General features: G+C 43.3%; 1 protein-coding gene across 1 annotated transcript; it reads right to left on the bottom strand.

Annotated features, from left to right (window-relative positions):
- Positions 1-312: 312 nt before the first annotated feature.
- On the bottom strand, positions 313-57,671 carry EIF3E (eukaryotic translation initiation factor 3 subunit E). Its single transcript, XM_006113017.4, has 13 exons — positions 57,513-57,671; positions 55,006-55,120; positions 51,422-51,539; positions 41,730-41,772; positions 41,146-41,250; positions 36,552-36,677; positions 33,257-33,381; positions 21,896-22,022; positions 19,267-19,368; positions 17,743-17,852; positions 3,291-3,393; positions 1,953-2,087; positions 313-489 (listed from the first exon to the last, which is right to left on the bottom strand). The coding sequence occupies exons 1-13, from the start codon at positions 57,600-57,602 to the stop codon at positions 451-453; spliced, it is 1,338 nt and encodes a 445-aa protein (XP_006113079.1). The 5' UTR covers positions 57,603-57,671; the 3' UTR covers positions 313-450.
- Between the last annotated feature and the right edge of the window lie 3,277 nt (positions 57,672-60,948).

Below are 60,948 nucleotides of genomic sequence, written 5' to 3'. Positions count from 1 at the left end.
TAGGACTGGAAGTGTTGAAAAGTGGCAAGCCCAGGCAGCAGAAGCTCTTTTCCATGGTGCAGGGGGGGCAGCATTAACTCTCCAATGTGCCAATTTGCAACACAGAAAGAAAGAAATAGCTAGAAATACAATTCCCATGGAGAGATGGATCCAAAAATACACTTGAATCTTCTACTAAATGGAATTAAAGGCCTGTTGTAAAAATGTAGTCAACATTGAAGTTTCATTCACAGTTCTCCAGATTTTAACAACACCGTAGCAAATTTTATCTTGTAGCAATTATTTTAAACATGTCACGACAAACTATAAATCTACACACTTAAAAGAAGTAAATTTTATTCAACTCATAATTACAAATTCCCAGAATTATTTTTTTTTTTTTTTGAGAAAAGGTATATTTTATCTTTTCTTCTCAAATGGAAATATGGTATTTTCCCCCTCAGAACTGTTTCAGTAGAAGCCAGAGTCTTGAGCACCCCAGTTCGGTGCCTAAAAATATGTAAAACAAAAAATTAGTATCAGCGGGAATATAAAACTGTTTGTTTACATCAACCACTGAAATGTTAACAACATATACTACACTGCTATTTATAATAACTTTTTAAAATAACCTATTTGCCAAGAATCATTTCCAGATCTGTCTACATATTTCAGGCCGACACCTATGGCTGGCCTGTGACAGATCACTCGACTCTCCCACCTCACAGGGTCCTACAGCCTGGGCACCAGCCCAAGCCTGCACTTCACACTACGATTGAACAGTCAGTCCCTTAGCCACAGCCTGAGTCAGCTGGCACAGGCCAGGTGTAGGTTTTTAACTGCCATGTTGACATACTTTAAGTGACTATGGTGTCCACCAAGCAAAAAGCAGGATTTACTCAAGAACTGGCATTTGCAGTACAGTAACATAATATCACATGACCAGGATGACCTTGCTCATTCAGTGTATAAATATATTTAGGTTGGCACAAATCTACTCTTTTTCATGTTAAATAGATGCTTCTGTAGTGCCACATCAGGAATCAGTTTAATGAATTACCTATTCACTTATCAAGTAGAAGGCATTGTTAAACAAGGAAGAGAACCAAAACAGAGAATGGAAAGAGGGATATGGGGCTATGTGAAAGGAAGACTAGAAGAATACAATAGGGATATAACATGAAGAAAAGCAGGAACTATTGCCCCTCTTGTAAACTCATAACAAAATAAATCCTTTTCAATTTAATTCCAGTGCCATAGAGCAGTTAATGTCCCTGAATGGAATGAAGCAAAAATTAGTGTATATTTAGTACATGTTGTACCTCCCTAAACCAGGCACTCTGTAGTCCAGCATCCTGCCAGACCATGGGTGTTCCTGGACCACAGAGCCCAGGAACAGGGAGGTCTAGCATCAGGGAAGGAGCATGGAGAAGGGGGGGGGCAGCGACTCAGCTGAAAGTCCTGTGTCAGAGAGGGAGGACGGCGTGGTAGGGAGTTTTGGCCCGAGCGACCGGGAAGGCCCCAGCCCAGTTGTGTCCAGGGAGCTCCTGTAGTGGCAGCCAGGAAGCTCTGGCCCCGGCTGTGGAGGTGGGTGGCTGTGATGCTCCCTGGTTCCACGGTGGGGGCTGGAGCTCTGCAGCTGACACGAGGGCCGGAATTACCTGGCTGCCACTGTGGCCAGAGCCCTGTGGCTGGCAAACTCCAGCCCCAGTAGCAGCCACAAAGCTCCAGCCCCAGCAGCAGCGCCATGCTCGAGCCTTATCCCTAGAGGCTGCAGGGCAGCACGGGCCATTAAAGGAGGGAACTCCCCTCATCCAGGAGAGTTCCAGAGCAAATCCCCTCGTTCAGGATCAGTCAGGTCCCATGGGTGCTGGACCAGAGAGGTCCAACCTGTACCAATAAAAAAAAGTCTGTAGTCTTCTTAACAAGTTAAAGAAGATGTGGAAATATGGAAACATGTAACTAGAACTTACCTCAGACCTACTGCTTTGGTTCAATTTTTTCTCAGTGTTCATAGCCAGCATCTGACTCCGGAAAGACAGGCTTTTGGTCTTTTCTATTACTTGTTGGTAGGGTGACACTGCATTGTTACCCATAACTACGTGGCCCTGGAAATTAAATAAGAAAAAAACCCACTCATGAGAGATCATACTTTAATTTACCAAATATACAAAAATATTTAACCACTCAAGTGATAGTAAATGCCAAAATTAACACTGGCGACAACTAACTGTCCCAATGTATACATGTTCAAGTAGAGAGTATGTATCTCATCCAAAGCAGTCTTCACAGAATTCTATAAATATTTTTTTAATTCTTTTATACTTACAGTAGAGAGTTGTACAATTCATTGCTTGTGTAGATGAAGTGCATCACAAACATCAGGTGCTACTTACATTATTCCATTCTACCAACAAGCTCTTTTGCCCCATTCTCTAATTCTGGACCAGATTTTTCAAATACTCAGCACCCACCATAAGTGTGGCTAGATTATCCAAAGCTCTCCTTTACGTACCCAAATAGGGGCCACATTTTCAGCATCATTCAGCAACCACAAGATTCTCAGTGGGATTGTGACGAAAGTAAATCAGCCAATCAGCTTGAGTTTAGTTTAGTGGAAATCAGCTTTTCCAGTTTTTGCCAAAAATCAATAGGAATTGATATTAATAGCAAAATCTGGAAGAGATCAGATATCTCTTTTTCAAAATCACATTACAACAGAAAGACAGAGAAATGACATTAAGTGCAGGATCTCACTTGACCATCTACTTTGATTTCCACTCACAATTCAGTTAAATTTAAGAGATAAAAAAAATATTACAACTGTGGTTATATGTAAGATTACAGAAAATTATATGATTTGCAACTGAGACAAAATCTTGAGGCATACCATGACAGATAGGTTTAGCTCCTGCTCTCAGGATTACAGTTAATGATCTTTATACTTGTTACAGCAACCATCATCTGGTGCAGTGCCAAAACGGCTAAAGGGAAAACATCATATTTCAGAGTCAATGGGGCAGCTAGGGAACCCCAGCCCTTGGGAGCCCCAGTGGCACCGTAGGGCTCCAGCCTGGGCTGGCAACATGGCATGGCGCCTCCATGGGGCCAGTGGGGAGCCTGGGAACAGGACCATTGACCACCTGGGGAGCACTGACCTTCCCTGGTCTGGGACCATTCCGATCTTGAGGGACCTGGACCAGAGAGGTCCAACCTGTATTAATATAACAAATACTAAGAGCAACTTATATGAAAGAAAATTATTAAACAAATCAAGCTGGACTCTTCTACACAATGTACAAAAAACTTACCAATTTTGAATCTAACTTGGCATCCAGTCTTGCATTTCGAATTAGATTGACAATCCACCGTTCTGCTTCTTCTGGGGTCATATTCAGTTTATCTGCCAGCATACTGATTAAAGGGAAAAACAGACTTCTCTCAAAAGACAGAAAACACCTCAAGTTACAGTGTAACACTTGTGGGTCACTTAACAAGTGTTTAGGTAAACTGACAATTACAGGTAACAACAACAAGTTGCCAAATAGCTAAAACATTTATCATGCATTAAATGTTGTGTTTGGGAAGCACATTTTCACTTGACTTTGAAATAATCTTATATACCACAGATTCTACCATAAGATACGTCCACAGAGCAGCATCTGTCTGTGGGGAGCACGGATCCCCCCGTTCCGTGGACAGATGCTGCTCCGTGGGAGGCAACGTAGTCTTTGTCCGCATGGAACTCGGGCCCACCACGGACAGAGGTTGCTTCGCAGCAGCCTCCTCTGTCCCACCCTCAGGCTGCTGCCTCTGATAGACGCAGCGGTGCAAGTGGAGGGGAGGCAGGTGGCACCAGAGAGCTAGTGCTAGCAGGAAACAGCTTTTAAGCTGGGAAACCCCAGCGCTGGCCCCTGCCTGACCTCTCCCCACTGCCTCTGGTGGAGGCAGCAAGGGCGGGGGGGGGGAGGGGAGAGGAAGAGGTGGGTTCACAGGAGCCAATACACGCCGAGAGCTGGCTTGGAAGCTGGCTCTGTGCACACGTTGGCTCCAGGCTGCTCCCCCTCACCCTTTGCGCAGCTGCCTCTGTATCAGACAGTCAGAAGCATGGTGGGGAAGGTGGGCAGACAGATCCGGTGTTTGTGGGGAGCCAGCTTTAAAGTCAACTCCTGATACAGAGGCAGCAAGGGGGGGGGGGGGGGGAATGCATGTAGTCAACAAGATTAACTGATAAGCCCTGTTTTATCATCGTCATCTACACAATTACGTCCCTAATAAGAATGTAGTCATAATGCTCTCCATTATGCACAATTACACAACATTTAAGCAGAAGCATACTTCACTAGATGCAAGCACAACCATATGAATTAAACAATACTATGCCCATCTCTAGATAACAAAATTTTCAGCATACTGGCACAAAGCTGACAATTATCTAAGATTCATTTTATTTTTATGTGGACACATACTGGATCCCATTTCTGAAATAGAGTGGAATATATCATTGTGTGGAACTAAAATATTAGAACAGATACCCCCTCCCCGTTAGTCAGGCACCTCCCTCTCAAAGGCACATAACAGCAGATCAAAGGAGATGAATTTGCATCAGCTGCCTTTGGCCCCTAATGCTCTGACCACATTGTCAGGGCTCGACAAATGCACTCGCCCATGGCGAGTAGATTTTTCCAGTTGGCGAGTGCAGGGGCCAACTGGCCCGGTGGGCCGTTCTGACGGGCTGGCCGAAGCCCGCACTAGGGGCGGCGCGGCCCCATCTAATCCGCCGGCCGGCGGAGGAGCAGAGCACCGCTGGGAAGGGGGAAGTGTGGCGATTCTTCCCACCGGGCTGCCTACATGCAGCTCTGGCGCGAGGAGGCGGGGCGGGACGCCAGGACACTGGCGTGACCTGTCCCCACTGATTTTAAAGGACCGTGGCAGCTCGGCTCTGGCTGCGTGTCCCTGGGAGCTGACTGCGGCGAGCGGCACAGCCCCCTGACCCCGCCCCCAGCTCCAGTCCTGCCACGGCCCCAGCCCTCCTTTGTCTCCACGCCGCCTGTTCCCCATGCCTTCCCTGCAACCCGGAGCCCCTGCTCTCCCTCTTCCCTGCGACCCTTTGGCTCTGCGCCGCCCTTATACCCCACACCCTGCTCCCCCCGATCCCTGCCCCCCCCAGCTCTGTGCTGCCCATTCCCTGCACTGCCCCTAGACCTCGATCCCTCTGCCCCTCCTGTTCCCCGCGTCCCATTCCCTGTGCCTCCACTGCAGCACCCTGCTACCCCCGATCCCTGCACCCCTCTGGCTCTGTGCTATCCCTGCACCCTGCTCCCCCTGTGGGTCAGGAGTGAAGGGTGCTTGCCCATAGGGAGGGGCTGGACAGGGCAGGGAAAAGGCTGCTGTGACCCAGCAGTGAGTGAAAAGGAGAATTCACTTGAAGCGCCTTTCCCTTTATGGAAAAAAAATGAAAATGCTGTTTGTTATTTATAGGACTAAAATGCCAGGACAAAAAAGAAAAAACAAACAAACAAAAAAAACCCCATTGCAAAATGCAAACATGTAAAAGACAACAACGAGGGGGTGGGGGAGAGAATGTTTTACTTGGGGCAGCAAAAAAACTAGTGCTGGCCCCTGGGGAGGAGAAAAATCTGGGGAAGGGGTTTGTGCTGAAGGGAGGGAAGAGGAGGTCAGGAGAAGAAGAAAAAGAAAGGGGAAGGCACCAAGGGACAGGGGTGCTGGAGAGAGAAATCCCAGGAGGCCAAGTGCAGACAATGAGGAAACGGGCAGGAGGGGAGGTGTCAGTGGGAGGGGGGACAGGGTGATGCTGTGAGAGGAACGGGTAAGGGCACTGGAGGATAGAGAGGGAGGGGGAGTGCTGGGAGAAGGCTTGAAAGAAGGGGTGGGCATGAGGAAGGCAGGGATGGAGCAAGGCATCTGTGAGGGCACAGAGGCATGAGAGGAACGGGGGCAGAGAGTGCTAAGGGGGTGGGTATCAGGGAAAAAGAGGGCAAAGGGGGCAAGGGCAGTGAAGGAACGGGGAGGCATCAGGAGGGTATAGGTGCCAAGGGATTCTGGAGGTGGAGCAGAAGGGCAGACACCTGCAGGGGAGGGACCAGCACCAGAGGAGAGAGGCAGGGCAGGTGTGTAGAGGGAGGTTTTAGGAGAGGGGATGAGGAAGGGTAGCTCACGTGATCAGAGTGGGGCTACTGGAGGAGTGGGCACGGGGGGGGGGGAGAAGGGCTGGTGGAGGGGGGCAGGTCTCAGTAAGGCTGAGGGCAGCAACAAGGGCAGGAGTCAGGACAGCAGAGGAGGGTGAGGGGTTGGGGGGCAGCAGGCACCAGGGGAGCTGATGGAGCAAGGGGAGGAGACATGGCAGCAGAGAGAAAAGGTAGAGGTTTATAAGATATTTATTAATAACTTATTAGTAATTACTGTTCTTAGTAATAATTTGTCGACCCCCCCCACATTGCCATGCCAGTTCCTGGGGAATAGGTAGTACAGGAATTACAGCAGGCTAATGGCACGTGAATAACCTGCTATGAGATAAAAGTTTTACCACAACTCTGTCCTGTAGTATGATATACAATTTCTCCAAAACAGCTGAGAAGCTGGCTCACAGTATAAAAATCTAACCATAAAAGTACAGTCACATTCATCATATTCAGACTACAGTAGCCAGTAGAGTGGCTACAGTAGTAGCCGAGTGTGAACTTGAACGAATTCAAAATCTTGGTTGACTAGTGAAACATCTGGTTGACAGCAAATGTTGCATGATAAAGTGTTTGATGCAAAAATCATCTATCTAATAAGTCCAACAAAAATACAGAAATACTGACCTCCAATCCTGCCTCCTCGAAGAAATAAAATATGATTTTTAATTTATTATGGCCAGGTCTACTCTAGGGGGCAATGCTAAGGTATACAACTCCAGCTATGGTATACAACTCATCTATGTGAATAATGTAGCTAGACACTCTGTACCTTAATTTGACTTATTGCAGCATCCCCACTACAGGGGGTCGATTGGATGTTCGGTCTTTACTAGACTCACTAAAGTGACCTCTGGGAGATGAATTCCTGAAGTAGTAAGAGTAGACAAGGCTTAAGACCAGGGGTGGGCAATTATTTTTGCTTGGGGGCCACCTCAAAAATTTCTGAGGTGGCCCCAGACCACCAGAAGAGGTGGGGCCTCAGGCAGAAGGGGCACAGCCAGGATACTTCCATGCTTCCACACCCACAGACCCTGACTGGTCTGAGAAATGGGGAAGAGCGCAAAGTCATTACTTCCACCCCCTCAGAGAGAACTGCCAGCTATTCTGAACAGCTGGCAGTTCCCGCTAGGTACCCATGTCCCTGGCGGTGAGAGGAGACATCACACGCTCCCCCTCACTCTGAAGTAAATCAGAACCTGAGGGAGGGGCAGCACGTGAAGTGTCTCACTCCCTGCTCCCACCGTGCAAGGGAGCGCCAGCTTAGAGTCAACTGCCAGCTGAGTAACAGCTGGCAGTTGACTAAGTGCAGAGCCCTTTCCAGGATAGGAGGAGACTTCACGCACTCCCTCCACCCCAAAGCCCTTATTGGCCTGGGAGTAGGTGGAATGCACAAAGTCTCTTGCTCCCTGCCCTCAGGCACGTGCTGCTTGGGGTTGATTAAGCACCATGAGCTCCCTCAACCCTAGACCCTGATGGGCCTGGGGGCAGGGGAACAGCAGGGCCTCCATGGGCCGGATCAACTTGCTCGGCGAGCCGAATTCGGCCCGCAGAGGCCCTTTGCCCACCGCTGCCTAAGTCACATGAAACTACTATGACTCTCTGGCTTTATGGTTCCCTCACTCATCATTCAGGACACAATCAGTTGTAGAAATGGAAATAAATACAAAGAACTTTTTATAGCCGACTGCCCCACACAACTAACCCAACACTTAACTGACATGCTGACGTTACTGCCGTCATATTCACCTTAAGATGAAAGCTCCTAAGCTTTGACACTTTAGAAGCCAAGAATGATACATGCCATAATAATTTAATACTATTTAAACTTTGATTTTACATTTCTCTCACAAATGTCATTTCATAAATGGAAAAAGGTTCAATGTTGATGAACAGTTATGAAATTTTATTATATCATGATCAGGGCTCGACAAATTATACAATCTACTCGCGCGTAGTTCCGGGTTCCGGCGATCTGCGCATGCGCAGATGGCTGGACAGCACAACTGGCGAGCGGGGCTTGCCGCGGTTCAGCGAGCCCTGATCATGATTATATATTCCAGAAGCCAAAGGTATCAAATAAGATTAAGCACCTAAGTAATCTTACCAGAACATAAAACACCCAATACACACTATAAAAAGACCATCTGAGCTGCTTTTCCTTTTCTTGAAGGCTGGCTAGATTTAAATACAGTTTAGATAATTGGTTCAGGGAAGTGTTTCACATTAACTCAATTAGCAATAAAGCACCACACAGCTGGCAGTTCACTTTGATGTGCTGTGTCATGACACTTGTTCCTGAACTTCAGAGGGTTTCTAGTATAAAAGATTTGTGACAATTAAATCACCCTCTTAAGGATGATATTCTTTATGCCCAGATTTTTTTGGATTTCTCATTGTCCAAGGAAACCAGCAAGTGGGGATATGTGCCTTTTTATTTAATGGAACAGGCAATGTTTTGACCAGGCATAATTCCTGCATCTGGTGTTTCCTGTGGCTTTCCAATAAACTCTCTGCATTTCCTGCTGTAACTTGGCTCATTTTGGAGACTTATAAATCTCATGCTCTATCAGCTTTCAGACTTGACTAATGTCTGGTGCTTTTACCTGATGCTTCTGACCTAAAAGCAAATGGGTAACTAAGTTATAAAACAGGACTGCCTTATCACTGTTTTACCACTTCCTGTTGCAAACAATTAATCTTTTAATTGCCAAAAAAGTAGTCAGTAACTCTTTATGCAAGCCAATTAATAGTACTCTCACTAACCACATTAACTTAAACATAACAGAAAAAGACAAACATGATGACAACATTCACTTTTGACATGTAGTGTTCACAAAATTTTGGTGGGCAAAATATGCAGGATGTTAAGCCAATCACTGTAGCCCATAGCAAGATAATACTTTTTTTAAAAACTTCTGCTGTAGAATAAATCATCAACTCACACAGGCTAGGTGTCTACAAAGTGGGTTACCAACTAATTCAAATGGGCAAATTACTAAAATAAAACACCAAAGAGATTGTATCACAAAGAACTTTAGTTATGTGTAAGTACTTAGATGGATATACTCTAGCACAGTACGCAGACATGAACTACTTCAAGACAGGCCAAGAAAAGAAAACAACAGAATACCACTTGTCATCACCTACAGCCCGCAACTCAAACCCCTCCAATGAATTATCAACAATCTACAACCTATACTGGAAAATGACCCTTCACTCTCACAGGCCTTGGGGGACAGGCCAATCCTCACCTACAGACAACCCCTTAATCTCAAACAAATTCTTTCCAGTAACCATGCAACACACCTCCATTATAATCATCGAGGAACCCAGACCTGCAATCAAGCCCGGTGCCAACTCTGTCCACTCATCTATGCAAGCGATATCATCACAGGACCTAGCCACTACATCAGAGGCTCATTTAACTGCACATTCACTAATGTAATTTATGCCATCAAATGCCAGCAATACCCCTCTGCCATGTATATTGGCCAAACTGAACACTCTCTACAGGAAAGAATTAATGGACACAAATCAGATATTCGAAAAGGCAACACGCAGAAACCTGTTGGGGAACATTTTAACTTGCCCGGGGAACTCATTAATGGATCTCTAAGTCACTGTATTTTTTCAGGCCAATTCCACAAGCCAACTACATAGGGAAGCCTTAGAACTTAACTTCATTTACAGATTTGATTCCTATCACAAAGGTATGAATAACAATGGCTGGATGGCCCGCGACATTCCACATCCTAATGACATTAAAAAAAAAAAAGTCAAACAATGGGTACTTAAGAACAATTTGTATCTTCTCTATCAGCTTCATGTAGCAGGGATGCTGTAATTGACGATTTATTTCCCCCTTTTTTCCCTTCTTTATCCTTCTCCTCTCTCATATCCACCCACCCAATTTATTTAGAAACTGGACCTTTAATAACTCCATTCATCTGAAGAAGTAGGTTGTGCCCACAAAAGCTCATAATATAATCTACACGTTATGTTAGTCTTCAAGGTGCTAAAAGACTATTAGTTGTTTTTTGTGTTTTTCTGGTTACAGACTAACTCGGCTGCCCCTCTGAAGCTTTTAAAATTAGTGACATTTAGCAATGAAACTTTGCAATCTCTCTCATCCTACAGACAAGTAATAGCTATTAAAAATGTTACCAACACCCATCACTTTTTAGCAAAGATCTAAGAGCATAGAATTTAAAAGAATGTACTGCAGAATAACAGCATTTGGGAAAGTATTTAACTTGAAGTACATGCTGAAGTATTTCCCTGAATCAAGATCTACATGGCAAAAGTATTTGTAATTATAAAATAATAAGTTTACTTATAAGCTCTCGTCTAGTCTTGGGATGACTAGTCACTACTCTTGTCTAATAAAATGATAAATAGAAAGATAAATCATGTTTTTAATACAGGTTAACAAAAAAGGGTTGAGGATCGAGGTTTCTTTCTATTTAGGTAATGAGTTGATGTTACAAAATTCGTAAAGGAGACAACACCGGTGGGCAGTAGTATGATTAGCGATGGGGAAAAGGGAAAAAGAAGATAATTTAAGGTCATATTTACTATTGTCCTGCGGGGATTATTAATATGTAATTGAATTACTACTTGTAGAGAAAACTGATTGTGGGCAGATGAGTTAAGGAATTAGAAAGATAGCTGGAAAAAACATTTGATTATTTATGAAATCTGTTCGCAAAAAGTGCATTAAATATGGGGCCCTTCCTATTTTTAGATAACTTAGGTCAACAACACATCCTTGAGCTTCTCCTGCCAACATAACACCTACTTCTAAGGGAGATGGATTATAACGCTGATCATCCTAAAGCATCTTCATTAAAATGCTACAGCAGTGCAGCTGTGCTGATGCAGCATTAAATATAGATTTGCCCTATAAAACAGCTTGATTGAAAACAAATGCAAAAAATTGTTTCATTCCCTGAAAAGTTCTCCATGAATAGATTTGCAAACCCTCCCAAAAGATACACTACCACATGCAGATAGAGACTAATCCCTCTTCCTAGATAAGCCAGCATGCTAGGACAGGCAGCCTTTAGGGAAAGAGGAACTTGCCAAAATTTAGCACCGATCCCTCTCAAAACCAGGAATCTTAAGTGTTCACAGGTCTGGTCTACACCATCTATGTCATCAAATGCCAGCAATGCCCCTCTGCCATGTATATTGGCCAAACTGGACAGTCTCTACAGGAAAGAATTAATAGACACAAACTATTTGGACTTACAACTATTTCAATTTAGGGGTACTAAGGTATGTGGGTTTTTTTTTTAAAACCACCAACATAGTTACCATAGTTACTATTAGAAGTCCTAATGCGAAAACAGCTACACTGGAATAAAGAATAATATATTACTCACACAAATATAGCTTATTCATCTTCCCAAACCCTCTAATTAGTACGGACAAGGCCTAACTCAGAAAATGAGAAAAAAAGCAGAAAGGCAAAAAAAGTGAACTAAGTGCTATAACCTTAACTATGACTTATTTTTAAATTCAAAAGTAGAACTATTTTGAATTTTACGTGGACATGCTTTAAGCACTAGTTTTAACAGTAGTCATAAGAAGTTGGTTTCAAGAACATAATACTGTACATTTTCCAATTTTTGAACAATACAGGTTGAACCTCTGCAGGCCAGGACACTCTGGTCTGGCAACATCAGATGACGGATTTTACTGGACCAGAGATCCCCAGCCTCAGAGGTTGCCATGGGGTGGGAGCTCAGCCAGTCTGGTAGCAGGCAGCCTGTAGGGCCAGTGGCCTGAGGGCAAGAAGCGCAGCCAGTGGGCTGGCAGCCAGAGAGGGGCCACTGACTGGGGTTGCTGAGCCTAGGATTGCCAGGTGTCTGGTTCTGAACTGGACAGTCCGGTATTTGAGCTTTCTGTCCGGGAAACAAATTGAGACAATACTGGACATATAAATGTCTGGTATTTTCTAATTAAATAGCTTTTATTATCATGAGTATCAGTATGTAGTTGCGTACTGCCTATTTCAATTGAAATAGATTTCTTTTGCAGAGGAGGTGCATGGACAGAAAAGTGGGGACTACATCATTAGTATTCAGCTCCTCTACTAAATAAAGACAGGCGTTTTAAGTTTACTCACATTCTGAATGAATTTAATCCATTTTTCACCACTACACATAATAATTGCCGGGTGATTTAGGAAGTAAAATTTTAGTTATAACTAACAAAGTAATTGCATCCTTGGAAAATGTCAGCTGCCCAACACATGTAAATAATAGTTAATTTTTAAAGTAAAGCATCTATTTTGTGTTTTAACATACGGAAAAACAGATTTCCCACTAATTGTTTTCAAATTTGTTCTGTATAATTAAGCAATACTATCAAGCAATGTGGTGCGGGTAAATAGTTCTCTGGTCCAAGAAAATCACTGGGATTCACTTGGATGAATAGTTGTCCTTGACCAATACACTAAAGCAGTCAGCCTTTCAATAAGAAAACCTTTAACTGACCAATACCTGAAACTATAGTGTGCATCATACATGAAAAACATTTCTGTAAGATGCCCACATCCACTTTTATTATGCTGTGTGCAGATTTGGGCTTCAAAATGACAATAGGAACAACAAATGATTACCTACACAATGAAGCTGTGAGGTGTGTTAAGAAGGGACTGCCTGGCTTAACAAGTGACAAAGGGCAAATCCATGTCCAGACTCAAAAGACTGATTATACCCTATTAGTCCATCTCCCCCAGCCCAGAAAGGTTGCTTGGCACCATAACAAAAATAATCCGCTTGAGTTGAATTCTGAAAGTTTCTCACCCTGAACTATGTTCTGAACTCAAGTATTTAAAAAAAAAAATCACAACCACTGTAAAGAATTCTAAAGACTCATCAATTCACATCAAGCAGAGTCAACCATGTGCTTGTTAACTGTTCAATATCTTCATCAATGATTTAGATGATGGCATATAGAGTATGATTATTATGTTTGCAGACGATACCAAGGTGGTAGGGGTTGTAAGTGCTTTGGAGGATAGGGTCAAATCTCAAAATGATCTGAACGAACTAGAGAAATGGTCTGAGGTAAACAGGATGAAATTTAATAAAGGACAAATGCAATGTTCTTCACTTAGAAAGGAACAATCAGTTTCACACATACAGAATGGGAAGTGATTGTCCAGGAAGCAGTACTGCTGAAAGGGATTTAGGGGTCAGAGGGGACCACAAGTTAAACATAAATCAACAGTGTGACACTGTTGCAAACAAAGCAAATGATTCTGAAATGCATTAACAGGAGTGTTGTGAGCAAGATGCGAGAAGTCATTCTTCCTATCTACTCTGCGCTCATTAAGCCTCAACTGGAGTATTGTCCCAGTTCTGGGCACCACATTTCAAGAAAGATGTGGTGAAATTGGAGAAGGTCCAAAAAAGAGCAACAAAAATGATTAAAGATCTAGAAAACATGACCTATGAGGAATTACTGAAGGAACTGGGCTTGTTTAGTATGGAAAAGATAAGACTGAGAGGGGACATGATAGCAGTTTTCAAGCATCTAAAAGGGAGTTGTACAAGGAGGAGGAAGAAAAATTGTTCTCCTTGGCCTCTAAGGATAGGACAAGAAGCATTGGGCTTAAATTGCAGTAAGGGAGGTTTAAGCTGGACATTAAGAAAAACTTCCTAGCTGTCAGGGTGGTTAAACACTGCAATAAATTGCATAGGGATATTGCAGAATCTCTATCACTGGACATCTTTAAGTGCAGGTTGGATAGACATCTATCAGGGATGATCTAGATGGCACTTAGTCCTGCCATGAGGGCAGGGGTTTGTACTTGATGATCTCTTGAGGTCCCTTCTAGTTCTAGTATTCTATGATTCTATGATAACTGATTCATCAATTAAAACCTTCAGCTTTGTGAATGAGTGACCACTTAAATCCTTGTTATAAAAGTCAATAGTAAAATTCTTTTATATATGTTACATAAAATGTCATTCAGAGTATCTTTAATAAGAAGAGACTCTTTGTTTAGCCCTTTAACTTTAAGATGACTCCATCGTACTAATCATCATTAAACATTTAGGCATAACTAGGCTCTCTAATATCATCAAGAGACCTCAACTGATACCAACATACAGGAATAGGATTTTAAGATATACAAAGCAAATATTCATCAAATGTACAATTTTTACAGTATTGAAAATGTGTAGGCACTAGCAAAGCCACTAAAATTATCTTATATTTACAAGGAGCTAATCCCTACGAGCGTGGTACTTCACATATGGAAATTTTGATTATTTATTAAAAAAAACTTTTATACTCTTATATCAGCTACAACTGATGCAAAAATACTGAAACAAGCAAAATAAAAACTCTAACTGGATACATAGCATCCAGTGTAGTTCAGCAGGATTACAATTTTACAATTAATATGCAACATTTTAGGGATGATTAAAATTTTTAAGGAAAGTAAATGAAAGTAATAGATATCCCCACTAATCTTCTCATTCTTAATTTTAAATTTTCATCAGTCTGTTAAAGACTTTCTTCAATTTGACACATAAGGAATCCACATGAAATAAATATTAAAGCAGCGATTATCTGGTAAATCAGTTTAATACAACAAATTATGCTAAATAATGAAAAGTAAGTAATGAAAAGCATTTAGCCAGAGATCAATGTAATAAACATTACTTTTGTCCCCTTATCTACTATAAATGTAGGAACAGGAAAACTTTTTGCTGACTTCAAAACCTACTAAAAAGCCTTTGGGTAGGTTCTATCTCTGTTGAAGTTAAAGATCTTAATTGTTTCTTTAACAATGTGACACAAAAGGAAGCAGAAGTCTATTCTGGGATAAATGCTTAAATATCACTTCCATATTCTGTCTTCATCTGAAGCTGAGTATTCAAACAAGGCTCAGCTTGAGCTGCCCTTCCATTCCTCTGCCCCCACTAAAAAGCCCAACATGTTCAAAGGCCTCGGACTACCTAGAACGTAAAAGAATTATGGGATATATCATTAGGTTGCAACTACACAACAACTTTACCTTATCGCCCACGACCTGGTCACAACAATGTTTAACCCCAGCCTTCTGCCTTAACAGCAGCTAGGAGAGTTTACCAGGTAGGTCCAAGATTAAACTCAAACCAAGAGTGTGATAGAGATTCTAATGTCACTTGAGACCTTCAAAAAAGATTATACAATTGATACAATATGTAACGTTGCTGATGGTGGCAAGAAGGTTTAGTAATTTTTCTTATAATAAAACTCCAATAGCTCAGTACTACAATCTACTTAACAATAAACTAAATAAAGATCAACCAGCTCTACCAGAACTGTGCTGAAATAAACCAATCTGTTTTGCTATGAAAGAAGTTGCTGTAATCATAATAGAGTATGGGAAATATAGTTCCAAGGTATTAATGCCTCCAAATGCCAAAAACAAAGATTCCATTAAATGAACCAATAAAAAGCTCGGCAGAATGTATATGTACATAGGGAAGTGAAGACAGTCAGCAGCTCAGACACTATATTTCTCCAATACAGGCAGTCCCCGGGTTACATGGATCCGACTTACATCGGATCCCTACTTACAAACGGGGTGAGGCAACCTCGCACTAGCTGCTTCCCCCCAGCACACCAGGGAGACGCGAAGCTAGCGACCCCCCTCCTCCCCCCCTAGCAGACCAGGGAGACACGGAGCGGCTTTTCTCAGCAGACACCTCAGTTTGAGAATAAAGGACTGAGGGAAGTGAGGTGTGGGGGAATAAAACTGAGCTCTGGAGAAATGTTTGGCTAGAGTTTCCCCTACAATACGTACCAGTTCCGACTTACATACAAATTCAACTTAAGAACAAACCTACAGTCCCTATCTTGTACGTAACCTGGGGACTGCCTGTATTTCAATGGTGATGCTAAGAAGCATAGCTTCCTGGGGGGTCTCCCAAATTAGCTCAGCAGTTCCCTTACCCCCTCCTCCATATTCCTGCCTCTTCCACAACAAACTGAGAAAAAAAGTTTATTCTGTATGTACCTAGACTTCTAAAAAATTTTAACATTTTATCTTAAAAAAATACAAAGAATGATTAACTTTTATTCAATGACTTTCACATCAAGTTTATTCTAGTAAAGCTGCCAGCCTTACCAGTTCAATATGGGCGCTGAAAGTATCCATACTTCCAAAAAAAGTATTTACCTTTAGGCAAAGGTCATCTTTAAAGGAGGTTTTTTAAATATAAATTTATATAAAACAGGGAAATATAAATATCTACTATATATTTGAGTTTGTCTGTCCGTCCAAGAACTTCACCTAAATTGTAAGAGCTGGGACCACCAAATTTGGTATACAGCTTCTTCTTAAACTTAAAGCAAGGTAATGGTGTGGTTGTACAAGGAAAATGGAATGTGTCTGGAATGGGATTTCTTCTTATGAAGCCATACAAAAAAAGAGAAACAGAATCACTAGATACACGAAACCTGAGTCCAGGAGTAACCCACCATTTTACTTTATTAATTGACTTAAGGACCCATGCTATGCCAGTTGAATCTTCTACTTTTTATATATATGCAAAACCTATTACAAATCACAAGTGAATCATTCCATTAGTATTTATTTTTAATAATGTGTTTCCTTTTCTCTGATAACATGGGACTATTACTGGAGCATAAACGGATCTCAATTCCCTAAAATATAAATCAATTAGGGCTGTCAATTGACAGGATTAGTGCATTAAAAAAATTAACACGTTAATCGTAGGCATTAATGCTGTGCTGCCTCTTTAAAGGTGCCGGAATAGCACTTCAAAGGGGCAGCGCAAGCAGAGTCGGGGATCAGCTGGGGACTCCAGCTGATGCCCAGCTCCACTTGCGCTGCCCCTTTGAAGCACCGCTCTGGTGCTTTAAAGAGGCAGTGCTGCATGGAACCTGGGGTCAGGTGGGGACCCCAGCTGACCCCGGGCTCCATGCAGCACTGTCCCATTGAAATGCTGCTGCGCAGTTTCAAAGGGGAGTTGCACACAATTAATCACGATTAAAACTGTTAATTACCTGAGGGTACGTCTACACTACCCCGCTAGTTCGAACTAGCGGGGTAATGTATGCATACCGAACTTGCTAATGAAGCCCGGGATTTGAATTTCCCGGGCTTCATTAGCATAAAGCCGGCGCCGCCATTTTTAAAAGCCGGCTAGTGCGAACCCCGTGCCGCGCAGCTACACGCGGCACGGGCTAGATAGTTCGGACTAGCTAGCTACTCCGAACTATCTGTACACCTCATTCCACGAGGCGTACAGATAGTTCGGAATAGCTAGCTAGTCCGAACTATCTAGCCCGTGCCGCGTGTAGCCGCGCGGCACGGGGTTCGCACTAGCCGGCTTTTAAAAATGGCGGCACCGGCTTTATGCTAATGAAGCCCGGGAAATTCAAATCCCGGGCTTCATTAGCAAGTTCGGTATGCATACATTACCCCGCTAGTTCGAACTAGCGGGGTAGTGTAGACGTACCCTGACAGTCCTAAAATTAATGGGCTAAATTTTAAGTTCACTACTGCATATGTTTATGGTTTTCTCACCTAATGCTGATACACTGATGAATACGACAGAAGGTCTCAAATATAAAAAGACGAGCATTCTCAATGAAGTCTTCAAGACATGCCACCAAGAAGAAGTCATTCACAAGCACCTGTGAAAATAGGGAATAAGGGAATAATGAAATAAAAACAATATCTATAAAAAACATACTTATATGGTCTGTTCATAGATTCAGTATACATAACCTCACTAAAACCAGTCACTGGTGTCTTCTGAAACAGTTTCTGCAACATTTTAATATATATCCAAAGCTTTACAAATTAGCACACAAGTTTTTAAAACGTAAAATTCTAAAACCAAATTTTTTGCAGCTAAACATAATAATTACTAATACCAAGTCTGGAGGAAAATGTAAAGTAAGAAAGTACTGTTACAGACTCAGTATCCACTTATTTTAAAGTATGAACAACTATGCTATTATAAAGTAGCCCAAGTTTTAGAACTGTAGACCCAATCACAAATGATTCATTACAGTGACATTTCTGATCTATAAATAATCTGCTTCAGTTACTTCTACTAACAATATAGTTTACTGTTTTGCAAGAACCTTAGTATATGTGAAAGTATGCCCCATACTATGAAGCACAAGAATTACAGAAGTATAACATACTTCCATATTAAGCTAGTGGAAAAGCAAATCAAATCACTAATCAACAGAGATGATCTATTTGCACAGACACAAGTAATAGAAAATTTCACTGCCCTTGTATATTTCAGTCATATGACTCAGAGCTTTTCAGCATGGAAATTGCCAACTTAAGAACTTTTGGTTATTATTTTCATAAAGATGGTAATTACAGGTGAAAAGCTCACACCCAATCTTTTCTCTGCAGCCATCACAGATTTCTGACCGAGCTTAGCAGTATAGTTTTTTCTGATAAACTCACCTGACAATACATCACTTGTGTGGTTGCTATTATCTAAGCCTCTCCACCTATTAAGGAGGCTCTGTTTATAAATTGAAAACTGCACTGGCTTAAAATATTTATAGAACATTTCTAATTAACATTAAACATAAGTCTTCCTTTATTTTGCCAGGACAGTGGTGTTCAAGAAAATGTTAGCTAGTTTTAGTTAACTTCACAATTATCTTTACCCAAACCCAGGGCAAAAACATTTCCCATACATATACAAAAGCTTTAGAAAGAAAATCATTCCTTGATTATGGAAAGCAAACATTCTTACCAGAGTACCTAAATATACATGGGGCTATAGGGGTACTAGCTTCTCTCAGAGGCGAGCCCATGTTTCTCTCACCCTGTACTACCTGGATGGACTCTCACCCCATGACAAAAATAGCTGTATCTGTGCTAACTGCTTCAGAAAGTGACAAAGAATAAAAAGGGGAGTCCAAAGAAGTCAGAGGACTTTTCATTTTAAAAAAAGATTAAATATTATTTACCACCAGATTCACTGAAATAATTTTTTAAAGACCATACTTGGTATATGTTGCCAATATCTGAAACTTAAAAACTTGTTAAGTTTACAGAAGTTAAAAATCTTACCGCTTCACACTCTCTCAGTTTTTTCTGGGCACCATCGAAGTCAAAATTAACATACAAGCATTCTACAAATTCTGTAATAGGATCTTGGTAGGTGTATGATTCCTGTCAAAGTGATTCAAGAACATTTGATATTTCAAGAAATAGTACTTCGTAATACTCAAATTTTTTTTTTTTTTACACATTTCTTAAATGAACCAGCATGAACCATTTCCAGTTTATCTCCAGGTAGGTGAAATATTTAAACATCTTATTAAAAGTTAGTTAATTTAAACTATCACCTAAGGTTACTAGAAATGAAAGAACTATTCCTACTGATGCTTTATATTTTGCAAAATTTACACATTAGACAATGAAAATTAATGAATTTCACTACTAGAGCTATAATATTTGGGTGGGAAATACTGCAGTTGAAATGTTCACTAAAAGACATTGTGTTTTGTTTCATTTCCAAATGCCTTATTTCTTCAAAATTTAAATTCAAGGACAAATCTGAATCTGCTGTATTTTCATACCATACCACAGTCTGATAGGGATATTTGATTAGGAATGATCTCCCATTTTATAAAGATGTGGTACGCAAGAGTCAATCAAAACCATTTTGTATTTTGTAAGCTAAATATTAATTACTATGAAAAAAATGTCCTTAAGGAGATCAACTGATAACAACAGACCTGAAATTAAATCCATAAAGCTCATAATTAAATTATGAAATAAAAAGTTTATTTTTTAACACTGAAAGGCACCCCGGAACTAGTTTACTTCAAAAGTGATACTTAAGATAAACCACCAGTTGTCTGTAATAAGTGAGGGTACGTCTACACTGCAATGCTATTTCGGGATACCAGAGGTATATAGCAGACACGCCATTTCTGGCATCCCTGTAAACCTCGTTGCACGAGGGATAAGGGATGTCTCGAAATTGTGTGTTATTTCTAAATTTGGCACTGTGTAGACGTGCCAAATTTCAAAATAGACTATTTCGAAACAATCAAAATAAGATACGCAATTTGCCTAGTGAGAGTATCCAAAATGTACAACTTGTGATACTATCTGAATAACTTTTCCCTTCTTTGAAAGGAAGCTACTTATTCTCAATACTGGATGTAATAAATCATACATTTTCCTCATTCACAATTCAGTTTTGCAACTATTAAATCTTGTGAAGCACTACATTTGTTAATCCATTTATTGATGACCATCATGTAACCAGCAACGCCTAGAGTCTGGTGGTTAGAGCCCTGCATGGATGCAAAATTTGTATCTGCAAAAAACAAGCTGCGGATATCCACATCTGCAGATACCCACAGATATAAGCTGTCTGTCTGCAAATCTGCAGGGTTCTAGATACAAAATTTGTATCTGCCTCCATATCTACAAAACGAACCATGGGTATTGGTGGATTTGCAGGACTTTACCTGTGGCAGTGCAATTTAAGGTAATATAACAGCTGGAGGCCAATATAGCAGTTTCTGCTAATATTATAACTGCCAAATGTAGCCCTCCAGTTAGAGTTCTCTACCATCTGTCCAAGTAAGATAACTACTTTGAAATCTACATATGAAAAGTATTATTTAAAAGCTAATATTATAAATACAAAAGTGACTTAGCATCATAAATTGCTGGAAGAGAGTCTCTGAACAAGTATTGAGAGGCTTCATTATGTAGCCTCCTATATTTGGTTTGTTAAATATGTTTGAGCAATGTATTTTGCTTCAACCAATTTTTATGCAATTTGATAAGAAATATTGATAAAAATTTTCATGCATATATTGTTTGAAGCAAAATGTTTAAGAATTCTTAATGTTTTTAAAATTCAGTGCTGATCCTATTGCTTCATTTCTTGATGTCTTACATTACTGCATCAAGATTTCAAATGTACAGAAACTCAAGTTAGTAGTTCTTAATTTCTATGAATTTGAAATGTTAATGCTATACATTAACTTCTTTAGACACTAATATCAGATCTTTTGAAAATTTATACTAATATTTCAATTTCTACATTTTGTTTTGCAGTTAAGTAAGCTTATGTTTGATTTAGAAAAATCAGTTATATGCCTCTACGCATGTTTTAATAGACATGTGTAGCACAACTATTAATCATATTTATTATTTTCAAATATGTCTAAAAGACAAAGGCTTAACAATAAATCATGTGGATTTGAGGTGGCATCTTTCATATGAAAAACACAAAAGACTCCAACAATGAATCATAATATTTCTTCAGTAAGCATCTTGATTCTTTCATAAACTAATTCTCTGGTGTTAGATAAACTACACTGCTTATAGGTGTGGGTTTCTTTACATCCCTGAGTGAGATAGCTGGACTTATCCAAGGTTTTAGTATAGATCAGGCTTCAATGTTCAACCAAACTTGTAGGGCAAACAAGGTTTCCTTTTAACTTAACAGGAGCTGTTGTACAATATAATTCTCTCCTCTTATAGTTCAGACCACATAGTTTTTAAAGAGAATATAGATCCTATGAAGAAAAAGAGGTGCACTGGAAACAGTAAAAAGTAAAGCTCAGGATTCAAGTGTATTATCAGAAAAATGTACACACCATGAGAAACTTAAAACTGAAAAATATTTTATAGTATGATGTTATATATAAAAAGGGGGTTTATATCTTACCTGCTGGATAACCTTGACTAAATCTTTCAGCACTTGCCTACGTTTTCGAACATCCTTGTTTGTTATGACTGCTGTAGTCAGATATCGAAGGATATGGGGGCACATAGTCTGTATTGCATTAAGATACCTGAAGAAAATATTCCACTTATTTTTATATATTTAATAATTAACTTTAATGGTGAAGTATGATTAGAAGATAAAAACAGCTGACCACTTTATATAATGCCATACTATTTCATACATGTGTAAATATACCAATAACTAAACTTTGTTTTTATTATTTAGGTCAACAAAAGTGGTTAGTTACGTTTTCAGAGAATTATGTAAAATTGGACTTCATTTCATATTGTGACCATATAAGGTTTGAAATTTTTCTGAACCCATACACCCAGTGAATAAAATCACAGAAGGGGTTTATAAAATGAAAATAATCCAGCATAACATGTGATTATCCCCAAAACAAGTAAACTCCAAAAAAACCCACAATAAATTCCCATTCTATTAAACTAGTTAAGCCTACTACTTATTTACCCTTTTACATCAGTACACATTTACTCATTTGTTTTTATGAACCTATGAAGTTTTGCCGAAGTCAATCTCAAATCAATAACATACTAGATTTTATCTTCTGATTCTTCCTTATTTTTCCATCATTATGGTGCATCAACTGAACACCAACATTTTTCAATCTATTTCTGTTTTGGGCTCATCCTATTACGTTCAATAATCGAGATCACTCATGTTGGCCAGTGTTTTAAAAGGGCTCCATCTTCTTGATTTTCAACACTCTTAAGTAGTTTCAGTTTTATCATCAAATCAAATTAGAACTCCAATAAAACACAGTAGCGTGACAACTTGAATTTATAGCTCCTCCAAAACTTTTTATACTAGCCAATTAACCCGTCATAAGACGGGATTTTCAGGTCTCTCCTCCACGTCGGTCTTCTCTCCTGAGCCTCCGGTCTCTTGTTTCATTTCGTTTCATCTCCCTCTCCCTCTCTCTCCTCTCCTACTGCCTCCCCCCCTTCTCGCTCTCAGCTCTCCTCCCCCTCTTGCCTCTCGCTCGGGGTACCGCAAAGTCCAAATGGCCTTTTGGGCTCTACACTCCCCGCGCTGCAGGCGGAGCGTGGAGCCCAAGCGGCTGCTTGCCCCACTTGCTCCTATGCGATGGCCCGGCTGAGCGGTGCAGAAGTCAGCCGTGTGCCATGGCGGAAGGCAAAGGGGGCGGGGTGATGACATTCATGGCCAGACGGCAGGGCCTGGAGCCACTGTCACGCCGCACATCACCACCCCGCCCCCTTCCCCTCCTGCTGTGGCGCTCAGCTGACTTCTGCGCTGCTCAGCCAGGCCACCACGTGGGAGCAAGCGGCCGTTTGGGCCCCGCACTCCCCATGCAGCATGGGCCCCTCGGAGTGAACATCCAGCATTTCAGAAACAGCACCTCCCATAGGGAACATCCAGCATTTCAACGTTACAGACTCTCAGACACTGGGCTACCATATATGGTGTGTCTACACTACCACTCTAGTTTGAACTAGGGTGGTTAATGTAGTCATTCGAAGTTGCAAATGAAGCCCGGGATTTAAATATCCCGGACTTCATTTGCATCTTGCCGGGCGCCGCCATTTTTAAATCCCCGTTAGTGCGGACGCCGTGCCCGCGGCTACACGCGGCATGGAGTAGGTAGTTCGAATTAGGCTAATTCAAAATACCGTTACTCCTCGTGGAACAAGTACTTACAGTGTATCTTAAGTATATCTTAAGTATATCTTAAGATCGCTAGTTTTTACTACCAATTCAAAGTTACGGGTGACTGACCCAGTAACATTTTCATTTTATTTGTCTGATCAAATGGCAGAAATTATCAAATTCCAAGAGAATGGGTACAAAAACTTAACAGAAATATTTTTCTTTCAACTCTTGGAATGCAGCAACCTGGACACAAAAATTTTGAGTCCCTGTTTTCATATCTAGAGCAGAAGACACTATATTAGAAACACAGTTTTTTCCCTGCACAAATATTTATAGACATTATTGGGTCATTTTGCATCACTATTAATAGTGATTTTTAGTTCTGCCTTTAACTTTTCCTGTATTTCTTTATTAGTAACTAGAGGTCGAGCTTAAATCTTTCAACATAAATATATCCAGAGCAGAGTAGTTAAGCAATTTAAGTAATTTGTTAATTTTATGCTACAATGAAGGCAATGAGTTACCACTTCTCTGATTCTCTGGGGTTGAAAAATTCAGACTTAAATCAAGTGGCTTTTAAGAGCTGCACGAAACCTGGAAGACCAAATCATAATGACAACTTTTTTTTAAACAAGTGTATCAAAAAATGTCTCACTTGCAGGACTAATCCCAATGTTCTGCTCTGCCATGTCAACATTTCATTCAATTATACATTTTATTTTGAAGCTGAAGGCATGTTGAGCATTTTTAGGGATGAACACATATCTGAGCTACCTTCCTATGTTTCACCTCTTGACAGGATATACATACTAAAAACAGTTCGTTATATCAGCCCATTCGACTAGCTTCCCTAAAATTGAACAAAGTAAGTAAAACAAACACTCACCACACACCAGAGTATGAATTTAACACCCATTCACCAGTAGCTTTCACATTTACAGTGTAAACTAAAACTGGTCTGGTAGCACTAGACTAACAAAACATAGATCAGTGGTTATGTCCCATGGAACACTGGTGTTCCGTGAACAACTCGCAGGTGTGCTGCGACCTCTTCTTTGTTTGTGTTACTTCTTTGGGGTTTTTCTTTTGTGACAACAATTTTTTTTTTTTGAAGAAAATTGTCATAGGTGTTCCTAGGGTATTTTCTAATTAAGGAAGTTTTTCCGCTTTTCTTGGTGGCTGACAGAAGCCTGCTTGGGACACGCAGCAATGAATGGGGCTGTGACTGCATTTCGGCCTGACCTCCTGAGGTCGCCCTGGTTACTCCCCCCTCCCCGCACTTTCTGTACCCTTAACAAATTTTCCCCAGTGCTGCTGCTGCTTTTTAAGAAACCATCTGGTAATCCCGGGGGTGTGTCTAGACTACAGGGTTTTTTCGAAAAAAGTAGCCTTTTCGAAAAAAAAAACTTCCCCTGCATCTAGACTGCTGCCGTATTCTTTCAAAAGTAAATCGAAAGAACACGGCAGTTTTTTCGACCATGGAAAACCTTGTTTTATGAGGAAGAATGCCTTTTTTCGAAAGTGCTCTTTCGAAAAAAGGCACTATGTAATGCAAACTGTGCTTTTTCGAAAGAGAGCATCCAGACTGCTTGGGTATTCTCTTTCGAAAAAGCGGCTTGCTTTTTCGAAAGTACTGGTTGTAGTCTGGATCCTTTTTCGAAAGATGTTTTTTCGAAAGTATCTTTCGGAAAAGCCTCTTTCGAAAGAGGCTTGCAGTCTAGATGGAGCCTAAGTGTTCCGAATAAAAAAAAAATATTATTGTTTGATGTTCCATGGTCTCAAAAAGTTTAAGAAACACTGATATAGATGGTATCATGAGCTTTCGTGGGTACAGCCCACGTCTTCAGTTGATCAGAGAGGTGGACTGTGACCACGAAAGCTCATGATACTATCTACATGTTTTGTTAGTCTATAAAGAGCTATCAGACCAGTTTTTGTTTTTTAAGTTTATCCTGTACTGACTAACACGGCTACACCCTGAAGCTAACATTTACAATGGTCAGAATAAGGGCCTGCCCATGCTTAAAATGCTATAGTAGCACAGCTGTAGTACTTCAAGACACATATCAACTGTACTAACAAGAAATATTCTCCTGACAGCATAACTAATTCACAACCCCAAGCAGAAATAACTGATGGAGGGAGTCTTCTGTCAACTTAGCAATGTCTCCATAGGCACTTAGGTCAGCCTAACTACACAGCTCAGGGCCCTGAGCAACCTAGTTGTACTGAGCTAATTTTCTAGTGTAGACTGGGCCTAAGAAACAAGCTGAAGAAAAATCAGCACTTTTCAAAAATGAAAATTAGGGTGAGAGTTATATAGTATAACACAAAATCTCTTTATTAAATCAACTGTACACATTCCAGAAATTTCTGAAATTCAATAACCCAAGACTCCTGATATTTTTCTTTGTTCTTAATTTTTAGCCTCAAAAAGACTTTTAAATATACTTTAATATTTATGAAAATATGAACATCCACCCAGTTTTCTCTCTCTCAAAAAAAAAAGTGTTTCCCCAACTAAACTAACATATTAATTGCAGGTTAGACCTTCCTGATCCAGCACCCTCAACCACGGAGTTTGCCGACCAGGGGAGGTCAATTCTCCTCTGCTGGCTGCCCCACTCCCAGGCTCCAAAGGCTAGGGCTCCCACTCTGATGCTACTCGCTGTCACCAGAGTTCCCCGGGTTCCAGACTGCCTGGCTGCCACAAGAGTTCCTGGGGTTCCGTTCCAGGGCCACCAGACCACTGCCAGCCTTGCAGCCAATGGGCGATTCCTGAGTCAAGAGGGTTCTTTGGCCAGTGCCACACAGCCACCCCTGCCCCGCTGTCAGCGTGGATTCCTGGCTGGGGCTCCCAATCCACTTGGTCCTGTTGATGTCAGATGTTCCCCAGCTACCATCTGGCCCAACCATTTCTGGTCCTGCCAGGGCTCCCCAGCCCTGCTTTCTCCAGCTTGCTCCCACTCCGGCCTCCTGGGATCTTTGATCCAGCAACATCTGTGGCCCTGCCAGATCATGGATGTTGCCAGACAAAAGAGTCCCAGATTTGGGAGGTTCGACCTGTAATTCCCACCAGGACAATATACACATAAAATTAAATTAATGGAGATTGCCTATCTCCTAGAACTGGAAGGGACGTTGAAAGGTCATTGAGTCTAGTCCCCTGCCTTCACAGCAGGATCAAGTACCATCCCTGAAAAATTTTTGCCCCATCTTCCTAAATGGCCTCCACAAGGATTAAACTCTCAATCCTGGATTTAGCAGGCCAATGCTCAAACCACTGAGCTATCCCTCGTCTCCTCCCACCCCATTCAGTCAAGAGGTATATCCATTGTTGGAAAGCAAACAAGTAAAACTTCTATATAACTAAATTAATAAACTTTAACACATTTTAAAACAACTTAGATCTGAACATCCAGAGAAAAGCATGGAAGTAACTAAGCTCAAAGCTCTACCAAATAAAGTAAAATTGGAAAATAATGTAAACTATTATCTAGTCTTTCAGTTATAGTAATTTTAGATGCTATTTGTAATAAAGCATATGAGTTTTTAAGAAAGCACTGTCAACAGACTGGTGTGAGGATGAATGCATCATATTAGAAAGGAAGGCTGGCCAACCATAGCATCTAAGCCTGTGAATAGATTCTTTAAAATAAGATTTTTTTTAAATGATGTTCTGGTGCGCCTTTGCTATTAGGGAAAGTGAGTAAATATTAGCAAAGGCACAGCAATTTCTTGTTTTAATTTTTGCGGGTCACCGTTCAATCAATAAAATTATATAAATAAGATCAAAACACCTAAATATTTAGAGCTTTGAAAACGATACCATTCTCATCAAGCACTCATGTGTAAGACACCCACCCAAAGTCAGGAGAACAAGCATAATGAGTTTAATGCCTTCAGTGTGACAATTTGAGAGTGTCTTGTTATTTTTTGTTTACAAAAATGACTTGCAAACAGATGTTCAGAAACTTGAGGCTCAAAGACAGAAATTACTTCTTATAAAAAAAGCTTTTGATGTGCAGCTGTCATTTCTAAGCAGCATTTTAATTATACTTTATTGGTCCTCAATCAGGTTTAAAGATTTAAAGTATTAATTAATTCAAGACTACTTTTTACTATGTAACAAACCCAAAAGCTTTACTATGTAACAAACTGAAAAGCTTTAAATTCTCCTGTAACCCAAAGAACTTCATATGAGAAGAGTTAATGCAAAATTTTCTAGAAAACTAAGTCCATTTCTTATAATGCTGCTACACTGGAAAAGGATTAAAAATCCAATTGCTATGTAAAAAAAATTGATTGCACTGCTCTGACTCAGAAAAGACTTATATTACAAATGCATTCTTTCATTAGCACCTGTATTTAAGTCACTCAGACAGAGTTTCATCTCTAATTGCATTTATTTACTTAGCCTAGATATTGTTTTACATCTTGAGATTCAAAAGCAGACGCTATCTCCATTTTTTAATTCAGAGTGAAATCAGGCAATGTTATCAGTACATATGATGTAACCAATTAAAAAAGTGCACTGTCATTCTACATTAATATTTAAGAGCAAATATGATACTCATTAGGTGTCTGTTATCCATAGACTAGGAATTCTTCCTAAATTAACTATCCCTTGTTGTTTAATGCTTGTTTGTCATTCTATTAGATTAATAAGTGCGTGAAACTAGAAACTTCACAATTGTGAGAATCTTACATATTTCCTTATCTCGTCTCATTTCTTTACATTATTTGTCTCTTTTAATGGCTATACAACATTATTATTAATTTAAACATTTTGGTCCAACACGAGTACTATGGTGACTATTTCTATTTTAATATTTGTAAGTAAAAAACCTCACAAAAACTACTCTAACATCAATAAATACTGGAAATCACAAGGTCAAAGATGAAAATAATGTTAACTATTTGAAAGCATCATATACAATTACTTTATTATACAACTCCTCCTACCAGTAGTAACTGAAAAATATTACCATATACAGGCAGTCCCCGAGTTACGCGGATCCGACTTACGTCAGATCTGCAGTTATGAACGGGGCCCTTCCTCTCCCTGGTCTCCAGCAGACCAGGGAGAGGAAGCAAAGCGGCGGAACACGCGGGCAGCGGACAGGGCTGTCCGCTGCCCACGCGCTCCGCGGCTTGGCTCTGGTTTGCCTCCCCGTTCCCCTGGTCTGCAGACCAGGGGGACGGGGGGGCAAAGCAGAGCCAAGCCACGGAGCACGCGGCCAGCTGACCACGCACTCCGCGGCTTGGCTCTGCTTTGCCCCCTCCTCCCCCCCCCCCAAGGACAGAGCAGCTTGGGTGCTGCTGGGTTGGTCCAGTAGCGCCGAGGAGCGGCGCTACTGGACCAACCCAGCAGCACCCCAGCTGCTCTGCCCCAGGCATCCCCAAGTCAGCCGCTGCTGAAACTGACCAGGGGCTGACTACAGAAAGCCCGAGGCAGAGTTGCTCTGCCCCGGGCTTCCTGGAATCAGCCGCTGATCAGTTTCAGCAGCAGCTGACTTGGGGATGCTTGGGGTTCTTAAGTTGAATCTGTATGTAAGTCAGAACTGGCGTCCAGATTCAGCCGCTGTTGAAACTGATCAGTTTCAGCAGCAGCTGAATCTGGACGCCAGTTCCGACTTACATACAGATTCAACTTAAGAACAAACCTACAGTCCCTATCTTGTACGTAACCCGGGGACTGCCTGTAATGGCTGTTTAATGACTATCAGAGAAGTTAAGTCAGGGGTCTGCAGTACAGAGTGGACAGCTGTCCATAAAGCCCAATACATGACACTTTTCAGGGCATCATCATCTGCAATTTTAATTTTGTTATAATTGTTTGAGATGGTAACACATTGATCTAGAGAGTGAAAGGGTTAATTTAATGGTCATGGATTAGATTAGGCCAAAAAAAAGGGGGTTTGGGATGAGTCACCTAGAGTTAAACTAGTTGACAACACCGTATTTAATTATCCCAGACACTAAACACCCAAACCACTAAATCCAGAATCTATACACAAGAATGAAAGTTTACAAAAAAGCCCTCTCTATAGAACCTCCTTCATAGAGCTGGTGATTAAAATGCTGACCAAAATAATGGCAGTATGTTTATACTAGTTCTCCCCCCATTGCTACCACTGCTGATACAATGATGGGAAAATTTAAGAAAAAAAATGTTAATTAGATGTACCATAGAGCAATGGTTTGGAGGGCCTGCTGGATCAACAATACTCCCAACACTTGGAGAGTCGGTAACTGACAGACATTTAAGAAAGATTGTTTCACCAATCCATTAGACTGGTTGACAAAACTGCTGCCTTGTTTTCTCCTCAGAGAATGAGATAGTAGTAGGTAAAGGACTGCAGAATGCATTGCTCCATGAGCTTTAAAAAAAAAAAAACAGGCCCTTGTGAACTCATTACACCTCTGCTTGATTCACTCCAGTGGGTTCCCATCAGCTTCCAGGTGCATAAGAACAGACATACTAGGTCAGACCAAAGGTCCATCTAGCCCACTATCCTGTCTGCTGATAGTGGCCAATGTCAGATGCCCCAGAGGGAGTGAACACAAAAAGTAATCATCACATGAGCCCTCTCTTGTCATCCATTTCCAGACAAACAGAGGCTAAGGGCACCATTCCTACCCATCCTGGCTAATAGTCATTGATGGACCTAACCTCCATGAATTTAACTTTTTTTTGAACCCTGCTAAAGTCCTAATGTTCACAACATCCTCTAGTAAAGAGTCCCACAGGCTGACAGTGCACTGCATGAAAAAAAATTCCTTGTTTTAAATCTGCTATCTATTAATTTCATTTGGTGACCCCTAGTTCCTATATTATAGGAACAAGTAAATAACTTTTCCTTATTAGATTTTTCCATATCAGTCATGATTTTATAGACCTCTATCTTAGCCCCTCCTTAGTCTCCTTTTTTCTAAGCTGAGAAGTCCAAGTCTTTTTAATCTCTCTTCATATGGGACCTGTTCCAAACCCCTAATCATTTTTGCTACCCTTCTCTGAACCTTTTAGAATGCCAATATATCTTTGAGATGAGGCAACCACATCTATACGCAGTATTCAAGATGTGGGCGTACCATGGCTTTATATAGAGGCAACAAGGTACAGGCAGTCCCCGACTTGCGCGGATCCGACTTATTCCGCAGTTACAAACAGGGCTTTTCTCACCCCAGAGGACACGGACTGTGGGACCTTGCGGTCCCACCGCCCGTGTACTCCGGGGCGAGAAAAGCTGCTCCGCGTCTCTCTGGTCTGCAGACCAGGAAGACGCGGAGCAAAGCCGCGGAGGGGCTCAGGCAGCCGGGCAGCCCAGGTGCGCCTGGGCTGTCCCGCTGCCAGCTTCCCCCGAGGCTTTGCAAAGCCGCGAAGGGGCTGGGGCTGTCCCGCTGCGGGCGTGCTCCAAGGCTTTGCTCCCCGTCTCCCTGGTCTGACCAGCAGACCAGGGAGATGGGGAGCAAAGCCTCGGAGCACGCCAGCAGTGGGACAGCGCGGCGCGCCTGGACTGTCCCGCTGCCCGCATGCTCTGCAGCTTTGCTCCGCGTCTCCCAGGTCTGACCAGTAGACCAGGGAGATGGGGAGCAAAGCCGTGGAGGACTTGGGCGTCCCGCCACCCCCGTCTCCCTGGTCTGCTGGGGGGGGGGTGGTGCAGCTAGTGCCCCCCCCAGCAGACCAGGCTTTTCTTGCCTACCCCTGTACCCCTGGGGTAGAGCAGCTGGGGGCTGCCGGGTTGGTCCCGCAGCGCTGCTCCAGACCAACCCGGCAGCACCCCAGCTGCTCTGCCCCAGTAGTCCTGATTCAGCCGCTGCTGGTCAGTTTCAGCAATGGCTGAATCAGGACGCCTGAGGCAGAGCAGCTGGGCTGCTGCTGGGTTGCTCCAGTAGCGCCGAGGAGCCGTGCTACTGGAGCAACCCAGCAGCACCCCAGCTGCTCTGCCCCAGGCGTCCGCAAGTCAGCCGCTGCTGAAACTGACCAGCGGCTGACTACAGGAAGCCCGAGGCAGAGTTGCTCTGCCCCAGACTTCCTGGAATCAGCCGCTGATCAGTTTCAGCAGCAGCTGACTTGGGGATGCCTAGGTTTCTTAAGTTGAATCTGTATGTAAGACAGAACTGGCGTCCAGATTCAGCCGTGGTTGAAACTGATCAGTTTCAGCAGTGGCTGACGCCAGTTCCGACTTACATACAGATTCAACTTAAGAACTACAGTCCCTATCTTGTACGTAACCCGGGGACTGCCTGTATTATGTCTTATTCTCTATTCCTTTTTTAATGATTCCTAACATTCATTTTTTTTGCTTTTCTGATTGCCACTGCACACTGAGTGGATGTTTTCAGAGAACTATCCACAATGACTCCAAGATCTCTCTCTCGAGTAGCTGTAGCGAAATTAGTCCCCATCATATTGTACGTATAGGAAGGATTATTTTTTCCAGTGTGTATTACTTTACATTTATCAACAGGGCTCGCTAAGTCGTGGCGAGCCCCACTCGCCAGCTGCACTGTCCGGCGATCTGCGCATGTGCAGATCGCCCAAACTCGGCTCTTCTGGGTTGTAATCTACTCGCCCGGGGCGAGTAGATTACATAGATTGTCGAGCCCTGTTTATCAACATTAAATTTAATTTGCCATTTTGTTGCCCAATCACTTTGTTTGGTGAGCTCTTTTTGAAGCTCTTCACAGTCTACTTTGGTCTTAACTATCTTGAGCAGTTTAGGATCATCTGCAAATTTTGCCACCTTACTGTTTACCCCCTTTCTCTAGATAATTTATAAATAAATTGAACAGGATTGATCCCAGGACAGACCCTTGGGAGACACCACTAGTCTCCTCTTTCCTTTCTGAAAACTGACCATATATTCCTACCCTTCCTACCCCCCGCCCTGCTAGCTGTGTCAGTTAAGTGCCCCAATCCCCTGCCCCCTTCCATAACCTCCATTCTCTCCTGCTCAGACCCTGCACCTCTACCCTCAAGCCCACTTCTGGCTTATATTCATTTCAAAGAATATAAAGTTATGTAACAGTTCTCTGGACTACATCATTCCATAGAACTTCAAAAGAATGTTACCCTAAATACACCCAATCTATTTGGTACTCAGATAATTCTATATGCACACACAAAAGGACATAGCCTGGCTGACAGCCTCAGAGACAGGAAAAAGGTAGACTCCAAAAACCCAGGGCATTTATGTCCTTTAGCATCCACTAAAGGTTTCAATCATAAGAGCCAAGTGTTTAATTGATAAAATATTGAGGACTGTGAAGATAAAGATGTTGATACAGACCAACTGGCTCTCTCAATAGGAGGCTTCACTATCATTCCTTCTCTAGAAGTGATTCCTCTAATTCAAAGAAGAGATGCACTTATGGAACTATGTTGAGACGCATGCATTTTGGCTTCCTATTTTCTAGTTAAATAGCACTAATAGAAATCTGCCACTGATCACTTTATATGCGCCAGTTTAAACAAGTTAGGCATTCTAAAAGTTCAGATGGAACCCATAGAAAGAAAGTGTTTTATGCACCCTCTTGAATCTTTCTGAAATATATTCGGCCCATAGACTGAAAAGGCTGGACATGCCATTGTTAAATATTTGTGTCCTATACCCATTTTCTGCATCATTAAAAGGCTACTGTCTTACACTACAAGCAACTTACTGTGGTTGATAGAGAAAGAGATCAATGATGTTGTCTCTCCCTTTTGGGTGGTTGAAGAACACAAACAAGGACCAGTGGATGAGCCACGTTCTCTGCTGAAGAGACTGGAGTGGGGAGCTGACTGACTGAAAACAAGACAATAAAATAAAATTTTAAATAGGTGCAGATAAGATGCAATGAAAACAGGACAAAAGTAGTTCTCCTTGGATCATCATGATAATTGCCATAACCAGGGTTCGCCAGCCGCATGGTTTTGCGCTCTGCGCCGGCTCTTCTGGGGTGTAATCTACTCGACACGGGCGAGAAGATTACATTGTTTGTCGAGCCCTGGCCATAACCCTCCATCTCCCCTCAGTCATTCTGAATTTGGTTCCTCATCCTCTTCTAGGAAGTGATGGTGGAGAACAAGTGAGCCTAACACAGTGTGGGGAAATTTCTCCTACCTCTATACTGCTTTTAGAACTGCTTTTAGATCACCACCTCAGGATGTTCCCCACCCCAGGAACCACCTTACTGTAGTAATAAAATAAAGAGTGTAAAACTTAAGTAACAGATCTGCTAGGAGTAGATTCAACAACTGGAAAAACTTAGTTTTCAGTTCCCATCATCAGCACCATGGTCATTAGTAAGTTCACTCAGCAACTGCCAGCAGACTGGCAAACTGGAAACTGCAAGGTAATGATCATATACAATAGATCACTGTTCCCTAGCATTAAAAAATAAGCATGATCACAATACAGGCTAGACCTTGCTGGTCCAGCACCATAGGGACCCGAACAAGGGAATTTGCCGGGTTGGGAAGGGTCTCCCCCCAGATGGGCTGCTAGTAGACTCCAGGCGGGCAGCCAGGAGCCAGCCCCAACCTCACTGCTGTTGACTCTCCTGCAACTAGGTTCCCGGCCCAGGGCTCTCTGGTATAGGAAAATACGTGGTCTTACTGGACCACAGAGTCCTGGTTTTGGGAGGTACAACTTTTATAAGCATTGATACTCTTCCTTGTGAAATTTCCTCTGGCCACCAAAGCCTGGCACAACCTGCTGTACCCACATAGATTCAGAAGCTTTAAAAAAAGCTATCAGAAGATACGGAAGAGAAGCCTGCCTGGCATCAGCTGTCCTTCACTAGACAATACAAAATACAAATTTTAAATGTACTGAAACCTTCAAGATTTCCATTTAGAGGATCAATCACTTAAAAATAGCCAGCTCTGAAATAGTTTCTCTCAATCACACAAAGGACACTCTAATCAACCAGGTCATTTTTTCACAATCAGTGCAACTGTCAGACACTGAAGAAGTAAATATCTAACAAACATGCCAGCAGCCAGATTTTCCCTCACCATAACCAGGGTAGTCAGAAGAATCAGGAATGAATACTGCTTGCTTCAAGAGTACATGTTGTGGTGGAATGGTTGTAGAAACATAGCAGACTTCGGGTAGTGTCAATTTTTCATCTATATACACACTTCATTTACTGCCACTCCACATTACCAACATATTATAGAAGGCACTACATTTTTTCCATGTTTCTCCCAATAAGTTAGAGATGTTTCCTGTACTCTCACAATTTTCATATAATTTTAGTTAACACCATTAAATAATTTCTTAACTGAATGTGTTAAAGTGTAAACTGTGTGATATAGAAATCAAATTATACTACAAGAAGAGGGGAGCTATTCTATTACGTGGCATCCAGATGCAACTCTGAATTAAGGAAAAATCTAAGCCCCTCTGAAGTTGCCCAATCAATCCTATCTCTTAAAACGAGACTGCACAACGACAGTACATTTTTGTCATTTGCAGAAGTAGCACTTACAGAAGAACTGCTGATTGACTACTTTAAAGGCCGGTCACTCAGGAAGATTACAACTGCTTCACAGAAGCTAACCTCAGGACGCCCTTTCTTAAAAAGGCAGAAGAAACTAAAGAAAGTTATGACTAATACTGACAATGAAAATTTAAAAAATTCTTGAATTTTATCAGTTTGTGAATGTGAGTCAGTTTATATCATTTTCAGACATGTGTGTGTCAAATCCATCTTTTAAAATGGTATGCTTTATGGCAGGAGTGTCCAAACTTTTTTCAAAGAGGGCCAGATTTGATGAAGTGAACATGCGTGAGGGCCGACCATTTTGCCTGACATTCTTTGAACCATTAAAATTAAATGCAAATTAACTATTTTATGCAAAGTTTATTGCAAATGGCATACTTTTCATTTCGTCACATGGATGACAAATCTAAACAGGTGTTAAATCACTCTGCCTTTCATATCTGAAGGCCAGATGAAAAAAAAATCTAGGAAGCTGAAATATATGTCAGGAACATTGTAAAGTACATTACATATTATTGGTAATAAAGGTTGTCTGTCAACTTTTAAGTTCAAAAAATATGAACAGGAACATAACACCAAGTATACATGTTGTGTCCAAATATATTTATAACTGATTTAGACCAACTGACATTAACTGAGATTTTACAATGTATTCATCTCAATACATATGGATTCATTGGGGGCCATAAAAGATAGATATTGCCAAATTACCTGTGGGGCCGTATTAAACCGGAACACGGGCCGCATTTGGCCCGCGGGCCGGACTTTGGACATGCCTGCTTTATGGGGACAGGGAATACTAATACTATTCAGTACTCAATCAGAAGACAATTTCCATGTGCTGTGATGCCACAGCATGAATTCTTATGATGATCCCACCCTCAATTTAACCCTTCTGGAGATTGCAGACATGCCTGTATATAGGGATTGAACAATTTTAGTTTAACAGAAGCTTCTTTCAAATTCAGAAACATTTTCAAATCGGACGACAGGGAAGCATGAAAATTTTTCAAGAGCAACAAATCTTTAGCTATATGGTAAGTCAAATACAATATTTTATAGCACTGATTTCAATAAGTCAGTGTCTTACATTCATTTATTTCCTTCTTGTGTCTTAGATTTTGTACTGAAATCCCACATATGCCTGGGATTCTTCATTCTCTTTCCAAAGGGTCATCTAGGACCCTCTATTTATTTTGCTCTTTTCCTCTTTTTCTACTGTCCTACCCCACAAAAAAGCCAGAATTCAGTAATCTTGTCTCAAACATATGAGGACTGCACATGGCTCCTTTGCAAATACTTTTTGACAAGAAGAGACTGTAAAAGAGTGATAGCAGCCATAACTTCTCCTTAGAGCAAAGCGTAAGGTGGCTACAAAAGATGACTGTTTTTTAACTGACAAGATTTCTCCATATTTTTCTTAGCCTTCAGCTTAATGTATTAATATGCTCAAACTTTAACTCACATTGTTATCTATAGTCTCTTTCAATCTTGTAAGATCTTCCATGGCTGCATCCCAGTTCTGCATTAAAATTTCAGATGCCAGTTTTCCCCAGAGTGAGCTCAAAGCATTTCTATCTGTTGCTGGAACCTGTTCAAAAGAGTAAACAGTTACTGTAAGCAAAATAATGTAACACTTTTACTTGGTCAAATGTATTAGATACCTGCTGGTACTATTTTTAAAATATAAATGTCACACACTCACTTAACCTAATTTTTTCTAAATTAAAAAGAATTGGAGAATTAAAAAAATATTTATTTTGTAATTCAGTCAGCAGCTTTGTGCATTTTAAGAGCTACAGGAAAAAAAAGAAAAAGGGAAATGGCAGCAGATGCCACTGAAGACTCTTGTTGGTAAACAGTACAGGCAGTCACCGAGTTACGCGGATCCGACTTATGTCGGATCCGTACTTACGGACGGGGCTTTTCTCGCCCCGGAGGACGCGGGCGGCGGGACCACCTAGAAGCGCTGTGGTCCCGCTGCCCGTGTCCTCCGCAGCTTTGCTCCGCGTCTCCCTGGTCTCCCTTAAGGCCAGGGAGACGCGGAGCAAAGCCGCGGAGGATGCGGGCGGCGGGACCGTGGCGCGTCTGTGCGGTCCCGCCGCCCGCGTCTCCCTGGTCTGCTGGGGGGGGAGGGGGCACAGCTAGTGCTCAGAGTTGCTCTGCCCCGGGCTTCCTGGAATCAGCCGCTGATCAGTTTCAGCAGCAGCTGACTTGGGGACACCTGGGGTAGAGCAGCTGGGGTGCTGCCGGGTTGGTCCCCGCAGCGCCAAGGTGCGGGTCTGCGGGGACCTACCCAGTAGCGCCCCAGCTGCTCTGTTCCAGGCGTCCAGATTCAGCTGCTGTTGAAACTGATCAGCGGCTGATTCCAGGAAGCCCGGGGCAGAGAAACTCTGCCTCGGGCTTCCTGTAGTCAGCCGCTGGTCAGTTTCAGCAGCGGCTGAATCTGGACGCCAGTTCCGACTTACGTACAAATTCAACTTAAGAACAAACCTACAGTCCCTATCTTGTACGTAACCCGGGGACTGCCTGTATTGTAACAGTGCAGTAAGATGTAGTTGGGTAAGTTGGTGGGCCTGGGCATTCATATGAAGTAAAAACATCAAGCTTCTAAAACAGAGGTCCACAAACCGTAGTTGCATCCCCAGAGGAGACACAGGAAAACATTCTGCAGCTGAGGCCTGGGCTAGCCCCCATGGAGGCAAAGGGAGCGCTACTCAGCTTCACTCCTGGCCCCATGTCCAGAGCCACAGCTTGACTCCCAGTCCTACCCCCAGCTTTGGCCCTCTTAACCTGTCCACATCCCTGCCTCTAGGAGCAACAACCCACTCTTGGCCTTGTCTCGGGGGGGGGGGGGGGGGGGGGAGCATACCAGGGAAAGAGTTTAGGGACCAAGTTCTAAAACCACTTCAGGACTAGCAAAAATATTCACTGTATTAAAAACTATTCCTTATTTTTAAAAAAACCCTAAAGAAACACAAAAAAGCAAGATGCCAAACACACAGTGATATGCTTACAGCAAACTAGAGAAACAATGAAAAAAGCTGGTGACAACTGGCACTAATAACTTCAGCACCAAATGCTTGGTGCCATACAGATCTTCTTGTGCTTTTAGACAACAATGATTTTAGAAAAGGCTCCCAAAAAGCAGTGGCCGCAATTGAGAATATGCAGAGATCACCTTGAAAAAGTAGAAAATCCATTTGGATAAAAGCATGTGGCAAAAGAAAAATGTCCTACTAAATTAGGCAGTATCCCTGAACACATCTAAACTCCATAAAATCTATTTCTCTCAGAGCAGTTCATCAAGTCTATTTCAAGTAAGGGTAGCTCTGGGGTCAATCAGGTTTGGTTTATACAACACGGAACTACACTAGGTCATTCAGTGTGTCAAATTCTAATCTCAGACCACAGTTACAATGGTTCTTTCATAGCTTCCGTTTCACTAACCATTACTTTAAATGAATTTTCTCCCACCAAAAGAAGTAACAAGTATCCAATCAAGGTATAACGTATCAGAAGCATACACTACTTTTATGAAAACTACTTTCAGAAAATTTTTAAGAATTATAGAATTTTATTTTCAACATGCTCAAATTTGAAACACAAAGGCAGATAATTTAGGACAACTACTCGTTAAAATCTAACACAAAAAATAGCTCTTTGAAATACATAAAAAGTACACCCCATTGAACAGATTATAGAAAAAGATTTGCTGAGTAATGGGTCACATAGCTTTTCAAGAGAAAAATTGTATCTCAAGACTGAAATATGTTCTCCTCATTCTTTCGCCTTTTTTTGATAAACAAATATTACATTATTGTGAAAAATCTACTAGTTATTTGCTTTGGAATCCACTCTACATCTAATTATATCCAATTAACAGAATAAGCAGTGTGATTTATTCCAGAACTGATTAATACTATTCTCCAAAAGATTAAATATATACCATAGTAAGAGAAAATATAGATTAATGTCAAGAAATACAATAATTATGCACAATTACTAGGAATTGCTTTTATGAATTCTAAAAAGGGACATAATGAGGTTATTAGAACTACACAAGTCCCAAGTGCCAATGTGAAAAGCTTTTTGCTGCACCTTAGTAGGAATTTTTGCTGCTGAAGTTCATGTGCGCTACTTTGGCTCAACTCCATGTCATTACAGTTGGCACTCAGAGAACTGCTTTCAGTGATGGATATGCTAGAATAGTTTCGATATCTGGATTTTCCAGCAGTTACCTTAAATTTCCATTTGCTAGCAAAACGGCACATTCTCTCGTTCATCAGCAACAATAAAATTACTGTGCTGGGATTCTAACAAGACACTAAATCTTCATTCTCGAAATTCACTCCCAGCATTAACAAATGATATGAATAACCAACTCTTTTCATGAAGCTGTAATGAAGTCATGGCTCTAGTTCTACAATCCTTGTTTAAGCTGTTCACATTTCCAAAGCACAACTTTTACTTTTCTAAATCCTCCACAATATTCAAGGGGAGACAGATGGAATTCTTGATAGGAAGCTGTAAATTCAGTATTACTACAGATTACCTTCATTTTACCTGTTAACTTCGTCACCAATTTTTGTACACAGGAATTGAACTGCAAATGCTTATTCTTAGTTGCTACAATTAATATTTTTTCAGTTTTGATATACAGGCAGTCCCCGGGTTACGTACAAGATAGGGACTGTAGGTTTGTTCTTAAGTTGAATCTGTATGTAAGTCGGAACTGGCGTCCAGATTCAGCCGCTGCTGAAACTGATCAGCGGCTGATTCCAGGAAGCCCGGGGCAGGGGCTTCCTGTAGTCAGCCACTGGTCATTTTCAGCAGCTGCTGACTTGGGGACACCTGGGGCAGAGCAGCTGGGGTGCTGCTGGGTTGGTCCAGTGGCGCCCAGAGCGGTGCTACAGGACCAACCGGCAGCGCCCCAGCTGCTGTACCACAGGCGTCCGGAGCAAAGCCGCGGAGCACGGGGGCAGCGGAACAGCCCAGACGCGCCGTGACTATCCTGCTGCCCTCAGGATCTGCGGCTTTGCTCTGCTCTGCTCCCCGCCCCCCTGGTCTGCACACCAGGGGGAGGGGGAGCAGAGCAGAGCAGAGCAGAGCAAAGCCGCGGAACACGCGGCCAGCTGACAGCCCAGACGCGTCTGGGCTGTCAGCTGGCTGCATGTTCCGCCGCTTTGCTTCCTCTCCCTGGTCTGCTGGATACCAGGGAGAGGAAGGGCCCCGTTCGTAACTGCGGATCCGACATAAGTCGGATCCGCGTAACTCGGGGACTGCCTGTATAGGAGGAAATGGGAAGTGCACAATACAAAGAATTACAACTTTTAAAAAATTTAAAATTAGCACTTTAAGTCTTGCTAATTGTTCATTTCCAACATTGCAATTCTAAAGATCATAGAGAAGTGAGATAAAACTCAATGCAAATATACAAACTAGGTTTTTGTCTATTCATGTACATGCCAATCTGAGAAAAGTTTTTGCTTTACTTTTCTATTCTTGAAATTAGCCAGGTGTTTTACATTTCCTTTTACAAGAATTATGCCATGACAGAAGGAACAGATGAAACCAACAAAATGGCAGGCACACAAGTCAATCAGAATAGACAACAAAATCCAGGTTTTTTTATTGGAGAGCATCCATGAAAAGACAACTATAATGAAAGTAAGCTTGAACTTACTTAGATTTTCATAAATTTAGTGATGGAAAAGTTATTTGCCAACAGTTACTATACAATATCAAGTTATTTGTGAATGACAGTACTTTTGGCATTGTGCAAGATACAAATGAACACGTTCCCTGACAAAAAAGACCTTGTAATTTAAACAGATTACAGTACTCAGGCCATAGTTTTCCTCTATAACCACAAATAAAAAAATGGGACTGTTGAAAAATAACTTACCAGAACCACTAATTCTGAGCTTGTAAATCTTTTCAGTTTTCCTTTTGTATTTAATAATTGTCTCAAGCAATTTATAAATTAGTATATTTAAGAGTTTTTAAAAGGAAACAAAATGGCTTAAATATATAAAGAAAAAAACCTAACTACTTACCAAAACCCTAAAAAAGTAGAGATATTCTGCAGCTCCTGAATAGTTGCCACATTCATACTGGAACTTTGCATACCTGTAGAGTGTGTCTAGGTACTCTTGTCTAAACTGAGAAGGAACACAATGTTTTTCTTCATTATGAAACACATTGTACAGCAATGGTAAAGTCACATTTAATTACAGATACACAAGTAGCTTGTAAAGAACTCCAGGATCTTTGGACACTAAGTGCAATGATAGCAGTGACTAAACAAACACGCATAAAGTAAAAATTACTTCATCCTTCACTCATTCTGCTGACTATAGCATGATACTAATATTAGAAGTATTACAATAACCAAGCATAATCCTAAGTATTAAGAATGCAATTAATATCTAGAATCCCTTGGTTTTGTAAGTTTATAATACATTTAGTTTGATTTACGCTTTTAAACATTTTTATATCTGAAGTTTCATGCATAAGCTACATTTAAACTAGTCAGATAGCCCAGAATACCATGTTCTTGATATTGCAAGACTGCTGGATTGAATATAATTTAGCCTGTTACTTTTACATATTTAATTACATAAAAATAAAAAAAGCTTACACCATGTTTGTCAGCTAGGTAATCAAAGAGCATTCGTCCATCCCTGTAATAAAAATAAATATCTGTAAGATTTCAGCTTTAAATTGACCATCACAAGTTACTGTGTTGTACTAACCCAAGCTATTAAAAAGGAACACAGTCTTCTTTAAAACTTCTTGAAGGAGGCTTATTGTACCACCAGGCTTATTGTACACGAGTACACACTAACATCCCTCCCCCTGCACTACTGCCTCAGAGAGGCAGCAGGGACAGGGCAAATGCCTTGCCCCTCTACTCCCCCCCCCCCATCTCTCATACAGAGGCAGAAGTGTGTGGGGGTAGAGGGGGTGCCAGCTGGCTCGGAAGGAGCCAGTATGTGTGGGGAGCCAGCTCAAAAAACAGTTAACCATGCAGGAGAGTCAGATTGGGACATGGAAGATTCTAGAATGAAAATTCACAGAATTTTCCTTCTCTCCCCCCTGCGTCAGTTGTTGCAGTGGTCTGTATCTACCAGGGATGGTAACCACGTAACCCAGGGTGGAGAACCCTTTTTGGGTTGGGAACCACTGATCCACAGAAAAATCAGTTGGGGGGGGGCGGTGAGGGGGGAGTAAGCAGGGGCTGGAGTGCCAGTGAGGTTTCCCCAATGCTGTGTAGGGTTGCCAGATGGTTTCAACCAAAATACTGGACACACTTGACTTGACATCACAATCTACATTACATCTTATTTAGAAAATACCGGACATTTATATTTCCTCATTTATATTTTCTCAATTTGTTTCCCAAACAGAAAGCTCAAATACTGGACTGTCTGGTTCAAAACCAGACACCTGGCAACCCTAATGCTGTGGGAGTGCATCCGTGAGTCCTGGAAGCTGGATCCAGGCAAGCCAGGTACCACATCTGGCCCCTGGGCCTTAGGTTCCCTACCCCGGTCTATCCAATGAAAATAAGTTTTATATGGCAGAGCCTGCAGCTAAGCCTCCTCAGGAGCAGGACCACCAGCCCTGCTCCCAGGGAAGAGGTTTCCCTGCTACAGAGAAGCTGCTTTCCCAGAAGCTGGGAAGCCAACCCTGCCAGCTGCACTTCCAGGAAGGCAGCTTCCCTGTTGCAGGGAAATCTCCTCCCTGGGAACTGGGCTAGAAGGGGCTGCCAGTTCCACTCTTGGGGAGGAGGCTTTCCTGTGGCAGTGAAGCCTCTTCCCCGGGAGCTGAGCAGGCAGTCCTTGCTTGCCCAGCTCCAGGAAGCGACTTCGCTGCCCAGCTGCTGTCAAGCCCCCTGCCAAGGAGCTGACTGAACATAACCTACACTATCAAAAGATAAGCATTAGCTTATCAGCTAAACAGTCGCTTAAACTCTAACCTCCCTATTACCTACCATAGTGGTCACCAACCACTAGATCAGGTTCTACCATTAGATCTTGGAGCCTCTGACAGGTGATCTTGACTGGTCTAGCCAGGAAGCTAGCAAGCGCTGGCATTTCAGTTGCCCCTCCCCTCCACTGTCATGCTGCTCCTGCTCTCTGCCTTGGGTCTGTCTCCCTCTCCCCCACCCAGGAGCCTCCTCTCCTGCTTGCTGTGCAGGGTGGGGGAGGGAGAAGAGGGGGTCACTGATGTCAGGGTGTCCCTCCTCCCTTCCTCTTCTGTACCCTCTCTCCACACTGAGAGAAGGGGACGGATGGAGCTTTGCTATTCAAATCTCTGTCACTCACACACAGTGTGTGTGTCTGTCATTCTCACAAACACCAATTGTCCTTCACTCTCATCTCCTGACCCAACACATACGTGGGGGATTGTTGTTACTTCTTTTACTGCTTGCAGAATGGGTTATTTTTGGTTTTTGACTGGTCCGTGCATTTCATGATTTTTATTTCTCTCTTATGCTTAAATTTTTGAGTAGTGAGTTCTAGAATGCCTAACCTGTTGTGGCTGGAGTCATTATCCCTATGGTAATTACTACTCCTGGAAGTGGCTGGCATGTCCCTGCAACCCCTGAGAAAGGCAGAACAGGGAGTCTCCACATGCTGCCCTTTCCTGCAGACACCACTTCTGCAGCTCCCATTGGTCAATAGGGGGAAACTGTGACCAGTAGAAGATGTGGGCTCAGTGCCTACAGATGAGGGGCAGCACATGCCAGCTGCTTTCAGCAGTGGTGCAGGGCCAGGGCAGGAATAAGGCTGCCTTAATCCCACTGCTCCTCCACCCAGAAGCCACCTCAGTTAAATAGTGCCCACCCAGTCTTCCTGAACCCCTCTTCCAGTCTTGAACCTCCTCTTACACCCAACCTTCTGCGCCAGAAACTCCCTGCACCCGTGTCCCCCTGCACTGAAACTCCTTCCTAGATTCTGCTCCCTGAAACGCCTCCTGGACCCCAATCCCTCACCCTAGGCTAAACTGGGAGCCCCTTCCACACTCCAAACCCCTTGGCTCAAGATCAGGGCCTGCACCCCAACCCTTTACCCATCTTGGTGAAAGTGAGTGAAGAGGGGGGAGGAAGGAGGATGGAGTGAGCAGGATAAGGCCTCGGAGAAGAGGTAGAGCAGGGGCAGGGACTCAGAGAAGGGGCGGGAAGGAAGTGAGGCAAGGGTATTTGGGTTTGAGGTAGATCTTACATTGCACTTAAATTGAAAAAGTGATCTTGTGGTTAAAAAGTTTAGAGACCACTGATCTACTATATATTTGGTATACAGCTTCCTCTTCTTGTCATTTAAAGCAACATAAGGGCTTGGCTGCAACCAGGAAAATGGGATATGACTGGAATGGGATGCTTCTCATAAAGCCGTACAGAAGAGAGACAGAAGCACCAGGCAGGTGACTGTGAGCAACAGTCACCAGTCCCTGGGCCAAAGCCCTGAAACAAATATACGAAAATCCTGTTAGGGGGAAGAATGCTTTATCTGTGAGTCTGAAACAGTCGGCAGGCACATGTCCTATATCCTTCCTGAAGGAAAACAGCTACTTCATGACCTCATATGGGATCCATGGAGCCTAGGAGAGGAAAGGACATAAGCACATCTGTCCAGGAAGGGAACGGACCGCACCGACTAAGCAGTGGAGATAAGAGTCATTTGTACCAGAAATCACAGCAACTGGTACCTCTTTCGCAGCTGACTACACAAGTAAAACAAATTGTGAAAGAGTGCTCTGATTCCTTCTTAAATGCCTCAACACTAATCTTGTCAACATACTGGCTGGGAGCAGGAATTTCTTCCTTCTCCGAGCTTCAGTGATTTAGGAGGCTCCAATGAAACTTTTCTGATTGCTCTGCAAACTATAGGAACAGGCGTCCACATCTAAGTGAGCAGGGGGGAGGGATGTAAAAATGTACCCCATATTCAGTGCCATTAATTCCAGCCTGGTCTCAGGGAAGGAAACTTTTGGGTGGCCTGCTCAACCATCTCAGCACGGACCTCATCCATATAGTAGCTCAGCGTTGAATTTATGTGACCTGTCCGTGAGGCAAGAGAGGAACACTTCAAAGCCTCCTCAGAAACTCAGAAAAAGAAATATATATTTAAGTTTTGCACTTTTGAGCAGAGAAACTTCAACACTTATGAAGCAACAGACATTTTGTTCAAAATCCCATAGAAGCTCTGCTACACAGAGTTCTAGAATCTGCCGTATGTGCTGTATGGAAGAAGAAAATTCTGGAGAGTTCCTCCAAGTCTAAAAACCAGACTCAAGGCAATAATCTGGTCAAGGATACCTACAGATATCATGCAGATGAGGAACGTGCCAGTGTGAAGCATGAGACATGGAAGGAACTTTGAATAATTTAAAAGTTTGAGTTAATAAAGCCCATTAAAAGCTCATATAGAGAGGGAAAAGATTAACCATTTCACCGGTAAGAGTCTTCATTCAAAAATGGGAACATCAGATTTTTCAAATACAAATTTAGTACTAATTAGTCTGTGTACTCCCCAGATTCTGAAAAAACATTGCTTAGTCAAGATCAATAAATTTATACAGTTTGACATCTACTATAAGCAGATAGTTAGGAAGAATAATGTTGGCAGATTCCAACTACAAGTTCCTCCTTTATGGGAAAAACCTTTGTTATGTATCTCTTGCGCTAACCTGGAAAACATTAGGCACCCAAGATTCTGGAAGGCCATTCCAATCACACATACCTGTGCTAATATATACATCAAAACTGAAACCTGTAGTAGTTAAAGAACCCTGATCAATTAAACTAGATAATAAAGACAGATCCCTTGAGCTCCCTCAAAGAAATCTCGTTTAGATTGGCCAAACTTCCAGATTTATAAAAACTCAGCACTCCCCTCTTCTTGAGTTCTCATGACTTTATTTTTCTTTGAACTGGTGGAGTGTCTCATGTTTTTGTTAAACTACCTCAGTGAAAGTTAAAGATGCCATTAAAAAAAAAAAAAGACATTTAGTGGGTGGGCTATATCCCTGTATGAAACAAGAAAACAGGAAGCTTCAACGTGTCACAGTACTCTGAAATGTTCATCTACATAATAGGGATGTAACAGTGTAGTTGATTAACCAATTAACTGATAGGCAAAAGCTTATGGGTTAATGCTATAGACTACACAAATTTCCCTCTCCCGTTCTCCCTCCAGCCCCCCCCCCCCCAAACCTCAGTACACTTTTTAGCAGGCTGGCCAGCAGCCCAGCTCAGTCCTGGCTCACGCTGGGTCCGGGACCTACCCCCACCGCAGCTCTGCATTTAAAGTGTACTAAGACCCAGGTGGGCAGGAAGCTCAGCTCAGCTCACTTCCAGCTTACACCACGTCCAGGAACTCAGACCCTGCCTGTCTCCTTATCAGAGGTAGCATCACAGGGCGACAGGCAGCCAGTCTGCGAGGGGAGCTGGTTTTTAAACTGGGTCCCCTCACGGACCAGCTCCTACCTGCCACCCTGTGTTGCTGCCTCTGATACAGAGGCAGCAGCGCAAAGTGGCAGGGGGCGTCTCGGAAGTAAGGCTGGAGTGCACTGGCTGTTGGGCCCGCCCCTGGGGACTATAGAATAGTCGACTAACCTTTGAGAATTCAAGAGGTTACTTGACTATTTAATTAACTGATATTTAACATCCCTACTACGTAAAATGGGTCTTCAGTACTGGCAAGTATCTCTTGTGAGGCTTTCCCAGGATACATAGAGTTTGAGTCTCAACTATGCCCAAAGCGAGCAGGAAACTGAACATAAGAGTTTCAATCCACCATATTCCATTGCCTCCTCTTCTGCCTCCCCTCTCAGAGGAGGCAGAATCAGTTCTCACACAGATTCCTCCTAGGCAAGGGAAGTTTTCCAGCACAAATTTCTGGCTGCTTTAAATTCAAAGTTGTGACTACCTGAAACATCTAAGCCAGTGGTCCCCAACATGGTGCCTGCGGGCGCATGGGGGGCGCTGTCCCCGGATGCACAGCTAATGTGCGGCCCCGCACCTGGACGCGCAGCTATGGGGGGCGCCGACCCCGGGCGCACGGCGAATTGGCAGTCCCACCCCCGGATGCGCGACACATGGGGTCGTTGACCCCGGGAACGAGGCGCGTGAGCGGCCCTGCCCCCGGGAGCCCAGCAACTCCAAAAGGTTGGGGACTACTGATCTAAGCAATAGACCTTGAAAAACGTAAGTCATTATGAATCCCCAACTTACTGTGTGCTAACTGATCTCAATAAGGCATTTTGAGTAACTGACAATCAAATCACTAGTCAGAAGACTTGCATAATGTCTAAAGACCTCACTTAATTACTGAAGATAGGCATATCCTATTGTACATGGTGTGAACTACTTTTTCCTAACTTGAAAACGAGGATATGAAGTGTTTTTAAATAAATCCCTATTGTGCACCCTGCAACAAAAGGTGGGAGAAGGCAACTAGAGTCTTTGGCTCTCAAACTAAATTTGTACAGGTTGTACCTCCCTTAACCAGGACTCCCTGGTACGTCAACATCCATGGTCCAGCAGGACCACATATGTTCTGGAACCACAGAGTCCTGGAATAGGGAGATCTGGCCGTGGAGCAGGAGGGCAGCCCTGGGGGCCAGTGACTCAGCTGATAGCCCCAACCCCGCGGCCACAGTGGGGCTAATGGGAGCTGGAGAGCTCCAGCCCAGGGAGCAATGGCTGGCTAGGAAGCAGACGAGTGGGCTGGACCCCCATCTAGAGGGAGTGGGGGGCTGTTTAGCACAGGGCAGGAGGAGAGGTCCAACCTGTATATATTCATGTAAGCATTTTCTAATATTATCTTGCTTTTGTACCAATACTTAATCATAGATCCCTACCTGAACAAGAGAATCTTTGTGTTGTCATTAGATATACCTTTCCATCCATGCAATAATGTGTGAGAGTTGAAGATAGCAAAAAGTGTCCATACAGTCTCATGATGTGTCTACATCATGAAGGAACATTTAAGCGGTCAGGTGCACTGGTGAGCTTCCAACAACAGAGACCCTGAAGGTTCCCTTTTCCTTCTTCAAACCCCATAGAAGGCACTACTCCAAAACCCATCTGGACCCACTTACCAGAGCAGCAAAGTTCTTCAAGTCATGCAGGAGATGTTAAGGCACAGCAGTCCCAACCTGTGCCACTTGGTGGAGTCAGAACCTTACCTAGACAAAGTAGAAGTCCTCCCAGGAACACAACCCCAGCCCTGTTCTCCTCCTCTTTCACTTCTGCCCCCACTATGCTCACCAGGACACCACCTCTGCCTCAACACATTCACTACTTCACAACACATTTTAGTGAATGATATTGTGAAGAAGTTATACTGAGAGTAGTTAGTTGCAATGAGTGTTGAAAGCTAAAGTTTTTACAACAAAAATCACAGCTCACAACTTTTTTTTTTTTTTACAGCCTTATAAATCTTTGCCGTGGTCCTGCAAGCGGATCCACGTGTTCATGTTGAGCTTCACTGAGATTAACAGGACTCCGTGTGGGTACAAGGGTACTACCACATAGATTTAGCTGCTGAAAAAAGACCTTAGTAATTAACTGCATATTTCAATGTTATTGTTCACTGTGGTGTCTTTGCAGGATGGGATCTAAGATGTTTAAGAAACAAGCACATTTCATGTAACACCATGTCAGAGTGGTTAAACACTGGAATAAATTGCCTAGGGAGGTTGTGGAATCTCCATCTGGAGATATTTAAGAGCAGGTTAGATAGACATCTATCAGGGATGGTCTAGACCAGTGGTTCTCAACTGTGGCCCATATGGCTCCCAGGGGCCACGCCCTACCTCTAGGGAGCCACATGGAAAAACCGGAACATTAGGTAAATTATGTACTTTTTTCCCAACTAACAGCGGCTCTGAGGGGGGCCACAGAGGTAAATGAGGCTCAGAAGTGGGCCATGAGCAAAAAAAAGGTTGAGAAACACTGGTCTAGACAGTACTGGGTCCTGCTGTGAGGGCAACAGACTGGTCTCGATGACCTCATGAGGTCCCTTCCAGTTCTAGTGTTCTATGATATAGGGATGTTAATTGTTTGTGTTTGTAATTGTCTAATCACTGAAAGTTTCAGTGGTTGCATGTTTACACTCAGGGGGGCAGGGAGGAATCAGTGCCTGCTTCTCCCCACCAGCATCAGCTCCTGCCTCTTCCACCTCCCTCCCTCCCCCCCGATCTCTGCAGCCTCTGAGGCAGGGGCAACAGAGCAGGGGACAAGTGGCTCCGTGGGAGCCAGTATGTGAGGGAAGCTGGCTTGAATGCTGTCTTCCCACGTGTACCAGCTCCTGCCACCTCTCCTCCAACGCATTTCTTCCTCTGATACAGAAGCAGGAGCGACAAGGGGAAAGCGGCTCGGTGGGAACCAGCTTCTATATGCCCGTCCGCCTATCTTCCCCCCCCCCCCCCCCCCCGATACAGAGGCAGCAACATGGGGGGTGGGGGGGAGAAAGGAGACAGTCGACTCAGCAGGAGCCAGCTTGAAAGCCCTTTTCCCCACGTACACTGCCTCCTGCCTATCTTTTCTCCTGTGCTGGTGCCTCTGTATCAGAGGCAGCAGACAGGTGAGGGAGAAAAGAGGTGCATGTAACCGTGCAGGTTAACTGATGAGCCCAGACTTATTGGTTAACCATGTAAACACTAACATACCCTATATGAAAGTAAGATAAGGAGAATACTTGTGCTTTCCTTACTGGTGATTATATTAATTACATTTTATGCCCAGAAATATTTTAACAACTCAAAATTATTCAGAGTATTGAAAGGATATCTTGCCATTTCGTCCATGCCATAAGTACAGTAGACTTCCGATAATCCAGAACCTTTGGGACCTAAGTGGTGCCCGATTATTGGATATGCTGGACTATCAAGAGGTACTATAAGATGGTGTTATGTGTTTTTAATATATATAGTATATACTGTATAGAAAGTGTTAACAACCCTTTTTATTGTAGCACAAGCACTGTCCAGCATCACACAATGCCAGTGGCAGACTGACTCGGTCCCGTCTGGTTTCGCTTGGTACAGCTGATGCCGCTGGTGCCTTCTGACTCGTTTTTTGCCAAAGTTCATTCACTAGGCTCTTGCCATTTTGATGCCATACAATTGGATGCCAGACTATTGGAGTTTTACTGTACTACAAATATTAAGACGTTGCAAAGATATGCTGCACTAAAAGATTTCCAGGGGCCAATTTCAGGTATTGGCATTTTCTGAACCTCTAAAATTAGCTCAGGTTTTGCATATATTGCACTAAGGAGAAAACAGACTGCAATTCTCACCTCTTGAACTAACAGACCTATTAAATATCAGAGGGATAGCCGTGTTAGTCTGAATCTGCAAAAGCGACGAGGAGTCCTGTGGCACCTTATAGACTAATAGGTTTTGCAGACCTATTAAACTGTCTCAAGTGGCTCATATTTCTAGTTGTTAAAGAAATTACTTTTGCTATCCTGAAAGTGATTACAGCCAATTATGTGCCTGGAAGTATGGTACTTCCACATTCTACTTAGAAGGTATTATGTGAAAAGAGCAGAAAATTAACATGGGCTTGGGCTTTTTAGGGGTGTTTTCAAAGGCTTTCTAACCTATTCCATCACCTAAACACAAACAATATTTATATTATGATAAAACATTTCTTAGTAGACGATTTCCTTTTATTTTATTTCTATATTTGAGTAACTAATTGAATAGGCAATAGGATTTCCATCGACTAGTTGATAAGAACTTCCGTGTTCTGCCTTTGAAATGTATAAGAGCTCAAGCGGGGGCTCTTGTGCAATTCAAAGTTGCAACACAGTGGAACCCAGGGGACTCTTCTACATTTCAAAGTTGGCTGCCGCTGTGCCCCCCCCCCCCAAAGCTGGGAGGCACCAGCTTTTAGGATGGCTCCCTCCAGCACCCGCTCCTCTCCCCACACCGTTGCTGCCTCTTTGTGATAGAGGCGCAAGAGGGCAGGAGCCACTAGTCATTAGTGTGTCTACTATCCGAGAAGCTTTTGCTTATCAGATAGTCGACTGATTGCTTACATCCCTATATTTAACCATGTTGGAGGTCAATATTCTGAATTGTAAGCTAAGTCTCTCAGAAACATGGAGACATTACTAATGAGAAGCATAACATGATCATATGGATAACCAAGACATCATAGCATACATATTAACACCTGGCACAGAAAACAGAATAAAAGATTGTGCAGCTTCAAACTGACACTGCTTAATTAGAAAGCCTGTTTAAACTGGTCCAGCAAAGCATTCGGGATAATTCCTACAATGTTTACAATATTAAAGAAAATATTACCTAGTGGACTGCATCTGTCTTGTAGTTTCTGGATCTTCAAACATCTTGACAATTGGCTCAGTTTCTAACTGAAGCTGTTTCAACTGTGCAACAACAGCAGTCCTCTTTTCACGTAAAGCTAAAAAAATACAATGTAAAGTTAAAATCTTATCAGGCAGCCTGTAGTTATCTAATATAAAATCAGCTGGAATACAGAACATTCTGGCATCCAGAAACCTCAGCTCATTTTTGCCTTCAGTCAAATCACAAACTGCCACAATGATTAATAAAGAAGTATAGGAGTGTGATGTAATTAATGCCTAACACGGATTTATGGAAAATAGATCCTGCCAAACTATCTTTGTTTTTTTTGGTGAATTGTAAGCTTAGCTGATAAAGGTAATAGTACTGAAGTAACACTTTTTCTGTACAGCATGTGATTTGATGCCATATACTGGATTTTGATCAAGAAACAGAATGATAAATTAACATGGTAATAATTAAATCAACCAAAAGCTAATTATCAGGGCTCGACAAATAAAACAATCTACTCGCCATAGGCGAATAGAAGAGCCAGGTTCGGGCGATCTGTACACGCGCAGAACCATCTGCACATGCGCAGATTGCTGGACAGCGCAGCTGGCGAGCGGGGCTCGCTGCGGTTCGGTGAGCCCTGCTAATTAGTATGTTGTGGAATCCCACAGGTATCAGTTCTTGGCCTTATGCTTTTTATCAATCTGGAAGAAAATAAAATCATCAAGGGTTAAGTTTGCAAGGGACACAAAAATGGAGGGAATAATAAATAATGAAGAAAACAGGTCACTGATACAGAGTGAAACTGGCCCCAAGCACACAATATGCACTTTTAATATAGCTAATTATACACATATAGCGGTAGGAATAAAGAACATAGGGGATGCTTACAGGATTGCAGAGTCTATCCTGGAAAGGAGTAACTGGAAAGAAATTGGGGTTTATAGGTAACGCATTTGTGGGATGCACAAACAGGGAAGTCTTAAGTAGGAATTAGGGATATTAAGGACTAGTTGCTTCCTACCCGCCCACACACCCAAGGGTGCTCCTGTTGATCACAGTACTCAGATAGAGGTCCCAGGCTCCAAGCGGCACTGTCACTTTGAAAAGCTGGGGGAGAGGGGAAGGGAGCCCGGGATCTGCTGGGGACTCTCCAGCTAACCCCGAGCTCAGTGCAGTGCTGCCACTTTAAAATGCCGGGTGGAGCCCGGGATCAGCTAAGGACTCCCAAAGAAAACCCCGGGCTCCAAACAGAGTGCTAGCTTTGAAATGTACAGGAATCCTCAGCAGGGACTTTTGTGTATTTCAAAGTGGAAGCACCCGGAGTCAGCAGGACTTCCTGCTGGTCCTGGGCGCCGCACTGCGTTCCAACTTTGAAATGCACAAGAGCCCCCGCTGGGACTCTTGTACATTTGAAAAGCAGAACACAGAAGTGCCTATTGACTAGTCAATGGAAATTCCATCGAATACTCGATTAGTATATGAATGGCTAGTTAACATCTCTAGTAGGAATAGAAGCCATTTTACCTCTGGACAGTATTTAATATTTGGCTCTTCAGACTAGCTGAGAAATGATGCAATGTCTGCAAGTTGAAGCTAGACAAATTCCAGCTGGAACTAAGGCCACATCTATAGTAATGGGAAGATTGACTCTGCCACAGTTGATCCTCTGGAGTTTGATTTAACGGGTTTAGTAAACATCCATATATTGAAGACTGAAGGTGCTCCTGTTGATCACAGAACTCCTTGCTGTTCCAAGGAGAAGGGAAGTTGACGGGAGACCTCCAGCAGTGGGAACAGTGTCAAAGTTCAGCTTAAGGTACATCAACTCCAGCTAAAAAGATGTGTTTTAGGACTGGGGAAGTTTATGGCCTGTATTATATAGAAAAAATCAGACCAAATAACAACACTGGTCCCTTTTGACCCTGGAATCTAGGGTTCATTTTACAAGTGCCTAGCTTAATTTAAAAAAACACTCTCTATGGAAGAGTTTTGCAGCCCAATCATGAACTTAAATGGCTTCTCATCCATCATGAAGAAAAAAAACTGTATTTTAGATAGGGTTGTTTGCTTCTGATAAAGTTGTGAAGGTGAAAAGAAATGCAAGGGAAGATGCTACATATATTTAAGGGGAATGGAATGGAACGTGTATGAAAAAATGTACACAAATCTGGCTAGATTCTTGTTCAGCAAGCACTCTGACAGAAAACTTGTGTGGAAAGAAGATGCTTGTAAAACGGCTAATCTGCAAAATTACCTTCAAACTGGTAGAAATAGTTTTACATCTACTACTGTTTTACATCTAATGCTACCATGTATGACAGAGAAAGCATTTAAATATCAACTTGAAGAAAAATGCTTTGGAGCTCAGAACAACCCAAGTTTGGGAAGAATCAGGCATTTGAGTATAAAACAGGTATAAAAGAAATGTTGTATTGTAAATTATCACAATATAGTAGTATCACTAAATAGCTATCAAATTGTCAAGAATATAAAATAGTTTAGTGTCAAGACTATATCACATGCTCTAGTAAATGTAAACAAAAGGATAATTTTGGGGAAATGCATAAAAAAATGTATGTAGCATAGCTGGTTGTGTATAGAATGCAGAGGTTTGCCAGCAACCAAACTTATTCCCTCAGCTTTCTTCCAGCTATGAACTCAAACCTCAAGAAATCATTCCTACATATATGCAAGCTATTTAAGTGAAACAAAATTATTCAACTACAGGTTGAACCTTTCTAGTCCGGCACTCTCTGGTCCAGCAACACGTATGGTCTGGCATGATTTCAGTTAGCTGCATATCCACTTATTATGGGTGTGATCAAGTTTCCTGCAGTCCCACAAAGTTTGTTTACAGCCACCAGTCCAAGCTCAGTGTTTTGTACCAGTGGTTCCCAAACTTTGTTATACTGCAAACCGGCAAACCCATTCACAAACTTTTCGCGGACAGGTAACATTTTATTTGCATATTCATTGAGCAAATAATGAATGTACCAATAAAATGCTGTCTGTTCCTCTGGCCCAAAGCCAGCCCCTTGCTTCTCCACCCAACAGCTCGACCCCACCTTTGCACTCCTCAGAGCCAAGCTGTTCCCTCTACGGAGTGTGGCCATTACTGCCATGTGGACAGGGGGGAGCAGCCTTTGGCACATGGTCCCTTCTCCTTCGTGACCCCGCCTGTCCCAAGTGCTTCTCGTACCCCATGAGTACTGGCGGGGGAATGGGGGGGAAGAGGGGAGGAAGCAAGGAGGTCCAACCACCACCTTACCTGGGTGAAAGGCTATGAACTCAAACCTCAAGAAACCACCTCGTGTTCTGCCTCCTCCAGCCGCCGCCTCAGCCACAGCATTGGGCAAAATCAGCCACAGAGACAACTGTTTTTAACAACAACAACAAAACTAGGGGTCCTGCATTTTGCTTCAGCTACCCCAGACTAACATGGCTACATTTCTATCACTAGGGATAGTTTTGAGACAGTAAAATTGACAGTTGTTTGACAAGATTGTTATTCAAGCTGTGATTTTAGAACTGATTGCAAAATCCACAGATCCACTTATGACCAAGCTTACCATGAGGAATCTCATCTGAATAAAGGTTTTTGTACACATCCATAGCAAAATCCACCATGTTGGTATCACTAAGAAGGTCCAATTTTCCTTGAAGTAATTCTTTTTCATTGTATATCTGAAAAAAATAAGTTAAATGATTTCTTGTGACACAGTGAACAGCTCTTTATAAGGACTTAAAAATAGCTCTGCCTATTTACGAATAAGGTGACGATAACAGAACCTTATATTTTACATTAAGTAAACTCTCCACAATTCTTTCCCACAAGCAGAAGACGCCATGGCAGTGGTCACCAACCAGTGGAACAAAATCTACTGGTAGATCCTGGAAACTCAGGAAGGTGATCCTCACTAGTTTGGCCAGGAGACTGTCAAGCGCTGTCACTTCAACTGCCCTTCCCTCACTGCCATGCTGCTCCTGCCCTCTGCCTTGGAGCTGTCCCGTGGAGTCTCTTTGCTGTGAAGGGCAGGCGAGCCAGATGATGTCAGGGTGTCCCCCTCCCACAACCTTGTACCCATCTCTACAGAGGGGGGAAAAACAACACAACAGGGCTTGGGATGAAGGAAGCTTGCTAGAAACAGTGCCTAAGGCTGAACATGTTCGGCATACATAAAGGAGCAATTTGAATCTCTGTCCCTGGGCCTCTCCTGTACTCAAACTTTCTCCCAGAGCCTGTACCTCAACCTCTGCCCCAGCTTGGTGAAAGTGAGTGAGGATGGGGGAGGAACAGACAGAGTGAGCAGGGCAGGGCCTCAGAGAGGGAATGGAGCCTTAGAGAAGAGGTAGGACAAGGATATTTGGATTTGAGGTAGATCCTGAATTGCACTTAAATTAAAAAATGATCTTGTGCTTAAAAAGATTGGAGACCACTGCTCTATAGGATATTTGTATGTCCTATGGTGGGAACATGGAGTCTTGTACATTGCACTGTAGTAAAATGTTAAATATTTTAACATCAACGAATATTCTGCTCTATGACCTTTAACATTATACCTGGCTTGATCATTTACATTCAGTAAGAACCACATGGCTGAAGCGTGATAAATCCAATGGAAATATTACACTAATTTTTAAGTAAAGTATGTATGGCTATAGACTAAATTAATGCAGACAGATGACCACAGAAAGCAGTGGGGGGGCTGAGGCAGGGCAGACAAGGTCTACCACTGCCGTGGTCTTACCCCCACCCCCAGGCAATGTCTACACTGGCAGCATCTTGTGCAAGAAAAGAAGCCTTGCGCAAGAAAAGAAGCCTTGCGCAAGAAAAGAAGCCTTGCGCAAGAAAACATCCACGCTGCCATGTGTGAGCTGTGCTGGACGCTCTCTTGCGCAAGAAAGCTCTGATGACCATTTTAGCCATAGGGCTTTCTTGTGCAAGAAATTCCTGCTGAGCGTCCACACTGCCCCCTTGCACAAGAGCTCCTCCGCAAAAGGGCTTACACCTGTTAAAAAAGAACGTAGCTCTTCCGCAAGAAGCCCTCTCTTACCACGCCATACTGTAAATTTCCTTGCGCAAGAGCAGGCGGGCAGTATGGACACACTGTGGATTCTTGCGCAAGAACGGCCATAGTTGCACAAGAAGCCGGGAGTGTAGACATAACCAGAGACAGTACTCTAGGTTAATTCATAGGAAGGTTAAGGCAGCAGTCACGGAGGCGCGGCGCCCCCAAAATGTGGGGTCTGACTCTGTTTTGATGATTCTTTGTCACAAACAGTCAAAATCTAACAAAGTGGGTCTTTGCCCACGAAAGCTTATGCTCCTACACTTCAGTTAGTCTATAAGGTGCCACAGGACTCCTCGCGGCTTTAGTCAAAAACTAAGTAAAACTGAATTCACTGGAACAGCCTGTCCAGCTTGTTGAATTCTCCCCCTCCCTCCCGAACACTGAATTCTAATAAAGTGTAATGGATTCTTTCTTTTTACAAAAACCATGTTTGCCTCTTCCCTAACAAATTATGTCCCTCTATGTGTAGATACATCAGTTTAAGCCTCAGAGCCACCAGGTTCTTCAAGAACACTAGAAGGTTTACAGGAGACAAACTATGGTGGTAAGAAAAGTCTCCCCTGCCTAGGGAGCGATGGAAGAGCGGAGACAAGCCGATACAAGGGCAGCTCCGCGAGGTTTGGCGGCAAGTCCCTTGTCTCACGGTGGGGGAAACTTCCCCCAATCCGCCACGTGTGGGGACGGGGCCCAAGCCGCGGGCAGCTGAGGAAGGATCCCCGCCCTGCCCCTGTGAGGAAAGGGGCCCCAAGTCTGCCGTGGGTGGGCGGGGAAAGATTCCTCCTCCCCGCATCCGGCCTGCGAGCAGCTGGGGCAGGCCCAGGCAGGGGCTTCACGAACACCCTGCGCACCGCCGGCTCGTGACGCTGCCTGTGCGACAGGCCCCGCGGGGAGGCCGAAGGCAGCCGGGCGGCTCCGGGCCTCGTTACCGCTCTCCCCGCTGGCTGGTTTCCGCCTCCCACGTGCCAGCTGCGAGCCCGCGAGGGGCGGGCCCGGTCTCCACGTACCTCCTTGACGGACAGGAACTCGAGCAGCGGGAAGACCAGGTGCCGGTCCAAGAAGTGCGCGATGCGGGTGGTCAGGTCGTACTCCGCCATCTTGGGAAAAGGAGGGGCGGGGCCGCAGCCGCCCCGCTTCCCCCCACGCGCACGGACGCGCACAGCGACGCGGCTACGACGCCGTCGCGAGAAGGACGGAGGGAAAAGGCGTGGTCTGGGGGGAAGAGAGCGCGCGTGCGTGGCGTGGCGTGACGTGACAGCGAGAGGGCGCGGGGCTGTGCGCGTGCGTGCGGAGATGGCCCGAGCCGCGCGTGCGAGTCTGGCTGAGGGCTGGCAGCCAGTCGGAGTTCTAAAGAAGCTTCGTGTCCTTTCCTACGTCGTGCGCGCGCTGCGCGTGGCTTGACTCAGCGTGGCCGGAGCCGCTCAGCGGTGTGGCCCTGTCCGGGGCTTCCCCACCTACAAGCTGCTCTGGCTGCATTGAAACCCCTCCCTTGGCCCCCTGAGTTGCATGGCACGTGCAGGCCCCTACGCAGGCATTGCCCGGGGAGGGGGGGGTCTTTTTTGGTAAATGTGGACCACTGTTTGTTTTAAATATAAAGTTCAAAATAGGCACCTAATGAGTTTAGATAAGAGAGGTTAATGAAAAACTTGAGTGGAAACTGATGGGTAAAGTGATTTTGTTATGCTAGACATTTATACTGCAATAAAGATTTTATAGAAATTACCTTCTGGGATCTTCCCATCATATTGTAAATGAAAAACCATATTGCAAAATATTGCAGTCTCCCTCTCTGGTTGCCCAGGAAGGCTGGGGAAGAGTCAGACTGTGGCTGGCTAGGCTGCCTGGCCTGACCTGTGGGAGGGACTGGTGGCTACCCAGTCTCCTGCCAGAGCAGCAGAGCCCTGCCCCTCTACGGGAGGGCTACGTCTAGCCTGGCATGATTTTCTGCAAGTGCTTTAAAAGGAAAAGTTTTCTGTTAAAAGCATTTGCGGAAAAGAGCGTCTAGTTTGTCACGGACGCTTTTCCACAAAAGCACTTTTTGAGGAAAAGTGTCCGTGCCAATCTAGACATGCTTTTTTGTGCAAACCAAATCGGAGCTGTCTACACTGGCCCTTTTGCGCAGAAGGACTTTTGCCCAAACGGAAGCAGCACAGTATTTCCGCAAGAAGCACTGATTTCTTACATGAGATCGTCAGTGTTCTTGCCGTAATTCAAGTGGCCAGCTGTCACATTACCTAATTTGAGGGAAGCAGCCAGATCGCTGCTGCACCCCTAGGTGGGGGTGGTGGCTCCAGAAAATGGTATAAAAGGGGGCCATGTGGGGTGCTGAATAGAAGCTTATTATCTGATAATCCTATGTAAGATATTTATGTGGTTGTATAATGTCTGTGTGTGTAGTTAGGAATCTGTAGTCTGTGTGGATACTGAATATTTCTCTGAATGTGGTTGAGCATTGGGCAGAGCCTGGCCTATGGACATGCTAATCATAAAGGCCCTGTGGGACAATGGCACTCGATGGGCCAAGGACACACCTAAAGCATGAGGGCGGACATCTAAGAGCTGCCAGCAGAGAGAGGCTGAGGACCAGGTGACCTGCTGCAGCCAAGAAGAGGCCAGGAAGGTGGTATAAAGAGGCCATGTGGTCGAAGCCAACTTGGTTCTCAGCTCAGCACTTCATCCCAGAGGCAGCATTGCAAGGATCGAAGAGCCCGGAAGACCTGTGAACCCATCCTGATACTAGGATGTGCAACAAGAACTTTTAAACCAGCAGCTGTAACATCTCTGCTAGAGCCTGCATCGAGGACTGGGAGATTCGGTGCATGTAACGTACTATTCTTTAACAACCTTACTCTCATGCTTTTCTTTCTTGTGATAATAAACCTTTAGATATAGATTCTAAAGGATTGGCTCAGCGTGATTTGTGGGTAAGATCCAGAGGGTAAATTGACCAGGGATCTGCGACTGGTTTCTTGGAACTGGACAGAACTTGTTCTGGGTAGGTGAGATTGGGTGCTAGGACCCCTCCCCCCATCTGTGTATGAGGCCTGGGGCCATCTGGGGCACGGATATTGCTGGGGTGTCAGAGGGGTTTTGCTCATGAGGCTTCAGGCAGGCTGCTGAAGCGCTCTGTGGGACTGGTTTGTGGCCTGTTTGGAGAGGTCACCAGTCTGGGGGCTGTAAGGAGCCCAGGATTTGAGCAATTCGCCCTGAGCGGACGCCCTCAGCTGTGCCCAGACATGGCCTGGTCTGTCACATCAGTGTAGGCAGCTGCTTTTGCGGAAAAACTTGCCAGTCTAGACACAGCTGCGGGGGGGGGGGGGGGGGGGAAGCTGGGGGAAGGAGCGGCAGGGGAGAAATCAGCCCCAGCCTACCTCTGGCGGGCAAGAGACAGGCTAAGGAGCCTTGGACAGTGTGCTGCTCCTGCCTTCCCCCAGCCATCTGGAGGAGGGAGGCTCAGGCAGCACACTGCTCCTGCCTTTTCCCAGCCAGCCAGAATCGGCCTCATGGGTGACCAAGGGGGGAGGTCTGTTTGCACCCTTCACACACCCCTGCCACTGCATATGGCCCTGACACGGGATGATCAGAGACATAAAATCACCACAAATACATAACAGAGAGGCTCTTCCAAGTATGATTATCATACCATGTCTTCAGTCTAGCAGTTTGCTCAGCATTTATTGTATTTTTCATCTCCTTAGTAAAGATACTTACTTTAGCTACACTGCCCTCTCTTGCGCAAAAAAATACGCAAAGGAGGTGAAGTGTGGAATATTGCTGTGCCTCATTTGTATAATTAATGAAGTTCCATTTTTGTGCAAGAGCCGTTCTTCCGGAAAAAAAGCATAATGGGTCTTGCGCTAGAGGGGTTTTTTGCACAAAAAGGAGCTGTGTAGATGGCTCCATTTGCACAAAAGCCTCTTGCGCAAAAACAGCCTAATTAATTATGCAAATGAGATGTGGTGATAGTCCACATTTCACCTCATTTGCATATTTTTTGCACAAGAGAGGGGCCGTGTAGATGTAGTAAGTGTGTTTTGGGGATTTAGCATAGAAAGGGTGTAAGGAGACTTTGTATGTTATGGCCCCACCACCTGTGGAGTTACATTTCCTTTCCAGGGGTAATCCCATGCGAAAAAACACCATCACTACCACCACTGAGATTGCTTTGTGTTGTTTGCCCCCATCACTCAGTATCTGATGCTTAGCTGTGGGGAGGAGTTTAACTGCCAGAGAAGTGGCTGTTGCTGTCCCTTCATTAGCTGGATCATTAGCATATGTACTGACAGCACACTTCTTGGAAGAACCCCCAACCCTGTCTTAAAGAGACAGAATAGTCCAATGGCACGTTACAACAAGGGTAAGCAGCTTTTCCAAAGTGGCATGCCAAGGTTTAACTCTCCTGCCCTGGGTCATGCCGCTCTCCCGGGAGGGGGGAAGATGCCC

The sequence above is a fragment of the Pelodiscus sinensis genome, chromosome 2, assembly GCF_049634645.1.
Source record: "Pelodiscus sinensis isolate JC-2024 chromosome 2, ASM4963464v1, whole genome shotgun sequence".
Classification (NCBI taxonomy): Eukaryota; Metazoa; Chordata; order Testudines; family Trionychidae; genus Pelodiscus; species Pelodiscus sinensis.
This window is presented reverse-complemented; position numbering and strand designations above follow the sequence as displayed.

Bases quoted from the DNA above. Each gene is read 5' to 3' on its own strand.
- EIF3E (XM_006113017.4), bottom strand. From the start codon at position 57,602: ATGGCGGAGTACGACCTGACCACCCGCATCGCGCACTTCTTGGACCGG. The intron at 17,853-19,266 runs GTAAGATTTTTA...CTATTTTCACAG, and splicing joins AACTGAGAGAGTGTGAAGCG to GTGCTTGTGAATGACTTCTT. The intron at 2,088-3,290 runs GTAAGTTTTTTG...TTTAATTTCCAG, and splicing joins CCAAGTTAGATTCAAAATTG to GGCCACGTAGTTATGGGTAA.